At 31.4% G+C, this 63,827-nt stretch overlaps 2 long non-coding RNA genes across 2 annotated transcripts; one reads left to right on the top strand and one right to left on the bottom strand.

The window, feature by feature from the left end:
* Positions 1-41,704: 41,704 nt before the first annotated feature.
* LOC136982834 (uncharacterized) lies at positions 41,705-62,867 on the bottom strand. Its single transcript, XR_010881935.1, has 3 exons — positions 62,782-62,867; positions 56,499-56,582; positions 41,705-42,904 (listed from the first exon to the last, which is right to left on the bottom strand). It is a non-coding gene; the product is annotated as an uncharacterized lncRNA (long non-coding RNA).
* Positions 51,208-52,550, top strand: LOC136982837 (uncharacterized). Its single transcript, XR_010881939.1, has 2 exons — positions 51,208-52,151; positions 52,228-52,550. It is a non-coding gene; the product is annotated as an uncharacterized lncRNA (long non-coding RNA).
* Positions 62,868-63,827: the final 960 nt, after the last annotated feature.

Below are 63,827 nucleotides of genomic sequence, written 5' to 3'. Positions count from 1 at the left end.
CACTCGCTACACGGAAGTATTAGGACTTCACATCAGAAGAATTAGGACTTCACTGATGTAAAGTCCTAATTCTAGACTTTAGAATTAGGACTTCACATCAGTGCATACGTCATGTGATACAAAGCTGCCATATTAAACACACGTCACATAATCAGGTAATTCTTAAACACGAGCAGCACGTAAACATAATAGTAATTTATTCCATAATTATACCTTGACTATGGTCCGGCATAGCATTAGGCACTGATACCTAAGCCCGTGTAGGTTTCACTCCACCAACACCACCATAATAATGAAATCATTGCTAACATCACTATTGTTTGCGACATCATATCGGAATCTCCTTACAGAAATCTAAGCGTAAAATTCATAAAATGTAACTAAGTTACATTTCTCAAATAATTTAATTTACGGTTAAAAATATAATAAACCTGTATTTAATTTGGCTGAAATCAAAATTCAAATATAATATAATGGCATGAGATGTGGTTACCGAATTTTGAAAACCAGGTGATTGCATGACAACGAATAGATATTTACATATCAGTGAAACTAAGAGATGGCTACCAATCGTAAATTAAAATTTAATGTCAAGTACAAATTGGAAAATAAGAAAGCACATGAATTATAACCGAGGAAGGGTATATGGCCCGAATTTACATATTGGTTTAATAAAAAATCTCTGTGAACTTTCCAATTGAAAACTGTGGTGTGATAAGTCCTTAAAATATTTATAGTAAATTACATATAGCTGTTGAGAAGATTTATTACAAAATGCAAATGTTATTTACTTTAATGCGAAACTTTGTTTTATCTATAAATTGAGAAAACATGGATGTACAAGTACAGTGCAGATTAGAACGTAGGTAGGAGTCTGCGGCCTTCTGTCTCCTCTAGTGCAGTCTGACAAAGAATAAAATCAAGTTTTTTTTTTATTTTTAAGATGATAAAAAATATTTCTGATGATTTAAAACGTCTATCTCAATATAATTCGCGTATATTTTTGTGCGCTAATGTTGAATGTTCGAATCTATGCAATCTGCAATACTCCTTACCACCTTTGAAACGAAATGTAGCCTTCAGATTAAGAAAAATTTCCCGCTTATGTGTTAGAAAAAATGATATTAACAAGACTTTTGAGGATAATTAGATATATTATAATGAAAAAGTCAATATAGTAGGTCTAAGTAATAAAAAAATCAATATAGTAAATAAACTATTGTTAAACATACAATAAATTACTTTTTATTTATTTTATTTTTATGAAGATAATTTAATTTGACGATTCGGTTATAAAATAAATTAATTTATCTATCATTTTTCATTCATAATGCATACAGTAATTATATCATAAATACAGCTTATACAATAAAACTCATTATAAGCAGTATATCAATGTACCAATTAGTGTCTTGTGTTGATTGATTATATCGAAAAAACTCTTCCATATTCTCGAGATTTTAATTTAAAAATACATTTTACAGATTGAATTTTTAACCACGATATCAAAATATTTAAACATGCAAAAAATATACCATTGGTTAATTCGAATTTAAATCAATCGATACAACTAACTAGTACGATATATAAATCAAGGAAGACCAATAGATTCGTGGAAAGTACACAAAACCGCCCAAGCCATTTCATTTGCTAATTTGAATTTAAATTGACCAGTACAAATACAATATCATTATCAATAACGATTAAAAGCGTACGATTGGATATTTCGAATTTAAATTAACCGGTAAGATCGTTACATTGTAATTAATGAAAGCGATTTAAATTTATATTAATTTATCCTTTTTTAATTAAGAAATGATTTATTTATTTGCTCGGCAGATTAATCTAATTACTGAAAATTTCATTATATAGTTATATTTGACTTATTATTTAACTATTCATAACGTAAGAGTAGGATTTATTATAATTAACATATTCTGCAATAAACTCCTATACATTACATTAAAATATTTTTCGCATTTTTAGTAATTAATTCTCCCTAAAATCGAAGGAGAATCGAATGCATATTTTCATACCTAACAGTTTTTCAAAATAAATATTTCTGCATAATTGTGCTTCGAAATGAATAGAAAAATTGTTTTAAGGACATTTTTACTGGTAATTTATTATTGGACAGCAACCACCACTTCTTGCTATTAAAGAGAATTTTAATGTAGTTTCTGGAGAATATTACATTATAAATTGTAGAGTTTTTGTTTTTATTGCGATTTTAATATCGTCTTTGGGCCGATTATTTATGTGCAATTATTAAATAATTTTTTTTTTAATTTCGTTAGTAAAAAGGAGGGCAATTTTATCTACTTTTATCACAAATTTAGTTGCATAGATGTAATAAACGAAAACGAAGTCGTAAAACTTTAACACATTTATCGCCTCTCTATAATGTATACAGTCCATCCTAAAGACAGAATTAAAATAATCAATTATTTATACTTTGTCTAGCATAAATATATTAAAAAAAATTATTAAATATACATAATTACTAACATTTATACTTTTTTTTCTTTTTTTGTGGGGTGTTAAACGAGGTGATACAAGTGCATACATAAATAAATTGTTATTATTTTTCTAGCTTCCATTCTATTAAAGTCTCGAGATGTAATTTTTCTGATTTTAAAATAGTTATTTTTATGTAAAATTATGCAGAATTTTTTTTATTGTTTCAGGTTTTAAAAATCGCGTTAATCCTCTTACTATACTGAATGTAATTTGTAGACATGATAAAAAGTTTTTAAATCTCATTAAATCATCCAATTTTGCTTACGTAAATTATTATTATTATATTATTATTATTTTTTTCCTGTTTGGTGCTTAACGTATTATAAAATAATTAAGAATAAAATCTTATGATTTTCTTCCGTGTATAATTATTTTTGCACTAGTTGCTGCTCGGTGGCAAAGACAAAATTAGGTCAGAACTGCTCGATATTCCCATTTTTATACGTCGTGAAATGTACACGTTTGCTAAGAAAAACACGATATAAATCAAAAGAAGAATTCTTTAAATTTGTGAAAGGCAAGAATTTGTTTTGTGGCCTTTCACAACGTACAAAAATCTCAAAAACGTTAGAGAAAATAGCAGATTTTTCTTTCCTGTTATTATTATTATTTTTTCAAATATAATAATTTATATAATTTCGTCGTCGTTAAATTTGTTACTTTAAAAGATGTTTTTTCGACGATAAATAACGGATTTTTGGTCGAGGAATTAATTTTTTTGTTTTCTTTTAGGTAAACAAAGAGCTTGTCGACTTATCACTTTAAAATAAAATTAATTTTAAACATTATTTGCTAACAAGATATGAAAAATAGTAAAAATATTAATTTGAAAAGTGACATAAAAGAATCTTGGATGATGGTTAATTAATGATAAATTTAATTTATACGGACGAGTTTCTAATTCTGTATTTAATTTTATGCATTAATTTTTACATTTTTACGTTTTCTCTTTTCAATTTGCCTCCTTCAAGTCTAACGATGATGAATGTTCACTTTTGAAGAACTTCCCCCCCTCCAGTTTTGTAATTTCTAGTCTATTTTTTTCCCCTTATGTTTAATGAAAGTACCGTGATATATATATATATATTATTATTATTTTAATAAAATAATAATAAAAAAGAATGTAAAAATGAGTAATTTTCTTCCTATTTTTATGGTCTTGCCTCCGAGTTAAAATAATTATTCCAGGAAATTTAACAATCCGATAAGGTTTTTTAATTGTTTTTTATAGCTTGTTAAACAATTACGTAAAGACATTATGAAAAACTGAATATGGCTTTTTAATGTTAGAAGAGAATGTTAGCTTATAACTTAATTAAAGTACTCTTATTATTACCCTAAAACTATGCTAAAAAGTATTAAACTTACACAAGCTTATTTAATTATTATTATTTTTTTTCTAAGTAAACATTATTTCAATCATCCGCTATGCAAATTTTAATCTTCTTGAATTTCAGTCTTGTTTAATTACGTTGATAGAATAAAGCTCTAGTATATAATATGAAGGGATACATTCATTAATATGTATTGTATACATCCTACGTGGATGAGCAAACTTTGCTACTTCAATGCTGTTATTACATTAGACTGTGAGTAATGGGTTTAGCACTTGCTTAATACTATGTTCGGACGGTTTTGTATGTAAAGAAATCACGCGCAGTCATATTTTACAGTAAAAATTACTTACTATTTTTCTAAATTATTCCCTTATCTTTGAAGCGAAATGGGATATTTCGCTGTTTTTCGCGGCGTAATGTTTTATTATTACTGTATTATTATTCTAACGTGTATTTTCAATCAGAGATTTAACAGTTTTCTCTCGTAAGAATTGAGCTTAAGTTGGATTCAATGGCGTACAGATATATAGATTTTAGTCGGAAATATCTAGAAGCTAAGCTTAAATCGAAGAAATTGGTATAAATCTTTTACAAGCAAGCAGAATTCCGATCGTTCTTTTAGTGATTTGATGTGAGATGGGCCTACATCTTTTACAAGATGCTATTCTGCAGTTTCAAACCAACCTAAATCAACTGTCAACATATATCGAATATCTTTTTTCTAAAAAAAAAAAAAAAAAAAAAATAGTAATAATAAAATATCTATCGAGAAGAATTTCTTAGTCGAAAACTTCGATATGATGGAATTTTATGTGAAGTAAATCTATTAAAAATTTTATAAAGTTGTATAAGGTCATTGGCGATTGAGCTAACTCTTTAAATAAGCAAACGATGCCTGTCAAATTAACCTGTCAACTAATTTTGATTTTGCTTCAGGTCTTGTCAATCACTTTGGCAATGGTACAACGGTATTTATATATCTGGAAGTACAGAATTTCACTTCTGTTGAACCGTGGCTCTAACATTTAAATGTTATAAAAGTACGAATAGGAAAAATTTTAAATAGTATGGACCGTATTTAATAGCATTTTAAAGACTGATATTCAGTTTTTTTTTATTATTAAATATTTAAAAAATTCTGGGAAATTTGCAATTAAATTGACAATATTTGGAGTGTATAAAGTAAGTAGAAAGAGTTTAAAAAGTTCAGTAATTTTATATAAGTTGCAAATTATATCTAATCTACTATGATTATTAATCAATCACCGGTATAAAAATTAATTTAGGAAAGGACCGAACTGTTGTTTCTGTAGCGTATTAAAATCGCCGGAAGACAAATTCGTCGTTTCAGCGTTAATTTTATGTTAATTCACTAATATTTTATCCTAGAAAAGTTTATTATTATACCCATCAAGAAAATTTTAAACGTAAAAATTTGAAGCTATTTTAGTTTGGAAATATTCATTTATTTTATGCGGTTTCCTTTGATTTAATACACGCGAATCCAATGGTTATCAATTATCCACAGAATAGAATCTTTCCTCTGATATCCACAATAATTTTTCTCCTTTATTTATGTGACTCAGAAGAAAATCTCCAGCATTTTTACCAGTTTTTCGATAATTTAAAAGTGCATTGAAATGATAAAATAAATTCTTAACTGTTGCATATTCTCGTCGATTTTTTTAAATAGTAATATTACTTAAAGGGGGAAAAAATAAATAAAAGGAAAATTTTGCAATCACGCAGCAACGAAGATTATTATGTCGTACCGAAAATCGATAAGCGGTACGATATTTATTACTTTATTTCTCATCTTACAGTGTTTATTTAAAAATAAAAAAAATCTTAAATATTCCATTTTACACGAAGAGAGCACTCGGATAAAGTACTAAACTCTATAATACTTATCACGCTTGACAGCAATTACATACTTAATTAACTGGAATTATTTCCTTGTCCATTCTGTCTTTAATCTTTTCTACAGGTTATTATTTAAGATTTTAGATGTTTGCCGGTTCTAAATTTATAATGAATTTATTCAAGTTTATTTTATTTTTTAGAAGTTTTTCTACTTGAAAAATTTCTAGCGATTGTAGAATGACCCTCAGACCTGAGAGAGGGCCTTCTAGAACCTCTCGCATCCCTCCAAAATTTGACCAGGGCCTCATATTTCACGAGAACCTCAAAAAATTACTTGTTATATTCATTTCATTCGTTTCTCGTGTATTAGGAAAAATTCTTTTGTTTTTTTTAAATTTACTTATTATTACGAATGTATACAATAGAATCGATGACTCGAATAGAAAAAAAATGTATAATTATGGAATCTGGGGATTTTGGCTGTTGCAATCGAATTATACAGATTCTAGAAAGGAAATGAAGTGTTTAGTGAAAACCGAATATTGATCAAACGCGATTTAATTGAAGCAACAATTTAAATTTGATGGTTGAAATCAGTCTGCATGCTTACAGAGTTACACAAGTGTATGTACTGTATTTCGTTGTCGATATCGATTGTATTATAGTATCAACGCAGTAACACAATATCCTCTATTAAATTGACACGCTATTGTACTACTGTCGATACTTTACGACCTAATAAGATTTTTCGTGAAATTCGGTGAAATTTTTCCACAAATTTTAAAGAATTTTTATTTTTATAACTGTAAAGATCCTCAAAATTCGTATCGAAAATACGGACGAATCTTCGCATTTTATTTTATTATTATTAAAATTAATAAAAATTTTGATTAATGTTACCTATGGTTCCAAGATGGCGGCTCGTCTCTGATTCCAGCAAGGAAACAGTGAGGACGCACGTTCTAACCTAACCTAACCTATTCTAATAATTTGGTTGCTAATAATTATGGTAATTTATTAGAATCGGTTAGGTTAGGTTAGAACGTGCGTCCCCACTGTTTCCTTGCTGGAATCAAAGACGAGCCGCCATCTTGGAACCATAGGTAACATTAACCAAAACGTTAGCGAATTAAATAAGTAATTTTCGAATTTTTATTTTCTATAAATGAATTATTTAAAATATTTTTACATTAATTAAATATGTAACGATCTCTGGATAGGTTTCATAATTTTTTCATGAGGAATATTGTGGCGTAGCAAACAGCTTTTACATTTAAATGGTTTGCATCTGCTGAATAGAATTTTAAAGATTTTATTTTTTTCTTCTATTCTCTGCTCTTGTTTATAATTTATAGTGTAGCATCGATTTAGTGTCACAGTTTATTCTCCGAAATCAGCATTAAAATCGAATGTACTGTAAAATGAGGTACCACAAACGAGAATTATATCCTGGTGATCGTAATTAACGTACCTGTATTCAACACTGTGTAGAAAGAGAACAACCAAATTCGATCCGGTGACATTGCGAAAAACATTTCCATAAAAAATGTAATACCAAAACTCGCCACTGTGGCATTTTTGAAGCTGAAAAGAGTGAAAAAGCAGCTTTATTTGTAGAAACATTAAAAATTGCATTATCGAGAACATGTTGACAGTCTCGAAAGACTATCACACTGCATGTAAGAAGCATCCTAGAGGACCAGTTAAGATTGGTCATTAAACGTACCGGAAGAATGGGGATCACATCAAAGGAACCTTCCCCGCTTCGCTGAGGTCTCTGTGCAGCACGAGTATCTTTTGTTGCAGCGCCAAAAGTGCCATAGTAATGCTTTTTGAGTACTAATTTTTTTATTTTAAGGATTACTTGCCTTTCGCATGCCCTAAAATGTCACATATCAGATTTGGTTGCCTTTCGACTGCTAAATATCTTTCTAGACAGTATTGAATAGGGTCATTTAATTACGAACACCTTGGTTATGGTAACAAGATATGCACAAAGGTTTGAGTTGGAAACCTTGAAAGTTACTTAATGATAATCTCGTTTGTAATGTTAAACAGAGCACTCTTCAGTAACTATGAATGTAGGATTTAATATTTATGGGGGGAATTCGTTTATAAGTATTCTTTGGCACTATTTAGGAGTACGCTATACTGAGTTTTGACATTACGTATATGTCTAATTATTCTGTCTAATTTCTTTCTCATTTAAATGATATCTAAGACATCAGTGAAAACTTCTCCACGAATTCATAAATATTTGATTTTATTTACATATATACTTATGCTAAATAAATATTTACAAACCGGCTTCTCATATAGTCCCAGACAAATCATACTGTATATATACCATAACATAAAGAGATGATAATCGAAGTGGAATTGATAAACGGTAAAGCTATTCACGAAATTTAAAATATTCATTGAGAAAAATGAATAAATCAGCATTAAAAAATGTAAAAGAAAACTTCAATAGAAAATAAAATTCGTTGACGAAACTGCACTGAAGTTACATCAGTTTATATCAAAGTTTCCATCTTTCAAACTCGATAGATCTTATATTTAGAAACGTATCACATGGAAAAATTTTCTCGAAAAGATGACTAACACAATCCAGACAATAAATAAAGGAAGCGGAAAGACCAAAGATCAGTAAGAAACATATAAGAGGAATTTCTCTTCAAACGAGAATACCGTAACAGATTAAGATAGAAGGGACATCTGCAATGCTTCCATGAGTCACAAACACACACAAAGAATCTATTATATTAAAAAAATATTATCTAAAGGTTAAGGATTGTCTTTAATATACTTTGGTCTTCTGGAAAAATCAAGAAAAGTAATGGAGATTGACTTTTTTTTTTTTTACTACTAGTCAATAACACGTAATAGACGTATGAGGGCATAAAGCATTAGTTTCTGTAAATTACATCCTTATTAACCTTATTTGGAAAGATTTTTGCATGTTTTTTTATAAGAGAAACATTCCTTATCAGAAAATATCAAGAAAGTTACGTCGACTTCAATAATGTCACAAAAGAGATGGTATCATTGGTACTGTCGTCGGATTCGATATATTACTAGATTTCGGAGAAAGGAAACAGAACGTTCTCGACTTATTTATGGTATTACGAAGAAGGATGCACGTAGGAATTATTCCAATTTCTTCACTTCGACTTTATCCATTTTCATTTTTCCTTTAAAGCCGTCGAGCGTGCGAGGTATGTAAATCAACGTCGTTGTTGTTAACGACATAAATCGAAAAAAGGATCATTAAAACTAATGATTCCGCTAACGATAGCTTGGTCATAATACACAATAATTTATGTATGTTTTTTTTTTTTGCCTTTAGTTTAGCCGAGGGGATGCTTTTTTAATGAATATAATTCATTAGGGACTCGGTTGGACGTCCGACCGATTCGATAGGAGAGTCACAGTAATCCGGTAATTGCAGTGTCTTCTGAGCCTATTAAGGTCGGATTTAAGGTTTTGGTTAAAGGCGGTCGTTCGTCCGAGAAGGAAAAACAACTTTAACTACTCGGTAATTTTCCTTTCCAAACTAATTTTCCTTTGATAGTTCGGATTTAAGCTATATCTAACTCGCTGTAATCGGAACCAACCAAGAAAGTTTTTGTTTATTGCAGCTTTAGATCTGAGTCAATTGGAGTGGGCTGAGATTTCCTTCGTAGTACAGATGTAAAGTAATACGTGAAAAGTTTGATTTATTGTTCAGAATATAATTTATTGTAGGAAAAAATGTATGAAAAAGTTTTTTTTTCTATTTGTATCTTTGAATCTAACATGCACAATGGACCTTTTAGAGTCGAGGCACGTTTAGCCTGTTGGCCCCACTTGCACATCTAAGACCTTCGTTTTGTAACTTATTTTGATTTTTCGTAATTAAATTGCTTTTTGCTGATAGATAATTGCTAAACAAATCTGTGCAAATCTTCTCACTCGTTCAAACAATCGAACGGAATACTTAAAAATTAATAAGCGTATAAAAGTTTAAACACGTTCCACTTTCTTAATCAGATAAAACTGGACCGAAGCGACGGTTAATCTCATTAAAAATACCCTTCTACAACGAGAAAACCTACTCGAATTTTGATGTAATGGACCATTCACCGTGGGGATGACTGAATTTTCACTTACGTTCGACTAATTATCGAATCACCCGCGACCTTTCCGTATCGTAACCTTTCGTATCTTCGTGGGATTTATCATACGCGAACGGGTTTTTCGGTACCTTAACCGCAATTACTGTTTACAATAATAATATATTCGGTTGCAGTCACCGATCCGAAAATTACATTACCAAGGTGCAAGCCCGGATAAATATGTTTATTTACAACAATGGAGGAAAATCGATAAACGTCCCGCAACTAATGTTCCACTTTTCCACGTTTTAACTCTGACGTAACGTGTAAAAGGACACGAAAATTTTCCAACGAAAAACTAGTTATAAAAGTTTTCATCTAGAGGAAAATCTAATAACCGACTTAGCATTAGTCAAACTTAACTAAAAGCATGGCAAACATAGAAAAAAGTTTGATGGAAATTCTATATTCTTAGAAAGAACTAAAACAAGAAAATCATTTGGTTACTCAATTTGTCTCGGTTATAATAACTAGAAAGAAGAAATTTTAGCTTCGTACTAAAGAAATTTAAGTGCACGTCTATTTATTTCTTTAAGTTATTAAGTCTATATAAGCTTACACGTGCTAATATAGTAACAAGACTGGTCAAGATGGCGCCTCTAATTAAATATGTGACTATCATTTCTCTCTCTCTTCACCATTAAACATCTGTAAAAATAAATTATTGCTAAACTCGAGATTTAAATATATATATTACTATTATGTAAACATTAAAAGTATATTTTTCTCTTTATTTACGTATTTATCTGTATAAAATTATCATTAAAATATGTCGAATTTTGTTGTTGTAGGAGAAATTAGTTTTCGGTTGGACAAATTTCAGTTAGGAATTAGACATTACAATTCCATTAACCCTTTAAAAAAACGCTTCCTTTATCTTTAACTAATGATAGAAATGGCTTGATGAACTTCCCTTTCAAGAAATAACATTATCGCAGACTGCTAATTCGCTTTAGAACTGTGCTTGCATGGTTAGTAGATTGGATAGTTTTCGATAGGAGAAACTTAAATACCTTTTACTTCTTTTTATTACTACTGACTTGCTAACAAGTTCGGTGGAGCCCATCTTATGGAGGCCCCAAGCCAACCTTTTTTTTATATGAAAAATGTCCGAATTTAATACTGTACAGGGGGTCTTTTAATTCAGATTCGTCCGATCCCCACGTATCTATAACGCGCCACTGATTATTAAATATAATATTTAATTCAACGGCATTCTTATTGCCAGCTTTAAAAATTCGTATCATCTACGTTAATACTGTAGCAGCACCTTGAGAACATCAATTTTTAGTGGAAGAGTTTAAAACGTCTGTATGTATGTGTGTATGTATATATAATGATTTAGTCAATAATAATAATAATAAATATAACTGGAGCTATGAGTCTCACGTGAAGGAGACAATCTCGAGAGATGATTTTACTTATTGTCCTTTCTCCTCCCTATTCTAACACGTACTGCAGAATTTTAATGCGTCTTCTCCTTAACTAATTCATGAAGTTTATAAATATTAAGAGGTCTATTTATATATAAACATAGATTAAAAGAGAGATACTTTTATATTTCGGCCAGAAGTTTAAATTATGTTGAATGTTTAATATATTGCAAGGAACCGAACGTTAAAAGAAAGCGTTTATATTCTTTATATTTTTTTTTTTACAGGACACAATTCTTGAGCTTTAACTGTGTCTTAACCAAGATTAATTGGATAAATTTACATTTATAGTACGTTTTTATTATTACACTGACCACAATTCTGTCTACAGTAAAACCTGCGTAAACCGGAATATATTTTTCACGTTTGGCAGGTTCTGTTTTGAAGAGCCATTTTTTTTTAACAGAAAATCGCTCTGGTTCCGTTTAGGAAGGTTTCTGCTTTATTCAGGTTCCGGTTTGGACAGTTTTTGCTGTATATGATAATGCATCCCTCTGGTTTTATTTACAACCCTTACTTTAACGACTGGTATTAAATTTACTGTAATACCGAGTGAAGTGCTGTATTTTAAGCGTATGGCATGTTATGGTTTCTGTTTTTTGCATCTTAATCTCAATTCGTAATGTTAAATCCAATGGAAGTAGATGGATCGCTTTGTGGTGGTTTTTCCAGGACTCTGATGGCAGTAGTAGTGATCCACTACAGTAGCGAGTAATGGGACCCAGGCAAATTTGAATTAGGAGGCCTCGTGTACAGTGTTTGCTTATTTTCCGGGAATTTTAGGGGGAATTCTCCAGTGTCCTCGTTCGTTTTTTAACGCAATTTCTGGCAGGTTTTAACTTCTGCACTGTGCCAGTGTGCCCTGCGCCTGAGCCACACCGGCAATCCAGAATCCCCATATATAGCCAAATTTAAATTTCCATATTTATATTACAGTAAGGAGTTTATAGGAGATTGGTTTGGCGGTGCTCTGTTGTTGGTGGGGGCCTCAGACAATTCCTTTTCTGCCCATAGGATAAGTGTGCCACTGATCCATTATATCCAAGGTTGGATAGGAGATGCTATTCGGATCTGATGAAAAATTCGTTTGCAGGCTCCCGCTCAATATCTGCAGAAAAATTTTTTGAGTGTGGTCAAACGAATATCATTTGAATAAATTTTGTAATATTGAGGTGGAGTTTGTATACAGAAAATTACTTTAAAATTTACTATAATTATATAGATCATATTTTAATATGATGTTTAAAACACATTCTAAAACGTTAATTAATTTCTTTGTGTAATTATTTTCTAATTGGACTGGAGCTTATACAATCAGTATCAAAATTATATGTAATTATAAATAGCAATGTGAAATTTTTCTGAAATAGCTATAAACATATACTGTACATTCAGCGAGGTATTGCGCTGTGGAGACGAAATTTATGTGATATTAATTAATAATTTTGAAAGCTTCATCCCAATATTCGCTACGACCTTCAAGATGTTCCGGCAAAGAAGCACAATGAAAGGTTAAATTGGGATTAAACAGCAATTATATATTAAGAAAATATCGAGTTATATTGAGACGAAGCCATCTGTTTGCGAAACTTAACCAGGTAATTTCGTAATGTTAATTATAAATGGGACGTTTCTCCATTATGGCAGTATATAATAAGCAGTTTAGTTGCATTGTCAGGTGGAGTTTTATTTATAATAGTAAGAGGAGCTCCACCCCAATTAATGGTAAACGACTGAAGTCTTTCGGCTTTTAAACGCATTTAGGAACCTTTTAAAGAGGATTTACGGCTATAGTAGTAAAATAAAGTTAATACCTGTAAAGGGTTTTTACGATTTACCGAGCCATTGGGTGGAATTCAATGTGACCTACTCCAACGTTGTGACAACCGAAATAAAACACTGGAAAAGCAAAACCTTTGACATTGTTGTAGCATGTGGAAAGTTCCAAGGACGATCGACCCAAACAACTTAATACTCTAGCAGCACCGACTTGTTTTGTTCTCCTCCCGGAAACAAAACAAGCAGTATCCGATTTTTTCCTCCATGTCCAAATACAACGTTAAACGTATTTCGATAACCATGAAGAAGAAAGAAGAATATTTGGTACTCCGTCTGCCATTGGTCGGTGCTTCTCAGTCGATGGTACCGTATCGAAGTTAAAGAGAGGATAAAAGTCATTTAGGAAATTATCGGTTGCTATGGTAACGGGATGGAGTGATGACGCTTCGTAACTAAATGTGACAAATTGCAGAATGATGCATTAAATAGTCGAAAATGACTGCACTAAAATAAAATTAAAATCTTTAATTAGCGCTAATGTCCGATGATGTTTCTTCCTTCTTTTCTCGGTTTATTTCTAATTGAGTATTTTTTTTCTCTGTTTTATGAATATTTTGTCAAATTTGATCATCGAATATATTTATAAAAAATTATTACAATTTTATTATTCGAAATATCCTTTTAAAAGTGAATTCTTATTAAGAAACTTCAGGTTTTTACTTATAGTTCGAGACACATAAATGCCATATTTATCCAATACTAACACATCGGAATGTATAATTTGTATTCTTTTTAATATAAATATAGCAAATAATGTATAAATTAATATCAAAATTACCGAAGATTTAGTATTATCTGCATAATTACTATATTTATAAAATAAACTAAAATTTTATTATTTTTATGTTAAATAAATCGAGTTGAATTATCGATTTTATTAATTAAAATGAAATTTCTTTATCGATAATTATTTTTTCTGAAATTTCGACCAGGAATCTTGTCACTTTTCTAAAGATTTTTTCGAGCTATTGCTTGTAAACGTATGATCAATCGAAATCGATACAAGGCGCCATTTTGTTTGCTGTTCTTCCGTTTCTTTCTTTATTTTTTGTGACACTCTTTTTATTTATTGGATTGTAATTATGGATTTAAGCCTTTTCTTTACCTTAAAATTTCCATTTCTGTGCATATTTTAGCTCTTATTGATTATCTCGCTGGTAAGTCAATTAGATTTCTTTCCAATAATATATACACTTTTTCCCAAAATTAAAATTCCGAATAAATGGTTCATTAAGCAGAAACATGATTCTAAATTCCTTATATAATTGCCATTTCTGTTAAACGGATATGGTACATGTAATTGGTACATTGTTTCGTTCGATATTGGGCAATTCTTCCAGGTTTCTTGAGTGATATTTGCAGATAAACATTATCTAAATCGATCAATAATAATAAATTTTACAGTTAATTTGCCAAAATTTAATTTCCGACGTGCTGTAAACCACGATAACAATGTATATATTAGATTGACTGAACTTATATTAAGCCCCAATAGCATTTGTATATACTGTGTGTGTATAGTACGTATGTATATGATAACTTAATCAGTTATCATTTTATTTCAATTCTCTTAAAAACAATATAATCAACTAAACCTATGATTTAATGATAATCTGGTTGTTTCGGTGGAGCAAAGTACAGGGTGGTTATGCCACATTCGATATTCTATCCCTCTGGTAAAGTTGACATAGAACTGGATAGAAATATATATTTGAAATTGATTTATAAAATAGTTTTTCAAGGAACAGACTGGGAGTTTGCGCGTCTACACTGGAAAGTTTTTATTCAAAATAAATCATGCCCACTTAACTTAGATAAATGGAAGATTGAGTTAGATGGATGAATGAATGAATATATATTTTTTCCCTCCTTCCCTTAACTTCTCCATCCATCTAATCTGACGACGACAACTTGAGTGATGACCTTTTAAGTATATTTTAATAATAAAAAATAATTCACTCGAGTTTTACGGCTATCGAACGACCGGTTCAACTTCTCGATTTTTACTAATTAAAGCTATTCCACAAACGGAATCGGGTTCACATGTGACCGCTCCGCCCAAAATATTCAATTGGTTGAATCAACAAGCTCGATGCCAACGTTCGAAGGAGAGAAAGCTGTGAAGTGATGCGTGCCAAGGAAAAAATTAACGACCTGTATATAGCATCGTGTACGATCGTAAACTAATCGTTTGGAACCGAATTTGGACACGTTTCAACAACTATCTGCATTGGTTGTTCCTCTTTTGTCGATCGTAATCTTCACCAAAGCATTGACGAATCTAAAGTTGAAGCGGTGGCCTATTCAGGTAATGGGGTCGAGTCTTAAAAAAAAAAAAACACTAAGTGCTGGTGAAGAAAATATTGAAAATAAAAAAAAAAAACTAAATTACAAATTCAAGAGCGTTTCGAGTTGCTAAAACACTCAAAAGAATTACCTTTGGACGGCATTTAAAATATAAAAAAAGACGTTAAAATTATTGCACCCTCCTCTTATAAAAAGTGCTACTTCTTAGTTAAAAACTCTGTACTCTTACATTTATCCTTATTAAATTTTTATAAACATTATCTTTTTTTTATAAAATAAAATATATATTTTGAGTTAATCCACTTGAGATGCATTCCGTTTTAATTAAATAAAAATGAAAAATATTTTTCTTTATTGTTCTCAGTTTTCTGAAGAGAGAGAGAGAGAGAGAGAGAGAGAGAGAAATCTCAAACAATACGAGGAGATTTTAATGAAAGTGGCCGATAAAATAGTAACGAAATTGATCGATAATTAAATTTCTTTTATTGATTTTAAAACGTAAGAATAAAGGAAAAATATATAAATTCTAATTAATTCGAATTTGACATTTTTAAAAGTTGTTTTCTTAATTTACAAAAGTATTATAATCTTTCCGTTATTCTAATTCCGTCAAAGAGGAATTAAAAGAATGAAATTTTATTTAATAACTGTCATTTTGTATTTTTAAAAGGGCTTTAATGATATCTCAGGATACTTTTGTGTAGTTTTCTGGTCGAAATTGCAGAAGTCTTCCTGTACGTACTTCGAACTAATGCGGGGAAGTGCCATTTACAGGGGCTGTAAGTAAATGCCATCTTCAATTCGTACAAACAGGAAAAAAAATTAAAATTGTAGCTAAGCAAAGTGTCATATTTGCTTGAAATATTTATATATAATTACATTCTATGAATAATAAATTAATAACTCGTACGTATTGGACGTAAAAAATGATCTTACTGTTCGAAAAAACGATGCATGAATCCATATACAGTATCAAGATCGCATATTTATATTGTTCTATCATAGCTAATTTAGTTTAGTGCAGTTCTTATATAAAATTTTACGAAGAAATGATTTTTTTCTTTGTATCTTTATTAAAAATTCGAATAAATTGATAACTTTTAGGATTTTTGCTTATCTTTCCTACAAAATCATTTCTTACTGTTACGACGCTCCGAACTAGAAGAAATTAAATAAATATTTATGAAGCAACTCCTTAAACAAATGTTTGAATATTAAGATTATCTATGATATTCGAATCGTGTATTTTTAAATCTTGATTTCTCTTGGAAACGTAATTATGAATTTAATAAATGAATGTTTATAATTGCAACCTTGAGAGAGAGAGAGAGACGTCCTCTTACATGTCATTCCAATTATAAAATATTTAATGTAGCGTTCTATCTGAAATTTCATGTCCTCACGCAAAAATTAAACTAGCAACTCTCTGCTTCCTTTACATTATTGAAAAATTTCCACACCTAATTACAGAATGAACTAGTTCATTTACAACGAAACTATTGTCGAAGGTTATGTAACACTCGTCTTTCGAGAGGCACGTAGTTCGTTTAAATGTTAAAATGCTTCGTGGGCGATGATTAAATTTCGTACCAAGCAATAACAGACTGGCGTGGTCACATGATCGACGAGCCTCGGTCAGTACCCTCTCACTGTGTATACCTTACGATAATTCCTTTCGCGTTACACAACTGTATGAGTTTCTACGAGAAGAATTGTTTACACGATAAACTTCAGACACGAAATTGGAGAAATATTTCGATAAATCTTGTGGATTATTAAAGATTTCGCCGTTTACGTAGGCCCGAAACTGAATACTGTAGCATCATTTCAACATCTTCCTTAAAAAAGATGATGGAAGGATGCTCGAGTCATTAATTACATAAAAAGTTTTCATATTAATTAAGATAAATTAATTGATTGCGATTTATTGTAAATTTATTATTATTATTATTATTTAGTATCATCCATATTTTGTCCTCGTCTCTTAAAATATTAATAAAAATGAAATCCTTCCAGGTCAAAAAATCCAATATATGAGAATTCTCCCAGCATCAAAATTGAATAAGAGAAGATAATAAAGTTTGAAGGTAATTTTCAGACTTTTCGAAATTATATATCATTGTACGATCTTCGTATATTATTATTATTATTATTACTATTATTTATTAAATTTCCTAAATTCTTCCCTCGAGTAATGTTTACAGGTCCAAGTCGTAACGGCATTATTACACTAATTACGTTTAAAGTTATTCAGTGTAATGCGATTAATTCATATAAATTATTACTGTTTAATTACGATTATAATTTTTTTGAGTCGATTATTGATGATTTAATCGTTAGTTAAGGTTTCAAAATTGAGTTTATAATCGCTGTTAAACTGAAAACTATCAAAATATTAGACTAAAATAGGACTGATCTAAAGTGTTTACAGCCTCCCAACGTGAGAAAACTCATTTATGTTATTAAGTTATAGACTATTAACTTACTTTATAGACTATTATAACATATTTTAGTAGTTAAAAAGTTCATTTGTGTAGCTCAGTTAAATGATACAAAGTATTGTAAATCATCCAAAATTGTTCTTTTTCCTGCGAAAGCGTTGCACTCGCTCTTTTGTAGAAATGTTAATTACCTGGCAAACAATTAATTTTGCAGTCAAAACACTTTTGCAATTAAATAATGGAGAATTATTGCTAGAGGATAAGATAAAATATACTCTCTTTTTAACGTTTCGTACAGTTTTATTCATAAGTATTTAATGTTTTCTATTGTATTCTATTGTACAAATATTTTAAAATTCTTTTTATTACTTAACGGAGAGGAATAAAATATATTCGGTCAATATTTCTTTCATTTTATTTGTATCTAGTTTATTCGAAGACGTCGAACATATGTTAATCTCATACCATAAAAATTTCCCTTCGAATTCACTGTGCTTTTCTAGAATCTGTATAAGTAAACATGTAAAGGATTCTTTTAACATTTGCACACGAAGGATTTTGCCCACTCGGATTTTGGTGACATTTTTTACGAGTTAGTCCTCTATTTATAGCCCTTTTCTTTACAGCTTTCTCTGTAGAAATATCTATTTATAGCTTGTTTCCCTTAATAATCAGTCTCCAGTCGATGATAAATCATATATTTATGGAGAAATTAGCCCTTTCTATGATGCTCTACAGCTTTTAAAGTATCCCCAGTAGAGGAAAAGAGCCATTTTCACCTGATTAAATTGAGAATTCTCTAAGTTTCCATTAGCCTCCACGGAATTTCTCTCCCAGGAAATCGTCGTGTTCTTTAAAATCGAAACATTGACCTCTCCCAAGAAAATAGCAAACGGTTCGACCATAAACTAGTAACAAACGAAGCATACACGAAAGCTTCTAAATCACGTGCGACCAACGTAGAGGGGAGAAAAGTTTTCCTATTTAAACACACGCAAAGTTTCTTATTTCTACATAAAAATATTCAAATAATAAGATGGAAACGTTAGTTAAACAATTGGGAGGTTGTTTATCTCGCATTAAAGCTCCAGAGGGGATAACTAAATGATACTTTATTCGTGTCTGGCGCTTATAAATTTAATCCAGAATCTCCTATTTTGTAAAGAAGAAATAAAATGATACAACGGATTTCTTAATTATTGGATAATGTCACGTAGTTTATCGTGTGCTATCGAAGAACGTTATCGAAGCTCCACTAATGAATATGATTATTCAATATTTTTATGCTTTACATCCAATTAATAATAGAGATTGGCAAGGGATAGAAAATCTATATCGTCTCTCCTTTATCTCCTAATTATCTCTCGTCGTTAAAATTTAATTAATCGTTTGTCTAGTATATGTACTCGACTCTATAGTAATGCCTCTTTCCTCTTCTCACTTATTTTCATAAAGAATATTTCAACATTTTCCTATTCAAACCTATGAAGAGACAAGAAATCTAAGTCTTTCACACTAGAAAAATGTATTATTCATAATTTTTTTAAATGTGTTTCCTTCCGAAAATAGTAAATATATAATTTTTAACGTATTTTTTAATATTAAATTGAACAAAAAAGCTAATTTTAACTATAAACTCTCTATAAAAATTTATAATATGTAAACCTTTGTAGTAGGACGGACGAGTCACACTCCTAAAAATGGGACATCCGTACGCTCGTTTGCGATTTGATAAAACAAATATCGAATTAAAAAAAATTAATTTTTAATTACGAATGCCGTAAAAAACAGCCGAATTTTCGAGTTGAAAAATCTATAAATCTATTTTATATATAAATAGCCAGTGTGGATGGGCAAAACTCCTTTATTTCCTATGTGAAAAGGATGCAACTAATTATCGGTTGATCATCTAAGCAGAAAAATCCTCACTTTTTAAAACTTGTTTGAATAATGTCAGCAGAATTTAATACAAAATGGGCGATAGAAAATATTTGCAGACGGGATATGTCATTCAAGGTTGTCTTGTCGATTCTCTAGAGAATTCCACGCCGCCACAAACTCGCTCCTGCCTTGACGTATTTGTACTGTACTGTACATCTGTACGCATTCTTTCGTTTAAATATATATATAACTCGATTTTGAATTTAAAATATATATATATATATATATATATATATATATAGTGTGTGTGTGTATAAAGAGAGCAAAAGCAAACATCCGTCAGAGAACAAAAATTTATATTATTAAAAAAGGATTCCTGTTTGTCTTTTCACTAATTAATTTCCTCTTATTGTAATTAGAAAGCGCTATTAGAATAATTTTCAGTCCGTTTACCGTTCGAGAAACGTATTTACAACGCAGAATTTAAATTCGATGCTAGATTTTTCGTCTATGAAAATGATAATTTAAAAATTAATTATAGCCAATTACCGTTTAATTTTGCGTTTAAAAATTGTTATATAATTAACTAATTGCGTATTAATTTTTTTTGTTATCTATTTCGTTATTTTGGCTAATTATATATTTAATTAATTTACATAAATTTATCCGGTAAAACGATCCACAAAATTTACATCGGGACAGACTCTTAAGTTGACGCCCTAATTTTTCCATAGAAAAATCGCGACTGCTTCGCTGAATATTTATAAATTCGATACTTAACTGATCCTTTAATTTCTTAATTGATTCATTTATAAGGCAGGGTGGTCCAAACACCGGTTATCCGGTCGCTTTCGAAGAATTACTCGTTTCAATGTTCTATATATATACAAATATAAAGCGTATAGATCCAGAAAAATCAATTGATTTTAAGGATAACGTGACTGTGAATATGTAGATGAGCATATTTGGATGATCTGATTCCTCAAAATCTTTCATTTTAAGGAATTAAATCATCCAGATTTGATTCCTCGAGATGCAGGAAGAGTACAAAGTCTACACGTGTGACACCGAGTAGAATTGAAGAAGTATGTAATCCCTTAACATAGAAACTCGAGTAAGTTTGACAATGTAACTAAGGCCTAATCCTTCGAGACAAAAACAGTCGAAGATATTAGTAGAGAAGGTTCTTATGCTTATTGTTTAATGACTAAACCGAAATATTGTAAACCGTACTATAATTACGGGGCAACTTGTAGCGTTATTCAATATATACATATACATATATATAGACGGTCTCTGATATTTTTTAGTGTTCTTTGATGCTAGAAAGTAGAAACTCCCCTGTATTGAGTACAGCACCATTTTTCTACGTAGGAAAAAAAAGGGGCAATTTGGCCATTTAACTAACGCGACCTGACAAACTTTACTTGGCACGACATCGCTGTTTACATTATTAATCTATAAAAGTAAAAAGGCGAGATATTTTTTCTTAATTGAGTATAGGATAATGCGATTACTCCTTTATACACGGAATTATCCATCATCTAACTTAATTACCGCACCAAAGTTACTTTATTTCTAACTAAAACTTTTACTTTTTTTTTCTTTCTTAACGGTGACAAGTTTAAATACGGATTTTTATCAATGTCAAGCCGTATTTTAAAAATACATTAAAAGCTTATTACAAAGAAGAAACTGAAAATTCAAAGAAACGAGATCAAAGGTGAAGAATTCTAATGCATCCCCCCTGTGACTGTTTGTATGTTGTTCGGTACTCAACATTTTAAAAAGTGTTCTTGAGATTTAGACAGGTGAGACATCGATTTCTTAACGTTCACCAGCGAATTAGAAAGAAAAAAATATATAGAATTAGCAATATTTATTCTGTAAACTAAGGAAGTTATTGTAAGGAAGCTCATTTACAGAATGTTCGGTTATCAGAAAAAGTTCGAAAGTGGTTCAATCTCTGGAGAGAGAATGCGGCTCGAGTTTGCTTCAAAACTCTATATATATATATATATAAAATTTTTCCAACCAATTTTATATATATATATATATATATAGTATATAAAATTGCTTGAAATATATATTCAAAATATAAACGTTAACAGAGTAAAATGTTTCCTCCTTTTCTACTCTATAAAGTTTGTTTGGAAGGGAAAAAAGGAGGATAAAGGATAGAAGGCAATTGTAAATTTAATCCCTAAAAAAGAAGAAAAATAATTTTAAAAAGTTTTATTTCTTTCTTACACAAATCACAGTTTAAAATATTTTTAAAAGTAAAAATTGATATATATTTATATTTATTATGGAAAAGGAAAGCAATTTTATTTGTTTCTTTTTTAAACTTTAAAACCAGTCTTTAATTTTATTGAATAATTTATATCGTATGTTATTGAATAAAACTTAACTTTCTTCCATCCAAACTTTATTGCTTTTATTGCGTTTTGGGATTTGCGAAAGCGCAGACCGGCCAACGAAAGAAATTAGAATTGTATCTCGGAATAATTGAAGGAATTGGATGAGGAGGAGGAGGAGGGAGGAAGAAGTAACAAATATTCGCTGACTTCCTCCGTTTTATCTCCTCCGTCGCGCGCCATATTTCGGTAAACACTCAATGGATTCTGTGAAAATAAGGATTGGCTACTCTTCAGATTTCTAATAATTATTTACACTAATTAAACGGAAAGGAAACTAAATTTTCTATGCGATTAGAAGCTGGAAACTTCTCTCTCGGTAAGAGTAAATGATTTAAGAAATCATCGGGTGTTATTGAGAAGGAGCTTAGAGAAGCGATAACGAGAATGTCGAGATTTGCAGATAATTTCCTTTAATGATGTGCCGACACAAAAGTTTCCCATTGGAGATATAATTTAAGAATATTCTGTAATGGAGAAAGAGGATGATGATGAAACGTATTGGGGTATTGTTGACCTTCGGAGTCAATAACATCTGTAAGCTGCGACGAACATCCTGGCCTAAACGGAAAATAACGTCACTAAATGCTCATAAAATCTTATGAAAATGACATATCGACTCTCCTTTTTTTAATACGCGTATAAATCGAGAATAATGATATAAATAAGCGAAACGAGTTGATTTTTTATTCGCTTACACGGATAAATTTTAACAAAGTAGCCTCATAAATTATTATTTTCCTCGTCAATTATTAAAAAACTGATTTACGTTTGCATAAAAATTCTTCCAATTTGTCATTTCTATCGGGGGAAAAACCCTTACGAAATAGAAAGTGTATTAATTTTATGACCTTTTTTTTCCCCTTCTTCAGAAACTGAATTGTAATATATAATTAATTTGTTTTAAATTTAAAAATTTCGACTGATTTTTCGGGTTTTGAACGTCGTAAAATGAGTTTTATTCTATAAAATTTAGTTTTCTTCTTCGGTTAAGGACTTGATCTCTCAGCTGTCATTCGTCTGAGAAAAGCAACGATGGATGGAAAGGATTGAGTTTCTAAGGATTGACTTCCTTTCGACTGTAAGCATAACCTAGAGTCTGTATCCTTCACTTGCAGAGTTTTAAACGAAGGGCTTGAATATATCGAATGGTCTTTTAAGTAAATGGAGCCGTGAAGGCATAAACAGGACTCGAGTTTCTCTCCCCTCTTCAATGGAAAGAATAAATAAATAAAAAAAAAGGCTCTATCTCTACCGAACCGATTCGCTTCGATTAGGAATTTCTATAAAGGATTTATTATATAAGAATATATTAAAAGATTAACGATAAAGGATCTAGAAAATGTATACTGAATTTCTACAGGAGTATTTTCTGTCGTGTGAAAGCGTAATTGAAAGCGGGGGTCGAGCATCTCTAACGAGTCGTCTTTAATTAGAAATCTATAAATAAAGGATGTAAAAAAACAGGAATTTTTTGGCGGCGGAGAGATTATTCTATGTGGAAAAATCGAAATGTGACAGGAGTTATCTAAAATCGAGCCCCTAAATCATAAAAAAATCGATACGTAACAATAGAAAAATAACAATACGTACTGCATCAAACAGCAGCCATTGTAAGTTACTTGTATATTTCAATCACATGTATTACTCTACGATTATCAGCAATCGATTTCCTGTAATTCAAGTGTGGAAAAAATGTGTAAACTTCGAAAAAAAATATTTTTTTTCTTGTATTAACGTGGAAAAAAAATTTGTTTTTCTTATTCACAACTCGGAAATTTTATTGTTTCTCCTCTTCAAATTACTAGAAACCGATCGATATTTGTAAAATAATTCGAAATTTATTATTATTATTAAACTCTGCATTTTGATTGTACCGCTTTCAAATATCGATTTTTTTAAAATTAATTAAAATATAAAATAAACAATCCATTTTCGTTCATAATTATATTAAAATTGAATTATCGAAACTTAAAAATAGGAAATGTCTGATTGGCTTTTACTCGTTCGGTAACTACAAATCGACCAATAATAGTTAAAATATTAAATTTTATGATTATTGTTATTCGTAATTGTTAAAGGAGAGAATATTATAATCGAAAAATCACAATATTTAAGTATTGGATGCGGATGCGGATGCGGAGAGTCTGTGATGCTGCTGATAAATCGGAAGATTGTAAGAAAAAAATGTTATTCTTTTTACAGTTTTTTACGTGAAATATATTAAATGTGTTCTATATTTTTGCCGTAAAACGTTACAAGATTGGGCTGAGTAGATTTTTGTATAATATCTGTTCTACAATTGTTTCGTCAAGAGAATTACAGAACGAGTTTTGATCGAATGTAAAATTGTAATGGCGAGTTAATTAATTTACATTTTAATAAAATTTTGTAACTAAGTAAACGAAAAAAGTTTTTGATAAATTCTTAAATGAGGAAAAATGGTAAATGGGGATTTTTTTTAAATATTTTGAACAGGATACAATAGGATGAGGATGCACAAAAGGATGTTTGTTCCGCCAGAATAAACATTTTCTCCTTTAAATTACATTGTTTTTTTATGAAAGTGGATTACGTTAACAACAAAATTTAACCAATAAATTTTTTAAAAAAATAATAAATATTTGTGGTTAAATGCACCAAAATCTAATTACATTACTTAACCATTTCGTTCGCATGCAACCGCTATATTAAAATAGCATTATATGACGCCAAATTGAACGGAGAAAGAAATTTCTCTTTCATTTTTCTCTTATTATAATTTCTAGACTTGTTAATTGTCTATATTATTTGAAGAACTTTACGATTACTCCGCTTAATTCATTTTATTTTATTTGGAAACTTCGTCGTTCCGATATTTTGCTCCGCCTAATTTTTATGCTTTAATTCGAAACTCGTTAAAATTCTCATTAAATCTCAATAATTATTTTTGAAAATGCCGTAATATTTCGCCGAATGTATTGTTTAATTATCGATATAATTATCTTTTCGATAATCTAAAGGAGGGGGGAAAAACCGCTCCGCTCAATCGCCGATGCCATCACCTTTCAGCAAAATGACCGTTTCAAGCCCGCTGCTCCGCCCAATTTCGTAAATATTTAAAGTCTAATCTCATCGGGAAAGGCTTTGAAACGAACAATTAAATTCTTTTTGAAGGTTTAAAAGTAAAAGAATTGGCAACGAAGAAAATTGATCGAGTAAAATCGAATGAAAATTATCGATTATGATTCGGAATTTTTACCGAATCAGCAACAGAGATTTTTAACTTCTATCACAAAACAAATCTTTGTCGTCGTCGTCGTCGATCGTTATTTTGTAAGTCCTAATTACATCTGAATCTCTGGAGATGCGAATGACTGATTTACAAACATTACTTCGTGTCCCATTAATCACTCACTGCCCATCCTCATGCCTGGTTTTTAATGCGGATGAGGTCCACGTCCACTTTCATTTTCGAATTCATAAGCGTAATACTTCGATTCGAAAGCTTCCTTCTAATGAAAAAGTCATTTTGGGCGGAGTGTATCGAAACAAAATATTTCCCTTCGAGGAAATTTGGGCGGAGTTAGCCTTTACAGGGTGCTTGTGTCGCTGCGGCACCCGAAACCACCAAAGCAACCACTTTCGTTACTTTAAAATAAATAAAATAACGCGCATCGCACGATTCAATTAGATAAATAAAGCGATTTTAAGGTAGTTGAGCGACAAATTGCAGTAGTTTTATCCCCCCCAAAAATCTGCCATCAGCGGCACTCGTATCCTCGAAATCCTGGATTGTGGCGATTAGTAACCCGGGCTTCTTAACATTTTGGGCGGAGCACAAATCGAATAGACTCTGGCAGAAGCCGTTAACTTTTTAAGATAAACAAATATTAATTTGATAGGATTTTATGAAGTTTTGGGCGGAGTTTTTAACGCTGCAAGAGCGGAGATTTAATAATATTAATAATAATGACTCTGGTCCGGCATAGTACACAGCCACTGGTGTCAACCGAGTATAACCCACTAAACCCAAAATAATAACAATAATAATAATAAAGTTAAACAATAGTAGTAGTAGAACAAATGACAATAAACAACATTTCGGGCGGAATCATTCAGAATATATTCCAAAAAAATTACACTAGAGTGTCTTAAAGCTTAAAAAATTCAAACAAGTAATTCGAAAGCATTCTTGAAGTATGAATGAATAAATCATGAATTATTCAACTTTTAATAAACAAACCTTCTACAAGAATTTACTTTTGCCTTCTATTTTAATTTGCAGAAAAGAAAAGGAGGGGGAAAAACACCCCGGCATCATTTAAAATTCTACTTGTTAAATAATTAAATATTAAAATAGAGAAAGTCAAAAGATAGCGAAAATCTTTCCCTTTTTTTCACCTTCACTTCTAAGGATTTTTCCCTAAATTTCTTTAAAAAATAATAATAATAATAATAAATTAAAGTTTCACAAACGAACATATTGGAAGAATTACAACATACTTAAGAAATTACATTGAAAGTAAATTCCGCCAGTCTTTACAATCGTAAAATTTCCATAAATTTGTTCGCAGTTTTTAAAAAATAAAGTAAAAAAATAAAATAAGAAACGAAATCGAGAAGCGAAAGGAATTGAAATCGTCTCGAGATATATTTATGCCACCGTGAATAAATAAGAAAACTTTTCCAAGTTACAATTTCGCAAATTCTTCAGTATTTTTCCCCACCTGTAAAAAGAAATTCCCTAAATTCGGAGAGATTTCACCGGTTTAGGGAATTTTCGAACCCGTTTATGAAATCTTACGGGGTATAAATATTTATCGACCAATTAAAAATCGTAATAGTATTTTAAGCGATATTATCATTGGCGTTATATAACGTCTCATTGATTAGGAGACATCTTTATTTCATTCGATATTGATTCTTGTTCCGGTTTTCTTAACTAACAAATGTTAAGTAATTGCCATCTGCCATTGCGGTGAGGAAAATCCCGAACTTCAAACACATCTTACGAATATTCTTCTCTCACCAGCCAATATATACATCACAGTGTAGCCTTGCTCCTTCCCAATATTAGAAATGATGGTAATTTTTTTTTTAGAGATTTCTGCGCTTCGGCCCCTTCCCAAAATTATTAGAAATTGCCACGCTAACTTTTATTATTATTTTTTCTTTATTTTTTAACGCGGAAATCACCGAAGAGTGTAATTTTTATTTCCTCGTCTGGCATCCCTTAGGGAAGCCTCACAAATTTTTGTTTTAATTCTGTCTGTTTTATTTTTAGTTTCTATACAATGTGAATGGCCTATATTTTTATTTTACATTTACAGAAATTAATTCTGTTGATTAATTCAAATATATATATATATATATATATTAAAACAGGTAGGGACGTATGTGAAAGTCAGTGCTCCCTCCCAATATCCTTGATGCAACGTGTAAAATATCTGTCAAGGTTCGAAAAATATTATTATTATTATTATTACAGAAATGTTTGAAGGTTAATTTAAGCGTAGGGGTGTTAGCTTTTATTTTAAAGTACTATAAAAGTAAACTTCCGCCCAATTTCACTAACTCTAAACTACTTTATCTACTGTATAACTGTAACAGTTAAACATTGGAGTTGATTTTTCCGTAGTGGGTAACTCGTTTCGGTTACGAGACTGCCTTTACGGAGGAGGTAATTTAAGTTAGTTAACGTTAGAATTGCTTATTTATTGATTGTTATTTACTAGTTTTATAGATTTTTATCGTCATTATGTAATACTCACAGTCATTGGTTTTGTCGTCCGGCTCGACAAAAGCACATCTTGGTAGAAGGGAAGTCTGCCAGCGGCTATCGGCGTGTCACGTGTTTGGGGTCACACTTCTTATGCTTGCATTACGTCCGTCGTGTTTATCGTAACGTAACCGAATCATCGTAACATGGTCGAGCGAAAGAATAACTAGTAGCCGTCGTTGCTGCAGCCAAAATGAAGACGGTGCGCGTAAAACCGCTGCGCTTTCTGCAGGTCCGTTCCATTATGTATCACCAAGGCGATGGTGTGGGATGGCAAAATGGGTGGGCTACGACAAAACAGCATCCTTTAAGGATAATTCCGAGATGTTACAGCCCAGTCGACTTGGCCGTTTCCTAACATCGCCTATTATCTGTTTTTTTTTCTTTTTTTTTTTTTTTTTTAAGGGCAACTCTCGTCCCGTTACCACCACCTTTTTTTTGTTTTTCCTGCTACGCCGATAGAATTCCGTTGACGATAAGATTAAACTGCACTTCTGCTACGGAAGATGGTTCGTGAAGATTACTTTTTCTTCTCGACGGGTTCATATTTTTACCCCAAGTTAAGGAATATTCACACTATTTCTCTTCATCTTATGCCACATCCAATAAGGCTCCCAGAGATTTTACCTTAAAGCCAGTTTGAAATTTTCCAATGCAAATATTTTACTTTGGTGACGTTATTTCTGAACTTTAGTACTTTTTCGTGTATATAGAAAAGGTGATTTTTGAATATTTTGTCTACGAGGATTAAGTTAATGAATCGATTAAACAAATTTCGAAGACAGAAAGTGAATAGATAAATTATTTTCTATATAATAAAATTCACAGAGAATAAAAATGGGGTTGTAGCTACACGCTACTCCAGCTTTAAAAATTTTCTATGAAAAGTTAAATAAGGTTAATAAAAAGCATTGTAGATTATAGGGGAAAGCAGCATTATAGTTATAGAAGGAAGGAGAGGAAGCATAGGAATATATAAAATCCATTAAAGAAATAAAAAGGCGCTTTAGAAGGGAATCAAGTAGATAAATATAGGAAGAGCGACACAGACGAGTAGACACAACGAAAAGGAACGGAATAATTCGGGGATAAAGGAACAAAGCAGAAAGAAAATGGAAAGAACAGAGATTGATACGCTTGTAGAAGCAGCGATGCTTTCTGGATACAAGCGAATTAAAAACATGTTTTATCTTAAACTGTTGCCACGTTGAAAAATGATTATTGCGTGATTAGAATGTTGCGCCTCTGCAAAAATACTGTCCTGAGTGGGATTTATTTAGCCGTTGTTGCGAGGCGAGGTCGGAATTATGAATGATTGTTATAGGAAAGGAAAATGTTTGTCGACAAAGGAGTCGTAATTCTTTCTCGTTTCTCGGACCAAAGAGAAATATGGAGAAGACGAGATTCCTTTCTAAATTACCACTTCTCCATTTTTAAAATTCTCTCTTCTAAATTCTGCGCTACTCTCAGTCGAGTGATTATATTTATTCCGTCTCCTCACTTCAAAATGGTTACGTTACTCCAACAGCATTCATTTTTTCCGCGCGATTTGCTCCATACTGAATATGCAATCGGATCGGATGCAATGTTTTATTATGATGCGAAATTTTTTTTTGCTAAATTATACTCGCCTTCTTTATATGCGAGTTGCTTTCCCGCATTTCTAGTTTTCATATTTCTGCATAAATTTTTATTACGCCGATGATAATTGGCGGAGTTTTTTTATTTTTATTCTAAAATTATACCATTCATTCACCAGTTTGATGGTTATCTCCATCGTATGTAGCACCTTTCAATAATCGAATACGAGAAATTTAAAGGTTAAACGATTTGGGTGGAGTCTTCTGTAAGGTAATGTTATCTTCGAGGCGAGCGACGACAGATTTATATGTCGTTAAATTTGTCCCTGCTACTTTACGTTGTCAACAACGTCCTCATTCATTGTAGTCGGATATTTAACCGTATTTTTTTTACCATAATAACGTCGATATTAGAAATTGGACTCGGCTGTTACACTACGAACTCCAGCTACGAATACTCAACTTTAACAGTGTAAAAAGTTTTGTCCGGTCGTAAAATATTAACGTTAAATCTGTTTGCAACGATCAATTTCGCTAGATTCTTCCTGCACCCGTCAATGTATAGCCTATAGATAACGAATGTCTTGCATCATTTTCCGTAGTAGAAATTCCATTGAGCTCATCTGTTAAGTTCAATTATACTACGAACTCAACCAAGTATCTTATACTTGGTTAAACAGTGTACAAAAGTCCTATCCAGTCAAAAAACCACCCACTTTAATTCCACTCGAGGATCCTCCCCGAAACTGTCAGTGTATAGGTAATGAGTATTCCGCATTATCAATTTACAAACATCCGCACGTAGTAAAGAATAATTTGTGACCCTTCACTAGTAAAGATTTTCTCCCGAGATAATGAGAAAACGTATTTATTTTCCAGATCAAAATCGAGTTATGGATATAACAAATAAGTGAATTGTTGATATATTCCGTAGACGTACGTTTCGATACAGATGTGACAGCTCGTGTCTGTTTTCCTTTTTAAACAACTGTTAATAAATATCGATAAGATAATGTGTCTGGAATAAAATTCGAGTGGGATATTTCTCAATAAAATTCACATCGTTTATTTACTCTATGGATAAACCGTACGTTTTCCATTATCACTTTTTGTCAGTTAAAAGTTGACTTTTGTATTACTTATTTAATAATTATTACATAAATAAGTAAATAACTAAATACCTGAGAGAGTATATTTTTTTCAATTGGGTTTTTCTGATAATTTGTTTCTTCGGGCCGTCTGTCGACCGTAAAACTTCGTCTCCTTATCGTTAACGAATTTCTTACATAAATATTTATCAATGCACCTCTCTCTCCCGTTGGACAATGCAATAAATGTTGGTTTTTCACCCTCCCTCCGACTCGACTCGATAAAAATTCGATTCTTTAACATGTAAACACATCGAAGCGAATTTAATATATAATTAAATGTCATTATCATTATTATAAATGTCAGTTTTAAAAACTTTTAAATTAAAGACTAAATTAAAATTTGTATCTGGAATAACACAGCTTAGTGTTTTGTAATTGACGTAACTTCCTTGTAAGTTGCATCATCCTGCATCTACTAAAATAAAGTAAACAAAATATATAGGCCTTACCTTATACAATCACTCGATTAGGCGATTGTATAAGGTAAGGCCTATATAAAAATTAGGCCACGTGATGATGATAATGTAGATGTTATACATATATTTTAAAATATAAAATAGTCATTTCTACGGCTAACATTGCCATTCTCAGCATGAACCACTCAGAAAATGCAATTTTATAACATCTAAAAAGTAAATATAAGAAACTGTTAAACCGTAATACAGTGTGTGTTTTCCTTCCTTTCGGTTGTTATTGTTTTTCCTTCCGATTTTATGCAACTCCTGCTCACACTATCGGCCTATATAATATCCTTAATGGAAGTAAAGAGGCTTTAAGAATCCTATTTACTTAATTGAATTATATACCACTAGTTATAATAATTTATAATAATAAATAAATAAATAATCCTTAATATTTTAATGTACTTTTATCCGGTTATACTTAAATTTAGTATTGATTAAGTAGGGTAAATTGCAAATGAACCGACGAAATTTACTCGTCGAAATTAAATTTCAATAGCAAAAAAACAAACCGCTTCTAACTTTATAAATTATAATTTGATATTCGTGTCTTTTGCTGAACTTTTCTGCAAATAAATCAAAGAAAAAAAGATGAAATTTTTGGTTAAATGTTGAAATTATAAAGAGTTTTAAATTGCAAATGATGCGTAAAAGTTAATAAATTCGCATTATGCAGGATGTATAAACTGCCGAAGCCATCACGACAGCAAAATTACCTTTAAAACTTTCATAAAAATAGAGATAATTCGAGAAATTTAAATATATATGGCATACATCTGGATATCTTCTCTTCCATGCATTACACGTTTTCGTATAACGATTCCATTCGACATTGCATATCGACGTCTTCTATAGCGATACAACTATAATAACTATAATCCACTTCCTAAATTATAATACGGAAACATTTTAATAACAACTTTACTACCGTATTTCTAACCTAACGTGCATCATTGTTACTCAAAACGGATGACAAATTCTGATAAAATATATATTTAAATGAATATTTTATGTCTACATTGGACCGAAGTCATTTGCCGAATATATATATATATATAAACGTAATTCTTATTTTCTCGCTGAAAAATCTATAAAACGTCACCGGTGGCAATTCAAATTAACGTTTTAAAAATGAATTAATTAAAAATTTCTCCTCATTATCATACGTAAGTTTGATGAGACTGAAAATATTCTGCAATTGTTTGGCTGTAATTAAACGAATTCATAACTGTAAATGTCTCTTGGATTTATTGCTACAGAAGCAGGACAAACAGTCGTTAACTGATACAAATGATCTTTTATTTCCTAGAATTATGCGAAAAATTCGTATATTTCCTGTTGCTGTTCTCTATTTTCCTTTAATATTTGCATTCTGTCATTCTCTTCCTTATTTCATCGTTTAAATTATGATAATTCTGTATATATAAGTTACTTTACATAATACCATAAACGAACACGTGTAAAGAGACACGTATGCATTATAATGTCAAAAATATGTCGAATTTTGGCCGGAGAAAATGATCTTTTCGAGGTAGTGCCATTTCGTTTCTCAGTATTTATATATACAAATTTAATGGAAATTTTTCTGTATATTTTCTTATTTTCTTTCCGAATTTCTCAGTACATTATTGGAAATTGCGTGTATATAAATGCCAAGGGGAAACATATTCTAGAAGTTATTGAAACTGTTAAATTGGGCGGAGTTTTCATTTCGTACGAGTCAAAAATTTCGCGTTAGTTGTCCAAATTACTCTCCAAAGATTCGCTAATATATAAGAGAAGAATCAATATAAACTGTAACGCTAAAATAACGTAAGCTCCGCCCAATATTAATTATATTCTCCGAAGTAAATATCAAGAAGAAAATCAATAGAACGTCAATAGAGTAATGAATGTTATTCTAATATTAATAATAATGATATATGCAAGCAACATTATTATCTCTGGAGTAATTTTGTGCTAATTCCATATTAAGATGTGTTTTTTATTATTATTACTATTATTTCGTAAGAAAATCTTCAATTTATTAGAGAAAAAATGATTTATACTTACACGAATCAATTGAAAATTAATGATAAAAAAGAAAAAATGTATGATGTATATGTACGTATGGAATAATAATATATATATGTAAAAATGTAATGTGTAATATGTAGGGGACACCTGTAAAGCCGGACATGAAACATTTTATAAAATAAAAGGTTGGCAGCACTGTTTGTGTCGTCGTGATTCCTATCAGCTACGTAGTATTGACATATGACGTTACGCTCGCGCGTTTTGGGGTCCGTGTTTCGTGCAACCAAAAACTCGTTGTTGTTGAAAGATTTTACTCTTTCAGGAAGTGTTTAACACACAAAGTTTTTAGATATGTTTATAAATGTGGATGACGATGCGTTTCGTGCTGTTTAATTACCATATATGAAAATTTCGATAGGGTAACGTCTCTCTTTCCAAAAATGATTAGAATAAAACATGGTGGTGTGGGGCAACCTCGTACACTTTCTTGGGGCATAAAAGGGCAGCTTTATAGTGTCCTGAATTTCCTCGAGGTCACTTTTTGGTATATTTACTCGGATTGCTAGTGATTGCATACTTGAGGTGTTCGTTTCCTTTATATATATATATATATAAATTAACAAATCTATTGTATTTCGATTTCTGTGTAATGTTTTTCATTCCTTTATTTCCTTTGTCTGCAAAATCTTAGCTATTTTCTAGCTGTTTGTCATTGCCACAGGTACTATTCGCCATTACCCCACTAAAGAGAACACTGCATAGTTGTCTAGCTTTTTATTTTTGGAGGAAAAACAGGTTTGATTTTTTAAAATGTCGTATACCATATATTTGCGAACAGATTAGAGTATCAATTCATATAAAAAGATCTAAGATTTCTCTGACCGATCTCGTGATACAGAACTACAAAAACTTGTGTTCCCGATCTCCCAGTCTTCCCTTAAATAGGTCTGTATACTTACCATTCGAAATACTGCTACAACAGGCATTCTGTATAATATCAAGCCATCCATTGCGAAGAATAATCCAATATAAAAATATATTTAAGAAATAGAGTAGTAAATTTAATAAAATGCCATTAAAAACTTTATAACGTGATATAGATTCGGAAAAATAATTACTACTTTCCTAAATTAATCATATCAGATCGGAATTTTTTAATTCGGAAATTAATCTTTTTTCGCAATTTATTTTTAATTAAATTTAACATTTTAAAAATGTAATACGCCTAAATATTTAATAATAGCATCGGCCCTATATATTACAATACATTATACTTATTAGTGCAGAAAATCTTTAGAAGTTCTCCATTTAAAAAGATTAAATTTTTTAAACTGTGAAAAAAGGGGGTATTAATTAATTTTACGCCCACACGAGATTGTTTTCTGGTACAAAACTATGTTAAAAAATGCCTTCGTAACAATTTGAGAAGTCCCCCGAGTGTAAACGTGTTAGCTGTCCGTAACACGTGTGGTTATTTACGCGTAAGGGATGCTTCCAATCGCATTATTTTTTCGCCATTACGTAGGAGTGTGAGATAGATTCAGTTCACGATTAGACTCTACAGAAATGTCTGAATATTTTCAATAAAAGTATATTACTCCGCTTCCTCCTCTCCCGACCTGCTGAAAAATTCCATCTTCTATTCCGAATATCTTGCTTCGGATGGAATTTATAAGTGGAATAAATCTTATAAAAATATGTTTAACACCAAATATATTATTTAAAAACATAAAGTTACGTTTAAAATTCGAAAAAAATCCTTCAGTTTTAATTACAGGGTATAACCATTTGTGCGTGGATAGCGTGGAGCAAAATGGCTTGTCTTTTGTGATAATTTTATTAATTTTCAGTAACGAATGCATTAAATAATAGATCTTTTAATCATCTTACTGGTTTAAACTTTGGTTACAGTCGATTTTAATCCTTTTAAATCCTTTGGAGCTCTCGACAGAAATCAAAGTTTATCCCAAAATTGTTTAATTGCATCTTCTGGGATTTAAATACATTTAATATTATCATTTATAATTGTTATTTTAATATTGAAAATGGTAAATTTTTAACAGTTTCCTTGGCCGAATTTAAAAATTCTCTCGTGCGATTATCGGTGAGAAATCGGTAAAAAATCTAGTATATATTTTTAGTTTTAAAAATACATTTTACAATATAATAAATTTCAGGATATTTCTCTTAACAAATGAATACTAAATAACCAGGAAAGAGTACGAAATTTTCTAGTTTTCGGCACTTACTCCGCCATCTGTTGCGCGCGTAACATACTAATGACGGAAGAAATTTTATATATTAGAACAATTTATGCAAATCAGCTAACGCGTTTCGTTGCTCGCTGGTAAAAGTGTACGTAGCGAGTAAAGAAAACCGGTAAAATAGAAAAAAATGATATCGATTTATAGATAAGGACCACTGGGTCTTGTACTCTAACAGAAACTCGATAGGAGTAAATATTTTAAATTATGACTGTTGTTAATTGTAATTAGCAAACGATAAATTTGTTAACTTGTTGTGTATTCCCGGTAACGGTATTCTTTGTGGAGGTGGAGTGGGAGAAAGCCATTTGTTGACGCAGTGACAAATAAGATCGCGATTCTCTTTGACAAGCTGGTAATCCTTCATTAAACCCTCTGGGAATGGATCTTTCCCATTTCCTTTCGTCGCATGTTGCAAGAAAGCATTATAATCGCCTAATGCATTTATCCGATCGATTTCGTACACTGTCAATCATTAAATACGTGTTTATTCATTCTGTTATGCTAATTCGACGGATTTTAAAACGCGTTGGATAGTTAACACAGGAAAAAATTCCAGCATTTGACCTCGGGATATTTGATCTTTTGTCCGTTTCGGATTTACGACGTGAAGATTGCCTTAGAAAACTGCAATATACTCCGCCGACCGCGATATAAAAATGGGCAATAAATAAAGATTAAATAACAGAATGTCGAATTATATACCGTATATTACGTGAGGTTGGTGTTCGATGATGATACCTGTAATAAACAGTACGGAATTTCATATTAGGTAATGGATCGGTGACATATATGGCTCGAGTTATATGGGAGCACGAAGTAGAGTACGATAACTCGTTCCGAAAGGGAGCCTTTGCCAGCTTTAGATTAGTACAAAGCTTAATATTCGTTATTGCCGGATAAATTGCTCGAAAATAGCAAATTTTCTACCGGATTTGATATCTCGATATTGTTCCATTAAAACATAATTAGGTAGGCTTTCCGCCAATAAATCAGCTTAAATTTATTATTTTTTAAATAAAAAATAATAAACAGAACATACGTGAGACTGATTTATTACGGAATAGACAAGGAGTTCCAAAACTTTTTTGACTGTCGACCCCTTCAAGTATTCCTTGGCTTTTTATCGACCCTCTTTTATTTTCCAATACATTTAATAATAAATAAATAAATCTAGTAAATCGGTATTAATCCACACACCGGTAATAACCCGTTAGACTAAATGAACCGTTTTTAATCGACCCCCGAAAATGTCTTATCGACCACTTTAAAGACCCCTGGACTAGACTCCAGGCTATACTAATTTATATTTTGTGCATCGATATTGTCTGTCTGCCACATTATATAAGACATTTATTTCTTTTCCTTAACATTTGAAACCTTCCAATCGAATATTTTTATTGTTTTATTTCGAGTTTGAAAAGAAATATAGCCATTTTTAAACTTAAAACATTATGCTACTACGGTTTAATAATAATAAAAAGATCGTATTATTTGTTTTAGATCAACAGAATTTTCAAAAGAGATCAGGCAAATTCGATTATTTGTTTGCGGAATTTACATGAAGCCAAATAGTGACCGCTTGGTAAATACGAATCGGCATGTTTTGTAGAGGATTATGATGTACTAGCAGGTAGGCCCAGCGTTGCTCGGGCAAAAGTAACGATAGCGAAGATTAAGATTATTACGTTATAGTCAACCTTACCCGTTTTCACAGAATGCAAGAATTGGGTCTCCCTGTTTCCGGACTAATTAGAGAATTTTTAGATGGGTCTAAAATATGTTTGATTTCCTGCAAAAACGAAAAAGCTGCATCTGCGTCTTGCACGTCGCTTTCTCTTAACACTTCCATTGTTACGTAACACTTCCATTGTTGATGGAAGTGTTAAGCCTTAATCCTGTCCCTTTCCCCCGTGGGGAGGAATTTCGAAAAACCCCTTCTTAGTGTGCATTCTCGTGACGTACCCTAACTGTGTACCAAATTTCAACTTTTAACTCCTAACCGTTTGGGCTCTGCACTGATTGTTATTATTATTACCAACTCGTCTCGATTATATATATAGATTCTCTGGCACCACGAAAAATCTGAATTCGAGTCATATTCAGACGGGTGGCCGAAGGACAAAACCACTGAATACTGGTAGTTTTTTGTGTGTTCTCACCTTAAATGGACTGGCCACGGGTAGAAAATCTAGAAAACTCTATGCGCATAACATACAAGCAGCCAGTTTTTCACGGAAAACCTTCCCGGAAGGCTCTTCCTTTGGCAGATCGACCATGTGTTATGTTGCCTTATCCCGTAAATTCAAATGTGGACCATTGTGGAGTGATTATTTTTTACAAATAATACGGATTGAGACTTCATTTTTCAATTTTGACACAGGTCATCTATTTACCTGTAATGGATTAAATTAAGATAAGCCAAATAGCCTAAGGCAGCAGCGTTTTTCATTTCTACTGACTACTGAAACGTCTCTCGACCCACGTAAAACACTGGCGAAATGAAAATTACTGGTATATTCTACAATATTCGCCAAAATCTCCCAGAGATCAGAATGAAATCATCAAAAGAAAAATGTTAAATCTCCATTTCTTTAGTAGACAAAAGAATAAAATGATTAAATATGGAGACGTAGGACGACAGCCTATAGGGAAAATATAGATTAACTTTGGCACAGATCTTAATAAGATATGTAAATACTAACAAAAGAAGTTTAAATTTGAACTAAATTTACATAAAATTCAATGCAAATAGTGTAATTAAATTTTACATTATTAATGTATTATTATTTATTTATTTTTCTAAAAGTGCAGCCAAACACTAGAACACATCTTCTTCTACACTCAGTTTGAATAAAACACTGGCTTGTTATACACTTCCTGGTAAAAAGAAGAGGAAAATAATAATAATAAAACTAAAAATCTAATTCAAATAAATTGAAATTTGTTTTCCAGGAAAATAAATGTACTTTACTCAAAGACTCGGTTAATTTACATAATTGTATAAACCAAATGACGTTTTATATTAAATTCTACAAGCTCGATTATAATAATTCGAATAAAACTCGGCATAAAGAAATTGTTGGATTATTATTATTTTAAAATAACTACAAAAATTGTTTCATAAAACACAAGAAAATAAGAAAATAATTCGACATTAAAGGTAAGTACGCAGCTTTAATGTAGTAGAAAAGTAATGAATCTATACGAATTAAATATTGTCCGGATATGAAGATAGTTATAAAATTTTAAGGAATAATAATAAATATTTGAAATTTGGCAGAATTAACGTATAAATTAAGGTATAATACGTAATTAAGTAGGAGAGAATATGACAGGAGGAGATCAAAGTTCACACGATCATAACTTATTTGTTAGTTACATCACGTAATATCTAACATCTCCCATCAGTCTATTGAGCTGTCAAATCGGGAGATTGTCTAAAACGAATATCATCATCATTTTAGCGAAATTCTATATAATCGCACTTTATTTATTTAGTAAATAAGAGCTGTTCTTCCGCGATACTAAATTATTAATTAGAAGCAAGAATATAAACACAGTAAATTAGATTTTGATTTTCTAAACGAATTATGAAGAGAGTGGATATGTTTGCTTACATAATTACGAATTACCCGATTTTTTGAAGTCATTTTAATTAATTAAGGATAATGTATCTTCTCTTAATCGAGTTGTTTCAAATATCTTCGTTTTTTGATGAAATTTTATAAAAAATTTCGAGTGTTTTCGGAATTTCAATATAAAATTTATGCAAATGATTGTTAACCGCGTGCGTTTTTTATTCCGGGTTTTGTGAGTTTTTTCGTCTTAAAGTTAAAGTAAAAATAAAAACTCTTAAGAGATTCTACTGAAAATCCTTCTAAACTCTATTACTAAGATGACAAAAACTCGTTGCTGTAGTTTTCTCGTAAAGCAAGGAAGTTTGACAGAGAAACGGATGTTGAGGATAAACGCCAGGAAAATTTACTGCTTTCTATTGCATACACTGCAACGAATTTCGATGGAGTTTAGCGGTTAATAACTATTCAAACTCGAAAATCTCTCGCAAAAAAACTTTTTAAATTATAATTTCCAATCTTTTCTCTCTAAATTTCGGTGCTTTTTTTTTATATTAAAAAAAAATGTTATTACAAATGTAATGGAATAAAAACTACATTTTTCCATTACAATATTTCTCTGCATATTTTCAACAAATCTGATCTCAAGAATAAAGGCAGAAACCTTTGTAAGTTATTATTAAATCCACTCTTTTATGACAGTTATGCGTTTAATAGATATATTATCTACCGGCAGAACCGTTAAGAAAATTATGCTAAAGTAAAATGTATAGGCATTATCTTCAATCTATTCTTATGACGATCCTATTTATTTTCTATGAGAGACATCATTACAAAATTAGATGATTAGAATTGGATTTTGTAGACCATTAAGAGGATATGTCCTTCTATTACCCATTGACAATTAAAGCTAGTTAATTTGACTTGTAAATTAAATTGTTATTTCAATATTAGCATATCATGATGCTGTATACATGCAAAGAAGTTTTCAGTAATTGTATTAAGAACTGGATAAACATTTTAATCTAATATATAGCCTGTGTTTTTGAAAACTGTCTTAAGATTTAGACCTATAAACAGTTGAAGTGACAATAGTGGGTAAATTATGAAAAATAAACATAATTAAAAATTATTATATTCATCAACAAAATTCAACTTTATATATTTATAATTATAAATTCTAATACTTTTATAATCAAATAATTGGTATTTGTAAAAATAATAATAAAATCCTGATTAGTTTTGATATGTTTTCCAAATGTAAGACTAAATTGAAATGTATGTTGCTACACTCTACCACCAGTAATTCTTTCTCATAATGTGATAAAGAATTAAGAAAATTTTATATATTTTCTTACATACATTTCAATTTAGTCTTACATTTGGAAAACATATCAAAACTAATCAGGATTTTATTATTATTTTTACAAATACCAATTATTTGATTATAAAAGTATTAGAATTTATAATTATCACAAAATTCAACTTTATTATATATTTATAATTTAAATGTTTGTTTTTCATATTTGAAATGGCAAGACTTGGTAAATTGTTTATAAGTCTGAATATAATGTTATTGATGTCTTTAATGCACCACCATCTGTAGGTCTACAGATGGTGCATTTATAATATAATGAATGGTTCTTTTTTTTTGTCATTTGAGCATTTTTATATACATTGAAATAATCCAATTGATCTATATTTAACATTTTAAAACATTGAATATTTTTAAACTCAATTTGAAATGTTCTTAAAAATGTGATTAGATATATAACAGTTGCTAACTTGATTTTGTAACCATTTAATTTATTTATGAAAATCCATTTTAAGGTATGTAAATAATTTTTAAAAGCACGTAATAATGCACTGCATTTTTCAAATAATTTTTTAAAATCATTTTTAAAACACAATAGCAAATTAAACAAAATTAACATCTAAGCAGTAATTTATACACATATAATACCCAGTTAAAATTTTCAGCTATAATAATATAAATTGTAGCAAACGAAAATTAATTTATGCCCTTTTAATGCAGGATAAGATAGTAAATTAAAGTTTAGATGTCATTAAATTTACACTTTATTTCTCTCTCTCCAGTTTCATTTGTTAGTAATTTTTCATTTTAATGAACTTCTTTGCAAAATATGATTTAAAAAACTTGAATAGCATATTTGTAATTTATTTGTTCAAAGCAAAGATAGAGCTTAATAATTAAATCAATTTAGTAGAGAACAAAAAAATTTTTGGCATTAAAATATTTTAACTCTAATTATATAGTTTAATAGTAAAATAATGTTATGCTAATTGTCTTTATTTATAATTATAACTACTATACAAAATTATTAAAAATACGTTTTCAAATAAAATTTAAGTAAATACTGAAAATGAAACATTTGATATTAAACTTTCACTTTTAACCAGAAAAAAAAAATTCTATTGATAATTTCTATCTTTGTATGTAGTTCAATAACAAAAACTCTTAATATATTGTCTGGTTTGGAAAATTTATTTTAAAAATTTTTCAAGTTCTTTTAAACAGTTTCAACATAAAAATATTGAAGAAATAATTCAATTACTCTATTATTATGTATTTTAGTAATGTTATATAAGTATAAAATTTAATTTCTTTTTAATTTAAAATTTAAAAAATTTGATTTCCGGTATAAAGTTTTTAACACAAATAAATCAAAACTTTATTAATAGGTAATGCTATATTATTTAATGAGCTATATACATGATACAGTATGAAATATAAAGTACTGAACATTAATGCCATTTTACCAAAACACCAAATGATATGGCCTGTATTTTAAATTTAATCAATATACTTTACTTGCATAAGATACAAAATTTAAATAATTATTGTATTGATAGGAGGATTTAAAAACTACATTGAGATAGGCAAATCATCAAAAAGAATTGTCCAAATTTCATACTGGAAAGAAATTGTTTATACATTAAATTAAAGTAATTTATAACAGTTTATATACAATTTTAGAAAGGCCATAAAAGTATGCTTCTATATACATAACATGTTTTCTATATACACAGTCACTTTAATTTTTATAATGCTATATATGTTTATATACACAGTTCACATTTATTTTGTTACAAATTTAAAATCTACACAGAAATAATATCGCAATAATTACAATCATATAGCATAAAATATGCAGGTACTACATCAAAGTATGTGTAATGACATCACATAACAGCATTTAAAATAATTTATTCTTGTAAACTCTCTCGGGTTATTTTGTTAGACCACAAGGTGAAACAAACAAAGTATTATATAGAAAACAAATTCAAAATTTATTTAATAACATTTTAAACTTAGAGTAATTATATCATTGAATGTCATATAATAGAAAAAGATCAACTACTATTTCAAATATAATTATTATTTCGTCCACCAGAATGGTGGGTCTGAAAGCTTATAATTTATATAATTTTTTTCAGCTTTATTTCTGATAATGACACTTGTCTAAAATTTATTTATTTTTCACTTAATTTTTTTTTATTTTTGGAAATTGAATGAGGAGAATCCAGAATTTATAATGCCACTGATTAAATTTTTAGAAATGATGATATATGGGTAATTGTTAATGCCTTACTCTATTTTAATTCAGTCCAAATCAAAACTTTAATCCATGAAACAGAGAAACAAATTTCCACTCTATTATTATTTTTCTCAACAAATTTTAAAAACTTTAAAACTCAAATTTTTATCAATTTTCATATGCCAATTATTTGTTTACAGTAAACAAAACTTCTGACTTCATCGTGTATTTTCTTCTATTCCTAGAAAGTTGGACTCTGCCATCTCCATCCACTTTTTCCGATTTTCCTTCACTCCAGTCAAGAGCGGTACCAATTTGTCTGAAATCTTGGCAAATGCCTGAAAGATTTTAAAAATTAGTTCAAACTTTTTCTGTTCCAAATAAAATTTGTTTAATTTAAATGGTAACAAAATAAGTATAAAGTGATCAAGAAGTCATTATTTACCGTGCCTTTATTACAAATGATAAACAGAACATCACTGTGTATCTACATTGTATATCAGTTTGCATACAAAATAATTTTTATATATAATTAATTTTTTTCATACCATTATATATGTAAAGATTATTTGTTTTCTACTAAAAACTAAAACAGCACAACAAAATCGTATTGCTTAATTATATACAGGGTGTTTCAAAATGAATATTGGGGTTTTAAGGCTTTGTAGTATTTATTACATTTAAGACATCTTTTTTATTTGTATTATCATCTGGAGTTTTTATATAGATAAGAATCATTTATACTTTCAAATAATTGGTTAAGTATTCAACAGAAAAGTTTTGCCAGACAAGTTGTTTCGTAACTTTTCCAACAAAAAATTTAAAATTGTGGTGGTGCCATCTGTTATTTTTCCATCTGTTGCAAAAGTTTAGAAAAACCTGTGTTATTATTCATTATTATAAAATGGCAAAAAAGTTAATTTTGAAGGTAGAGATGAGTTTTATCAAAAATTGTAAATGCTAATGATGAGTAAAATCATCATTACATCTGACCCTACTTAAAATATGTCACAGGACCCCTCCTCAACCTTCAATCACCAAAATTTAATAGCATCACTCCCCTAATACACAAACCTCCCTGCAAAATTTCAAATTTTTCAACACAGAAGTTATTAGGCTTCAAAGTGAATGAACAAAATTGTGTCCTCCACACACACAGGAAATCCCCTCAAGTATTTTGCATTTCTCAATGTCCTCTGAGTCCAAAAATGTAAAAACCTTGGTGGGTCATTTCTTTTGATCAACTGCAATACTTTCCTTCTGTTATATATAACGGCTGGAAAAGTAAAAAGTTAAGAAAACCCTTTCCTAAAGTAATTACATTTGTCTTTCAGACATTAAATATAAACATTTTATATTGATTCTCATTTTTACAATAAACAAATTTATGCTAAAAATATTATGAATTATAAGGTAACCCTTAATATAGCTTTCTTAGTGATTTTTAACAATAACTACTGTTCATCTAAGTTTATTATGGTATATTTTACATATATAAGGTGTTTTAAAAAGTGACTAAAAACTTATAGATTAAAAAAGAAAAATTAAATTTAATATATTGGCATAAAGGTATGCATATCATTACACAAATTCATGTCTTTCAAATGTTTAATATATTTTTATTTTTATTTCCTTTTCAGACTCATATCAGTGATGATGAACATGCAGGAACAGGTATTTGTATTAACATACAAAAATAAATACAGGAAGAACAAAGAAACTTGAGAAAGTATCATAAAATAGGCTTACCAACACAGTTATTTGTGAATTAGTAAACAATTTTCTGAGGACTGGATCTATCTCTGATGAAAGAAGAACTAGACATTCAAGATACATTTGAAGAGAATCCACAATTATTGATTTAAAGAACATCCTACAGATGAACAATTTTATAAACAACCATATTACATTCAAGTCTTGCATAACTTACAAAAAGATATTTTCCACAAAGAGAGGTAATTATGCCTATATAGTAAGTATTTTGTTTAAATATATATATATTTATGTTGGCTTTTTTTAATAATTTTCTATTATTTTGCAAAATAGTTAATTTTTGAAACACCCTGTATCTCATATATTGTTATTAAGTGATGACATTCAATACTTTTTAAAAATATGATAATGTTTATATGGAAATCCTAATTGCTCTATCCATTAAATTAATGATACATTTTTAAAGTTTTTCTTATTAGGCTAATTATTAATTATTTGATTTTGATGTATCAAAAAAAATATATATATATTTTTCTCTAATATATATATATAACTCAAAAACATTTCTCATTGTAAATTATAATATAGCTATTGTTTCATTCAAACATGCTGACATATTTGAATTAAGTATATGTTATGTATTGGCAACACATTGCCTTGGAGTATGGTGATATAAAAAACTGCTAACAAAGGAATCCTGGTCCTTTGGTCAATGTCTTACATAAAAGAAGAGCAATAAAGACAATTGCAAAAAGAGTCATGGGCTTATTCTTTTTCATAGTAGTTCAAGACATATTTAGCAATGAGGATCAAATCTGACTTTTTTTTCTGTAGGTACTGTCTTTTTGTAAGACTTCTGGTTACATTAATATTTCAATTTATAGAAGTATTGAAGAACTTGACCCTAAAATGCTTGGTTATTGGAAGTTATACAAAGAACGCTTGGAATTCTATCCTATTAGCAAATAATATCAATAATGAATAAACGAAAAAAGCAATTCTTTTAATGGTAGTCAGATCACAGACTTATGGACTAATTAGGTCATTGGCTGCTCCAAAATTAGATTTGAAATATGAAGAAAAAATGGAATTATTAAAAAATCATTTCAATCCTGAATTACACATGGAAATGCATCATACATCTGTTGCACACTTCCTGGATATCAACATACAGTGTGTAAATTCTAACTTCCAGTATGTGTATGTGTGTTTGCAGTACATCAATCAAATTTTCATCCCATCCTCCTTTTATGATCCCTTCCAATATAAAGTAGTAATTTTCAGAGCCTTAGTAAAACAGGCATTCACACACTTCTACTTTCAAGGAGAGATCTCAAGAATTGTGGTACATAAAACAACTGGCTATCCAGCACAGATAAGTGCCTAGATTAATAAAAAGCTTAGTGAACAAATAACAAATATGGGTAGCAACACCAAAATACAAGTGTGGCTGTAGTATATAATTTATATATTTTATTTTTTAGTTTTATTTCGCTTCACGTGCTTTTCTCCCCTTTCTTTTCTTTATCTATTGTCTTCCCTCTTTAGAATGTCTCCGAAATTCCTTTCCTTTTATGGCCATCGGATATCCCCTAAAACAAAGAAAGGGTGTGCGACCCCTGAGGCGACAAGTACGATACTAGAGAGCAGGAGGGTCGTGAACCTGAGAGAGATGGAATTTGGACTCGAGAGAGAAAGGAAGGAGACTAGCTTCTGGTGCATTGTTGGCAGCGTGCAGAAGAAAGAAAGGTAGAGCTTCAGAGACTGAATAAGGATCTCTGTGACAGATTCGAGGAGTTAACGGTAAATTATTGAATCCGAACTGTCGACAAGTGATTGAACTGAAAGAAACAAAGGAAATACCCTTGTTCCTTTGTGTAAAACCTTCGCTACAGACATTACATAGAAAAGGGCTGTTTTTCGAAGATCTCAAGAACCAACACTGGGTACCCTTATCTAATTTCTTACTTTTCCTTCCTGTCCCCTATTCTCCTACTATTGTTTAATATTAGTCTTAGTTTTTATCTTTATTCGTATTTTTGATAGTTTAATATTAGCGTAAGATTAATTTTAATTATTTCTCTTTTGTCGCGTAACATATATATTTGGGATTTTGTATGTACCACCTTGTTCTTTCATACGATTGTTTCCATCTGTCGGGATAGAAAATATTCTGGCATCCTAGAAAAGAACCTGTAGATATTTTTTTGCCGTAATTAAAGTTTCCGTTTCGTTTTTCTTTTGACCAAGAAAAAAGCATATTTTCACACAAGAAAGATGGAGCATAAATTCAAAGTTGTGCAGTATAACAAGACCCTGATGGATACAACCTTTCCTTGGCCTACAAAAGGAACCCAACCATCTGTGAGATTATGATGCTTGATTAACAACCACAAAGAGTACTCAAAGAAAACATTTATTTTTCTATCGCAATGATGTACAGATTCTTGAATTAGATGCCAGGCAGTCTGAATTCCACTGCTCAACACTAGAGAGACTTTTCTTTTATCTTTACAATCCCAAGATTCGTAACCGGATTACGACATGTGACAAAGGTATGTGTCTGATGGTGAAACGAACAACCCACTCTCGAAATACACTGCTTACAGCTAAAAACTGATCTAAAACTAATTTCTAAAACTAAAACTACAACAAAGAAGAAAGAAAGAAAATAGGACAGATAACAAGAATAGGAGAATGGGTACCCAAAGTTTTGTGTCCAAAAAAAAAAAAAAAATGGTCGCAAGCACATGGATCGATCCCGTTAATCTGACGAATCCGGGCTTCTCGCCTCGCTTCTTCTCAATAATCTGAACCCAGTGATTTATTTTATGTCTTCACTTTTTCCCTTTCGTTATTGTTTTATAAATCACCAACACTTAATTCTTCGGTCGCACGTCTTTAGACCAATCCGCACGGAGCTAAGGCAAGCTGGAATCCTGGACACACGTCTTTACCCTCCGAGGTTCGAACCAAAAAGTGACCTCTCCCCTTCACAATTGCCCTCAGGCTATCGATCCCCATTGTTTCACTTTGACCATATAAGGAAAGATATTCTGAGTAAGAAAATTCTAGAAAAGACAAACAATAGAACAAAGAGGAGAAGATATGCAGGAGATATAGAAATAGAAGGAAAAATAAGAATATAAAAATATGCATATGTAATTACAAAATTTATATGACATACAGCCACACATTTACATGCTTCTTAGAAACACCAAGGACACTCACAATGAGATGTTCCTTCTGGGACTATACTCCATACTGCTTCGGAACAACAGAAACAGCCGACATCTACAATACATCCATTAAAACAGTGTCTGCAAGAACATCTTATATCAATTAATAAAAGGCAAACTACTACGGCTTTAGCCACATATGTTTTGGATGAGAATGTGCAGGTTAACATCCATAATGCATGTCTCATTCACCACACATGGGAGCCTCCTCTACTTAACAAGTACCTGGAAATGCTGGAAATTTACAAGGCCAATAGAAACAACACTGCTATCAACTACAAGGATAACAATACATTATGCCCGGCTTAAAGGGCATTATTGGATATTTAATATTACTTTTACATCTAGATAATTACATCCCAATACAAACATGACATCTGATGGCAATTGGGCATATAATTAGGGATTGCAATTGCTGGATCCCTCATCCAGCGCTGTGGATCTGCAAATATTCAATTAACTTTCTAAATAATGGTGCAAAAGTCTACGTTGTCGGGTTGCCACTTTGCTACATGCGTTATTGCTCGGCGGTGAAAGTGATGTTGCCGTTCAGTGTGGGACGTGCTACACCCCCTCTCTATACTGCACCGCTGCCTTTTTACCTCTGCTGATTTAATTGCCAGTTGACTTTCCGCTCTCGCTAAATAAAGTGTCTTTGCGCTAAATAAAATAAGTAACTCCTCTTCTAGTCCTGGTGCATAATTCTAATTTACAGTCAGTTGTGACGTCAATGAATCACGTGACGGAACGATTTATGATTATTTGATGACTCTGAAATTGTTCTGGCAGGCTAGGATCTTCATATAAACAAGAAAGAAAGAAAGAAACCAACTAGCGTAGAGGCAGGAAGAGCGTGCTCTGCAGCGGGATATATATGCAATTCATTAGGAAGTAGGTTGGGAGACACCATCAATACCATTTGTTTCTTGAGATCCTACTTCCAGAAAAGTCAAAAAAATAACAGAAGTGATTGATTTAATTTTATTTAATCCTTTAAAATACTTTATTCAAGACAAGACTAATATTTTATAACTTCTACTCTAATTCTATTAAGTTAGAGTTTTTAACTATTGTTCTATAAGTGGTTAGTGGGCTAGGCTAGGCAATTTTATTGTGAAAATTAGTGAGAAACTGAGACTACCTAGTTAGTTAAATAGTTAAAGAAATAAATGAGTATCACTATCTTAGATATATGATGATATGAAGGTATGTGATTCATGATTGTGATAGTAGTAGTCTAGTAGTTAGTTATTATTAATTACTTACTGACTACTTTACTAACACTAATAATTAAATTACTTATAAATAACTACAGACTGATATGTAGAGCCCATATAAGAAAACTGGTAAGACTGATAGCCACTTACCCACTGATTATCTGTCCTTATATTAATATAAATTAATTAGTAGTATTACGTTTGCTATTATTTAACTTAGATTATAATTATAATCTTTAAGACTTTTAACTTTACATTAAATGTTATCTCAAGTGTTAAACCGAACCAAAGTTAAGTTTACTACCTAAATGTGTAAGAAGTTTTACTGATTTATAGTGACCAGTCTAAATAAAAGTTTCTGAAGTATTTTTTAAAAAATGTTTTATTTCTTTAAAAAATACCATAAATTGCTGGATAGATAGATAGATAGATAACACTTTATTGCACCAAAAATCATCTGCGCTGGATCCAGCTGGAATGATGTTGACCCAGTAAAAATCCAGCTGGATTGCAATCCCTAGTTCTATTCTGATATACATTTCTGAATAAATTCTTTAACTTGAGGATGATTGCTAAAAACAATTGAACCTATAATTAAATTTATGCAGAAAAAATTTATGCATTTTCAAGTGTGTTGTGAGATAATGCAGTGTTTTCCAGCCTTTTTTTTTTCTTAACATTTGAAACAGCCCAACGAATGAAGTAGCATATAGAGATGTGTCCACTATTCAAGGTCAGAGTTCCATGTTAATAAGTTACACATTAAGAAGAGAGTGTTCAAGATGAACAAAAAGTCAGTTGATGTCAGGTGTTATGTTTAAATAAACAATTTGTCTTTAGGGGGACCATTTTGCTACTAAGTTTGTAGAGGTTGTAATAAAAAAGGCAATATACTTAAGGCATGCAGAAATAAGGGGGAGAAGCTAGTATAAAATGGAATTTCTTTGAGCTGTGACAAGTGAAAACAAATGTTTTACAGGATAGAGAAAATTCAGTAGGCCTATTTAGTATTAATATTAAAAAATTTAGCATCATTTGAATTACCCTTAAGCTTGGATGAAAATGAAATTATTATGGAAATAGATACTTGTTCGGGACACTCAATATTAAACGAGCATACGTTCCTAAAATACTGACCCATGAAAATATTAAGTAAAGAAACTATTACTATAAAGACATGGGCTCAAAATGAATTAGGGATAATAGAAACCATGGAAGTAATTCCTCAGTCTTGCAGCTCTCACATCCAGTGGGAATTTTGTTTTGCCCACACATGACAATTTTATTTCTTTGGTACTCCATTTAGAAAAAATAATGCTTTGTCTGAGAAAAAGTTGTTTTCTATAAAATCAGAGTTATCAATTTATTTTTCATGCATCCAATTGCAGAATTCTAGTTGTTGTTGTTGTTTGATAGGCTTTGGCATCTGGTGAATTTTCAGCCCTTAGGAATGGAACTTAGAACAGATCTTTGTGATACCATGTACTTCCAATGCAACTTTACTGGAAGAAAGATAAGGATTGTCTTCTAGTCATGTTATTGCATCAATTTTTTTTTTCATTCATTGCACTTTCTGGCCAGATTGTCATGGGCACTTTCTTTCTGTTTGAATTTTCTTTTGATGTCACAGAACAAGTAATTGGAAAATCGGTAACTAAAGCCTGTCATGCCCAGTATCTGTAGTAGTTTCTTTTAAACTTTCATTTCCATTAATTTTTTTGGTAAATAATTATCTCCTTTGTCATATTTATCGTATATAATGTGTGTTGGAATCAACGATCGCGATGTTTTGTAGATGTTCTGATGTAATAAAAGGTTGGTGGCATTGTTGACCCCTCGGGGAAAGTGACCTCATTTCACTCTCCCCTTTCCAGCGCTGACCTTCCGTGAGTTAAGACCGTGTGTAATCTTTGTGCACTCTTTGTTCTTTTGTTACATGCAGTTGGACTAGCGTAACCGGTTCTTTTTACCAATCTTTCCGATAAGCGCCAAGTCTAACAATGTGTACTGATGTTTTGGCCAAAATTTGTCATCTTTGCATCATTTTAGAAGCTTTTGTAGAAGTAGAATCAAACCATTCTACAGTACAAAAGGGAATCTGAGTATTTTCTTCTAAGTGACAAAATTTCATATTGAAATGAATTTTTCTTCAGATTTCCTTTCTCAGTAAAGACTTTTTGATTCTTGGCCAATGATAGGCTGATAACTAGACAATTTGAAAAATAGAAATTCTTTTTCTCACAAAATGCAAGAAAAAGAACATTCTGGCATAGCTAATGTATCATAAAATATGAGCTAGGTGTTTCCTAACTTTTGTTATTCATTCTAAATTTCTCAACTCTGTGGCTAAATGCCATTATTGTACAGTTGTATTTAATTTTATATTAGAATATATATTTTCCTTTCTTTCTTCTTCCTATTACTATTATCTTCCCTTCCTGAAATTTTCCCCCAACTGGTGCTTAACGGCAGGGCCGGCCATCGGGGGGGTGCGGCGGATGCTACGCACCGGGGCCCCGCGATTGAGGGGGCCCCAACATTATCAAGAATGCACACGAAAACTTGACAATATTCCTATCGTTATCAGTATGACGAAAAGTACATTTTATCGTAAACATTATTATTGTAGATCTCTGAATTTCGACAATCTTTAAACTAATTCTCGATGATGCGAATGTTTAGTTTTTGTTATTTGATTCGGGGAACTCCCGAGGATCCCCACCTAAATTCGACTTTTTAAAAAAAATTTCAAAACCATATAGCCCGCGTTAAGAAATGAAAATAATACTGTGGCCGTCGGCCATATAAAATTATACGATTTATGTATTCGTTTGTCATAAAAATTTGTCTTTCCACTTTTTTCCCGATACTACAAATATTCGAGTAGAAAGTAACCGGTTTCGACTTATTTCTACTTAAGAAGTAGTTAAATAATTAAGCGATTAGGGAATTGGGGACATAAACAAAACCCCGATGAAAGAGCCGGAATATTACTTAAACAAAAGCTTAACCGAACCAATATACAGCCGAGTATAGTGGGGACTGATTTCTTCGAAATATTGTATTAGATGTAATAAAGACAAATTTTTCCAATTCGACGAGAGTGACCGAAAAGTTGTAAATTTTGGAAATTTCCGTGGACAACACCTGGTCCTAAAACGAATTAGTTAGAAAACAAATGACTTTTAAGTTTAACATATTTAGATTTTTACGGCTATGGTGAGAAACGTTTAAAATTTACAACAGCCCTGTCGCGTCCTTTGAGATATACTAGTGATGCGACAAAAGAGGTATTTGACATTGACCGGTATCAGCACCCTGGGGATTTGGCAGTCCTCTGCAACCGTCTTCGATTCCATCCATTAGCCACTGGTAGGGAGCTATTTGACTAAGTACATTGTTTTAAAATTTTAAAAGTAAAGAATATTTTATATCTTTATGTACTGTACGTTTCTTTGCAAAGCTATATTTAATTATAATTTTCTTTAAAAGTATATTCATATAATTGAAGAATATTTTGTATGTACCAGTACATCCACCACATATTTTATTTCACCGAGTAAGTTTTTATTATTTTACTTTTAATTGTAGCCCTTATATCGTGGCTAGCGATTCGGAATGTAATCGTGATATTAAAAATGCATTTAGAGAAGTCTACGGTTTTTACTGGCTTATCGAATAAACGATACGAATGGAGCCTAGACCATCACTGACGCGCAATTGACTGATTGCCCCTGGATGTCGGCTTCTTACAGAAACACAGCTTCCCTATCATCAAATGTCACGGCACGCCCCTGGTATATAATCGTAGTTTTAATGTTTCTTTTATAATTTCTTCTATCTTTTTTTGTCTGTCTTATTTCTGGAACTTTCGGTCTGACTACAGCCTACAGGTGGGTCCTATTGACAAAGCCGGCGCTTCCTTTGTTTTCCCTCTGTAAGGTGTTGACCTTACAAGTGGTATTACCCGACCGCACGTGGGTCCAATTGACAAGGTCGCGCTTCTTTTGTTCCCACTCTGCTAAAAGATCAATACTTTACAAGGAGCCTCCGAGAAGTTGTGAGAGTTCGAGTTCAGCACGAGAAAGAAAGACGTGTCATACTACAAAACGTTTAATTATTGTTACATCTAATCATGTCCATGCCAAGGAAATATCCCTCTGGGTGTCAAAAAAGAAAATTAGCAGAAAAGAAAAAAGTAGAAAAGCTAAATTTCAAGAAATCACAAGTAGATCTGTTTTCTTGGCTACGAAGTAATTCCAGCAATGAAATTGTTTCGACTTCAGAAGTTACAGTTCAAGCTTCAACTGGAGAAGAAAGTTCCGCACAAACTACACAGTCTTGCAATGAAAATGTTGAAACTGTGAAATTCGTTGAAGAACCGCATGTTTATACAAATATGATCGAATCAGAAAATAACGTCGAAAATGACAATAACGAATATGATCAAATGAACATAAGTGATCCAGATTTATGGCCAAGTATTATAACTGATAAGTTTCGAATGTTTTGTGTTAAAACCGGACCTGTACAACACAAAGGAGTTTTTGCTAAGAATGATGAAGGTAGGTCATTTTCCACTACGTACTACTTTAAAAAAATGCCAAATGGTGAAACCCAGCTTCGCAGCTGGTTAATTTATTCAAAAACGCAAGACTCGGTATTTTGTTTTTGTTGTATACTATTTTCTAAAAGAAGAGGAAATGAACAATCTACACGGTTTATAGGTGGCTATAGTAACTGGAGAAAGCTGTCAACTGTAATTCAAGATCATGAGCGTTCTATTTGTCACTTTAATTCGTTTATTGCTTGGAAAGAATTACTAAAACGACTAAATTTATGTTCGACTATTGATGAAACTAATCAAGTTAATATAAATAAGGAAACGGAACGACTTAAATTACTATTTCAAAGAATTGTAGATGTGATTCTATTTTTAGCATGTAATAATCTTCCACTTCGAGGAACCCATGAAATAATAGGAACGCCTAATAATGGAAATTTTTTAAGTTTAATCGAATTTTTAAGTAAATACGACTCTGTGTTAATGGATCATATAAACAGAATAAAAAATTCGAAAAATAGAATTGTGCATCATTTAGCACATAGATCACAAGAACAAATTATTTCTGCGTTAGGAGATGAAGTCCTTAACAAAATTAAAAACGATATAAAAGCAGCCACATACTATAGTGTCCAAATGGATTGTACTCCTGATATTTCCCATAAGGAACAAACTTCAGTTATTATTAGGTATGTAAATTTTGAAGAGAAAAGATTAATTATAAATGAGTCATTTATAAGGTTTATTGAAGCAACTGATGTGACTGGAGAAGGACTAGCAAAAACTCTATTGAAAACATTAAGTGAGCTTGATTTAGATATTATGAATTGCAGAGGGCAGGGATACGACAACGGTAGCAACATGAAAGGGAAATATAAAGGTGTACAATCTAGAATAATTGCTCTAAACCCTCATGCAATATATGTGCCTTGCCTATCACACTCTTTTAATTTATTAATTTGTGATGCCGCTTCCAGCAGTATATATTGTAAAAATTTTTTTGGGATATTGCAACGTTTATATTGCTTATTTTCTGCATCTACAAAGAGATGGGAAATTCTACAAAAACATTTAAACATTACTCTTAAACCATTATGTGACACTCGTTGGGAAGCCAAAATAGATTCGGTTAAAGCAGTGTATACACAGTTTGAACAAACTTGTAATGCCCTAGAAGAATTTATTTATGTAAGTAACGATAATACAGCGGTATCCGAAGCTAAAAGTCTATTGGATTCAATACAAGAAATGCCATTTATTTTATGTTTAGTAGTATGGTTTGCAATGTTGTCTAAAATCAACGCAATCAATATACTATTTCAAGCAAAAACAATTATTCTTGAGTCGGCTTTTAATTTAGTCAATAAAATTAAAACTGAAATCCAAAATTTAAGAACAAAATTTAACACATTTTTAGACGAAGCAAAAGTGCTAGCACGTAATTTAAATATTTCAGAACATTTTCCTGAAAAACGAATACGAAAAAGAAAAAGGTTATATTCCGAAATAGCAGAAGATGAAGTTATAGAAAACCCGGTAGAGGAATTTAGATGTTATTTTTTTAACACTCTAATTGATACGGTTATTGTACAAATAGAAGATAGATTTAAAAGTATACCAAATATTATTTCTGATTTCAAATTAATCACTGATATGAAAACCTTAGAAAAACATGAATTAGAAAAATGTTCCAAAAACTTTGTAAATTTTTATAACAAAGATGTAGATGAAAACCTAATCCAGGAAATTGGTTTGCTACGGGATTTGATTTTGAATGAAAGGGATGTAAATAACGCACAAGATATATTGCAATACATACTAAATAATAATTATAATGAGTTATTTCTAAATGTATTAACTGTATTAAAACTTTTCTTTACGTTGCCAGTTACTATAGCAAGTGCTGAGCGCTCTTTCAGCAAATTAAAATTAATAAAGAATTATCTTCGATCCAGCATGTGTGCAGAACGCTTAAATGCACTTGCTATATTAAGCATCGAAAAAGAAATTGCAAAAAATTGTAATTTTTCTGAAGTAATTAATGTATTAGCAAGAACAAAATCACGCTTTAAATAAACATGCATTAATATATGTTCGTGTTTGTAAATTTTTTTATTTTAGAAAAACATTTGGGCCCAAATAGTTTCTTGCACCCGGGCCCCTTTATCGAGAAGGCCGGCCCTGCTTAACGGTGTAACAGCAGGTGGTCTCTTCGGGACAATGGGACGGTATGCGGCCCTCAGGATAGAACGGGGACCAAGTGTTCATTCTTTGGAGAGGACTGGATGAGGAAAAACATGCAAAGGGTAGCTCTACACCACATTTTTGGAACCGCGTGAAGACGACAAAAAGGTACGAGGGAAAGAAGGAAAATCCCGATTGTAAAAACGTCCAAGTCTGTTAAGCAATCCACGTTTTAGAAAAGAAATTGACATTTTTCGCAATTAAGAAGTGATCCGTCCAACATATATATATTTCGCACTGTGAATAACACCAAAATATTTGGGTACCCCTTTCTTTTTCTATCTATTCTTTCCTTTATTGTCCTACATTTATCTATTGTCCTACATTAATTATAAGTTTAGTTGTAAGATATACATATATTTTAATTACTCTTAGTAGACTTTTTTTTTTTTTTTCAAAATAACCAAAGAATCACTGCAAGATTTAAACTTATGTCGGTATTCTCTTTATATTGTCGGTAACTATACTAATGTATATATCTGTCGGGGATAGAGATTTTTTTGCTGGCATCCCGCAAAATTTTCTGTATCCTGTTATACGAATTAAAGATTCTGATTTTAAAATTTTCCGTTTCTTTGTGTACGGTATTCGCACACTTCACAACTCCTACTTAATTTCCATTTTACATATTGCTGTAATTTTAAAAATAGGTAACTTAACTATTAATCAACTGATAAAAATACTTATATGAAAAATTTAAAGTACTAATCTAATAAAATGAAAAGTCTTTATATTTGTGAATTTCTTCATTATAGTAATCATGACATTTCTATCAGAATTAAATGGTAATTCATTTAATATGCATTTGGGGAAATGAACTATACTGGTATATTCCAAAAGTTAGAGAAAATGTGTTTTGAATTAAGTCTGAATTATATAAAATAAGAACTATTAATAATGTGTATATATATAAAAAATCACTTATTTGAATCTTAAGCTATTATGTTTGATTTACCTCATAGACAGGAATGCAGATGGCATCAATAAATCTAACTTGCATTACTGGCAGTTGATCTTTTTTATCTCTGTTCATCATATCCTAGAAGAAAAAATACAGATATAAATCTTAGACCATTACTAATTCTAATATAAATAAATAAATTTGTAATATTGAAACCATAAGAGAGAGTGCATTTTTGCCTACAAAGTTAGGTTTCTTAAGTTCAAAAGTATTTCTTTTGAACACAAATTAAATTTCATATTTTTTGTTTTTATCAATTGTGAAGAATTGATTTTCACATTGTTTGCTAGAAATGTTTTGTATAGAATGAATGTAATCAAAGTTATATCCTTCAGTTTTTTTAACTCTTTCCATCTGTGGGCTCTAAGACAGCCTTCATAATCATACCCATTGTAGGTTGCCAGATAGTGAGAGATGAGCCTAACATAACCTGAACAGACTATGAAAATCCCTGGGGTTGCTTACCCAGATTCAATCCTAGATTCTCCAATTTGATAGACTAATATTTCAACTGTGTTGGTCATCTGGCCACAAGTAAAGTTACATGATACAAATTCAGACTTATAAAATATAAATACAGTCAAACCTGTTTTTATGCGGGGGATAGGGACCGCATTAAAAAAAACGCATTAAAAAAAATCTCACGAAACTTCACGAATGGCTGTAAATAATAGTTTTCTCAACACAATTAAAAAAATAATTTTTTTATGCGGTCAACAGGGACCGCATAAAAAAAGTCTCACATAGAAAATAACTCAAAACCGTACGAAATAGAATTTATTGACAACAGATGTCAGCACTTGACTGCATCGTCTGGTCTATCGTCTGTTTTACATATTTTTGTCCAGGTGGTGTTTTGTTGACTTAAAAAGTAAATTATTTCATTTTTCGCATATTCATGCAATAATATTACTATAATAAGTTTATTTAGCTATAATAAGTCAACGTGAGACATGACGAATCGCACGAGACTAGTCGCCAACTATACCGCACAAATAAAAAATCGCACAAAAAAACCGCACAAATTAAAAATTCGCATAAAAAAAATCGCACAAATAAAAATCGCACATAAAAAGAGCACATAAAAACAGGTTTGACTGTATATTTAAATAGCGCTACAATAATTTTCATGCCAAATACTGTATAAACATTGCAAAAAGTTCACTGAGTTTAGTGTTATATCCACATTTGCTTGTCACAAGTACTTTTGACAAACCTTACTGTCGTCGTCATCAGGTGAGTGCATAAATTTGCCGAAAAAACTTTAAATGGAACTAATCCGACGTAAAATAGAACGGATAAAGCTTTGCCAGAGCTGTTAAGAACGCAAAAACAAAAATTCAAAACGTTCGAAAGCCGATCGAGCATCTGGCTCTGTGACTAGCGAGGCTGCGCATGCACAGACCCAAGCTCACGCTATACGTACATTAGACAACGCTGAAACGTGCTCAAACGCTTGTACAGCGTGACCCAAACATTGGGTAGATCAAGAGTGGGAGTGTTGCATGTGTCCAGAGTGGTGGTAAGGAGGGATTCCCAGATGAAAACAATTTTTCTATCTTTGCAGCTCTTGAGCATAAGCACTTGCGACCATAGTGGATTGTAACCCTGTTCGAGTAGCTTTCTTGTAAGCTCTGTGGTGTGCCTACCTCTCGCCACATCATCTTGGTGCTTGGCAAGCATTCTGGTGGTGGCCCCGATATATCGTATGCTTACTCCCGTCGCGAGATTTTCCAGCAGGACAGCATAGACCCCCAACTTCGAGCGTGGAGAACTTGTCTCTATCGTTGCAAAGAAGCTTGCGTAAGCTCAGAAGTGGAGCTAACGGTAGTACCAGGTAGCGCTTCCTAAATATTCTGCAGATACGTATTGAAAGGGGTCCAAGGTATGGCAACGATGTTTGAACCACCGAAAACTTCCTCTTGCTGCTTAGCATGGTGTTTGGAAACCATGATTTCTTTAACCCTACTGAGCACATGCGTAAATTTTGCACGTGAAAAGCCAGCCGTGCGTACTGCCAAACTGATGTTGTCTAACTTGATATTCGCCAGCTCCTGTGTGGAGGAAAGCAAAAATGCCCTTCTAATAAGGGAGGTGATGGCGGCGATGACATATCGAGAAGGCTGAAAGGCCTCTGCTGGGATGATGTACGGAGCTATGTTGGACTTGTGGTGTACCGAGAATTGTAGACCTTCCGGAGACTTACGTATATGCAGGTCTAAGAACGTTATTGCAGCATCGTTCTCTTTCTCCAAGGTAAAATTAATGGAAGAGAGCTGTTGCTTAAAGATAAGAAAGGCCTAGAATGGGAAGACACAGAGGAGGCCTTTCTTATCTTTAAGCAACAGCTCTCTTCCATTAATTTTACCTTGGAGAAAGAGAACGATGCTGCAATAACGTTCTTAGACCTGCATATACGTAAGTCTCCGGAAGGTCTACAATTCTCGGTACACCACAAGTCCAACATAGCTCCGTACATCATCCCAGCAGAGGCCTTTCAGCCTTCTCGATATGTCATCGCCGCCATCACCTCCCTTATTAGAAGGGCATTTTTGCTTTCCTCCACACAGGAGCTGGCGAATATCAAGTTAGACAACATCAGTTTGGCAGTACGCACGGCTGGCTTTTCACGTGCAAAATTTACGCATGTGCTCAGTAGGGTTAAAGAAATCATGGTTTCCAAACACCATGCTAAGCAGCAAGAGGAAGTTTTCGGTGGTTCAAACATCGTTGCCATACCTTGGACCCCTTTCAATACGTATCTGCAGAATATTTAGGAAGCGCTACCTGGTACTACCGTTAGCTCCACTTCTGAGCTTACGCAAGCTTCTTTGCAACGATAGAGACAAGTTCTCCACGCTCGAAGTTGGGAGTCTATGCTGTCCTGCTGGAAAATCTCGCGACGGGAGTAAGCATACGATATATCGGGGCCACCACCAGAATGCTTGCCAGCCGCCTTGCCAAGCACCAAGATGATGTGGCGAGAGGTAGGCACACCACAGAGCTTACAAGAAAGCTACTCGAACAGGGTTACAATCCACTATGGTCGCAAGTGCTTATGCTCAAGAGCTGCAAAGATAGAAAAATTGTTTTCATCTGGGAATCCCTCCTTACCACCACTCTGGACACATGCAACACTCCCACTCTTGATCTACCCAATGTTTGGGTCATGCTGTACAAGCGTTTGAGCACGTTTCAGCATTGTCTAATGTACGTATAGCGTGAGCTCGGGTCTGCGCATGCGCAGCCTCGCTAGTCACAGAGCCAGATGCTCGATCGGCTTTCGAACGTTTTGAATTTTTGTTTTTGCGTTCTTAACAGCTCTGGCAAAGCTTTATCCGTTCTATTTTACGTCGGATTAGTTCCATTTAAAGTTTTTTCGGCAAATTTATGCACTCGCCTGATGACGACGACAGTAAGGTTTGTCAAAAGTACTTGTGACAAGCAAATGTGGATATAACACTGAATTTTTTGCAACGTTTAAATATATTTACAAATCCAGATGTCTCCATGCATAATTTTTTGTAATATCATTGAAGAATAAATCCAGTAATGACAAAATCTATTTTTAATATTCCATATACTCAGAATTTGTATAAACAATTTAAAATCTGAGTGTCTATCATCAATCTCACCACTGAAAAGAAAATGAATAGTACTTTAAAATGAAATGTGGGATACATCTAGAAAATTTAGTGTGTTGTAAAATCAACACTTCTCTGATGTTCCATCCTTCAGTTTCACTAAATATAAACCATATAAGAGAAAATGAAGAAATGATGAGAAAAGAAATGCTCATCTGATGACCACAACCACCTATTACAATTGGAGCTGGAAAATATGAAATTTAGTGCAGTATACACAATGTATAATGAAACAGTATTTGCTGTTTTATTCAACCATGTTCACTTTTTTGAAAACCACTTTAAGTAAATTGCAAATTTATCCTCAAATTGTAGTGTCCTCTTATCATGTCAATATTAGCAATCTATCCCTTTCTTAAAATAACAGAAATCTGTGGATGTTTGTGTTGTCAAAAGTATAAAGAATTTCTATTATTTCCAATAATAAGAAACTACTCTCCATTTAAAGGTAAGATTACAAGATCATAAAAAGAATGAAAAAATCTATTAGAGCTGTTTCCTTCTCAATCAATTAAGTTGGAACTGAACTGTGCCTTATGTCTTTTCATGCTCCCTCTTTGCCACGTGGTGGGTCCGACTCGGTGGAGAGGAGTTGTGTAAATCTGGGTGTGTAACTGAGGATAGGAGATTTATTGGAGGGTGTCTCTCAGGGAGAAGTTAGAACAGAAATAGAGAGGATGAAGAAAAAGAAGCAAAGTAGTGGTGGTGTGTGAAAATGCATGTGGAATTAGTTGGGAAGCAAGAAAGTAAAGACTGTGCAACCGGAAAGGTCAGCGGGAAAGATTTCGTTTTCAAACTGTTTCCTGTCCAATGAGAAGTAAAAGAAGAGGTATACTTTAAACTCATTGTCAGTACGTTTTATGTCTGCACATTATGAGAATTCTGTAACATATTGTTTGTTGGGAGAATTGTGTGTTAACACTATTCAGTAGATTGGATTGTCGGGCTCTGTGTGTTCCTGTGTGTTTCCCTGGATGTATTGTATGTTCCAAGGAAAATTAAAGGGTTATCTTGTTAATTTGGATAGTTGTCTTTGTCTAGTCCCTATTGAGATAAATGGATTCCCCCTTCTAAGTGTCTGCTCTATCAAGCATGCTTGTTATCAATTTGTCCCACCGAAGAAATCACTAAAGTTCTCCGTGTCAACTCATTCATGCTTTCTATACTCTCACAGAATATTATAATAAACTAGCCAACTTATAATCTTAACAGTATTTTAACTTCCTGTTTTTTTTGTGCCTTTAAATTATAATGATTTATACATATTCAGTTTCTTTTTCAACCTTTGATGGTCCATAAAACAGACAACTGTAAATAACAAAATGAATTTATTACCAAAAGTTAGGTACTGTACAACTGTTAGGTTTCTTTTCGACATAATCATCGTGAAGATTGAGGCATTTGTTATATCTGTAGACGAGCTTTACCATCCCTTCTTCATAGAATGTTGCCACCAGTGACTTGAGATGGGCCTTAACGTTGTTTTGAAGATCATCATTAGTCTCGAACCTCTGCCCTCATAGTAACATTTTCAGTTCAGGAAAGAGGTGGAAGTCACTCAGTACTAAAAATGTTAGTACAAGGACAGAGGTTTGAGACCAATGATGATCTTCAAAACAATGTTAAGGCCCATCTCAAATCACTGGCAGCAACATTCTATGAAGAGGGGATTGCAAAACTGGTCCACATGTAGACAAATGCCTCAATCTTCACGATGATTATATTGAAAAGAAACCATGGTTGTACCTAACTTTTGGTAATAAATTCATTTTATTATTTACACCTGTCTTTGTTTTATGGACCATTTGGAGGTTGAAAAAGAAACCACCCTTTTAATTATTTTATCTTACATAAACTATTAAACAGAAATTATATTTTGTTCAAAAGTTTCTTTTAAATCTATCTAACAATATTTTGTTTATTTCTTATAATGCTGCAGTCTTAGTTGTCACTCCAATAATAATTTTTTATGATAAAAATAAAAAATATGAAAATGTTGCTGATACTTCTGATCAAGGTCAACAAAAAAGCTGAGATTATGACAATACTTTGTAAAAAGAAAATGATGTTGTTTAACTAAAATTAATATTAATGCATAATACAGTACTTCTAATTGTAATTGTTAATTAATTATTGATAATTTATTTTCAAACATATTTATCTTAGTAACAAAACAGAATAGTATACTTTTGCTAACTCCTGGAATGTAATCCTATGTTTTGTATTAATTCTTTGTTTCATATAGCATGGAGTTTTTTCAGAATATAACTATGTTAAACAAGGGATAACTGTACATTGTTTTTAGTGATATGTATCATATTTTGTCAGTTTTATTTTACCATTTTTACTGATTTTACATTGTATAACTGTTTTCATTTAGGGGATGTTTTGGAGACAGTAATCTCCAGTCTACAAAGATTTACTGAAAACATTTAATTAATAAATACATTTGTCAAAGAATAACATTTAAATTTAGGTTGAAATTTTTTCTATTCCCCAACAGGAGCAATAGAACTAGACAAAAGTGCTTTTGTCTTGTTAAATTTTTACTGTTTTAACGAAAAATTGTTTAGTATTCTTCCAGCATGCAGTTTACAATAAATCATTTTAGTCTTACAAATATAAATTCTTACTATTGGTTGTATCTTTAATTCTTCTTTTTCAATATCTCCTTGTTGAAAAAATTCACTTGCCACCAATTCTGCAACCTAAATTTCAATAATTAATTAAATTTTACATACAAATTTTAACATATTGTAATGAATAATTGATTTTTAATATCAAAGATTTCAAATATCAAATTAACAGTGAGATTTCTTTATTGGGCTAAATAATTACTAAGTACTTTAGCAGAAGAATCTGCATATCAAAGATTACAAAATATTTTTGTAATCTTTGATATTATGCAGCCATTTCATAATTTTTTTTCTTTGAGATGGTACAAGAGAAATGAAAATAATCAACTATTATGTCAAAATTCAAAGTTCTTTTTGTTTAAGTAATTCTGAAGAATACTATATTAATATGTATGCAATATGTAATCTAAAACAATCAACCTTTATGTTTTGAATTTTAATATTGTGATTATTATATTATTTTCAGGACTTCCATCAATAAAGAATGAAAAAATAGGACAATTTTAAGTAAAGCCATATTCAGTATTCACCATAAAGCCTGGTAGCTCTATGTCACCCCATACCACAAAGGGAAAAGAGGGGTGGGTGGTTACGATCTTTGGGAACTTGATACAAGAAAAATTTGAATGGATACTACTTTTTCATTTCTCCAGATTGATTCTCAGTCTATCCTGGATATTAACATTAACATTTTGGTGGAAATCTTGAAGTATGGATCAGTGTTTGCACTCCCCTCCTCCTAGGATGGATACAAGATGTTTCATCCCCAATTTGGAGATCCTTCTGCAAGGTCTCTTGGACAGGCAAAAGGAATATTACTGTTGGATGGTGACCTTCAAGATTAAAACAGAGTGGGAAAGTTGGAGAGAGTTGGAACTGAGAAACAAGCTTTAATATTCCATTCATTAAATGCAACTTAAGGTTACTCTTGTCAGGGCCAACAAAACCAAAGCATTGGTTCTCATGAAACACAACACATATGAACAGGGCTTACATGAATACATTGAACAAACTCAATGTGAAAGGGTTGAGGATGGGTACGT

Source organism: Centruroides vittatus, unplaced genomic scaffold (assembly GCF_030686945.1).
Source record: "Centruroides vittatus isolate TY-2023 unplaced genomic scaffold, ASM3068694v2 contig_864, whole genome shotgun sequence".
Classification (NCBI taxonomy): domain Eukaryota; kingdom Metazoa; phylum Arthropoda; class Arachnida; order Scorpiones; family Buthidae; genus Centruroides; species Centruroides vittatus.
The sequence above is the reverse complement of the archived record's forward strand: the minus strand, read 5'-3'. Positions and strand labels throughout refer to the sequence as shown.